The 52,798-nt window shown below is 41.2% G+C and overlaps 1 protein-coding gene across 2 annotated transcripts; it reads right to left on the bottom strand.

The window, feature by feature from the left end:
- Positions 1-34,062: 34,062 nt before the first annotated feature.
- ATP1B4 (ATPase Na+/K+ transporting family member beta 4) lies at positions 34,063-50,847 on the bottom strand. Of its 2 annotated transcripts, none has more exons than XM_065900753.1 (8): positions 50,783-50,847; positions 46,621-46,882; positions 42,413-42,541; positions 42,048-42,152; positions 38,793-38,989; positions 37,845-37,901; positions 35,056-35,151; positions 34,063-34,322 (listed from the first exon to the last, which is right to left on the bottom strand). In XM_065900753.1, exons 1-8 carry the CDS (start codon positions 50,843-50,845, stop codon positions 34,161-34,163), a joined length of 1,071 nt encoding a protein of 356 aa, XP_065756825.1. In that variant the 5' UTR covers positions 50,846-50,847; the 3' UTR covers positions 34,063-34,160. The 2 variants fall into 2 exon arrangements, with proteins under 2 accessions (XP_065756825.1, XP_065756826.1); XM_065900754.1 differs by having other exon boundaries at positions 46,633-46,882.
- Positions 50,848-52,798: the final 1,951 nt, after the last annotated feature.

Here is a 52,798-nt window from a genome sequence, read left to right as displayed (position 1 = left end):
GCCCGAGAGCCACAACTACTGAGCCCATGTGCCACAACTACTGAAGCCACGCGCCTACAGCCCATGCTCACAAGAGAAGCCACTGCAATGAGAAGCCTGTGCACCGCAACGAAGAGTAGCCCCCGCTCGCCACAATTAGAGAAAGCCTGCGCGCAGCAACGAAGACCCAATGCAGCCAAAAATAAATAAATAAAATAAATTTATTTTTAAAAAAGGAATGAATTATGAAGTGATTGGATAAGCCTCACAGAATCCAACTGAAGGAAGTACATCTGGGACTCAAAGGAGTAGAGTTGAATTATAAAGCTTCAACTGAGAATAAACAGGTGATAACTACCAAGAAAGTTTAGAAAAAAATAAATGAGTGATAACTTGTACTGCATTTATTAAGATGTGCTATAAATCTAGGATCAAATGTTAGATGGATATAATAATAGACCAACAATTTAATGGACAACACACACACACACACACACTGTGTATGTATTTGGTATTTGATAAAGATGTTCTTTATCTCCGTAGCCCCCGCTCGCCACAACTAGAGAAAGCCCACGTGCAGCAATGAAGACCCAATGCAGCCAGAAAGAAAGAAAGAATGAATGAATGAATCATGATTTGGCTTAGTCTAAAGTGGTGGTAGTGGACATGGACACAGGGAGATAGATTGAGAATACATTTTGAAAGTAAAATTGACAGGTATTATAGATTGTTTGGATGGGGTTTGTAAAGATTGAGAGAAAGAAAGGAGACAAGGATAACCCCTAGTTTTTAGGCCTGAGCAATTGGGCAGATGGTGGTATCATTTCTGAGACAAAGAAGACTGGGGGAAGAAAGGAAAAGCAAGAGTACTGTTTCAGAGATGTGGTTTGTGATATCTTTTAGTGACCAGAGTAGAGATACCAAGCAGGCCTTCTGGGATATACAGGTCTGGAGCACAAGGGAGAAATTGATGGTGTTTAACAACCATGGACTTGAATGAGATCCCCTAGGGGGAGGGGAGAGTAGAAAACAGAGGACTGAGTCTCAGTGCACTCTAATTGATAGACACATAGTTATAGTATAGTCAGTTATTAAAAGCACAAAAATGATTCTGTGCTAATACCTATTTAACCTTTAAAACCAGATAATTATGATGCATGCCATTTCAGCCATAGAAAAATATGAAAAGCTTCCCAGATCATTTTGTATAGCCTCTATAATATCCAATGAGAAAGAATGCTATTGACCCGTCTCATTTATAAATATAGCTGCAAAGAGATTGTACCAACATTTATATGTTACTTTTGGTTAATATGTGAGAGCAATTCCTTGTTGTGAGATTCTTGTATTACATATGAAGGAGTATAATAACTCTTTTTTTAAAATTAATTAATTAATTTATTTTTGGCTGTGTTGGTTGGGTCTTTCTTGCTGCGTGCAGGCTTTCTTTACTTGCAGCGAGCAGGGGCTACTCTTCGTTGTGGTGCACGGGCTTCTCATTGTGGTGGCTTCTCTTGTTGCGGAGCATGGGCTCTAGGTGTGCGGGCTTCAGTAGTTGTGGCTCTCGGGCCCTAGAGTGCAGGCTCAGTAGTTGTGGTGCACGGGCTTAGTTGCTCCACAGCATGTGGGATCTTCCTGGACCAGGGCTCGAACCCGTGTCCCCTTCATTGGCAGGCGGATTCTTAACCACTGCGCCACCAGGGAAGTTCTATAATAACTCTTAAAGGTATAAAGTTAAAGATGCATATTGTAAGTTAAAGAGGTATATTCCACACCATAAAAAAGATGGACAGCTCCCCAGTTCATTTTGTGAAGCTGATAAATTTAATAGCCAATCAGAAAAATAGTGTACTAATTAATATTGCATAAATACACTGATCCATCTGCAAAAATCCAACATAAAATATCTGAAAAGGGACAGTATCACCATTCATATGACAGATGTTGCTGTTAATAACAGCACATCCTACTTTCTTCCTTGCTAACAGAAACTCTACATTGCTTAGTCAGTGGTATGTGAAGCCCTGGGCAGAGTCTCATGATTGGTTTAGGGGTAGGCATGTAACCCTGTGCTGGTCAGTGAGATGTATCATGAAATTTGCTGGGGATTTCAGGGAAAGATTTTCCTTTGTGATTAGAGAGAGGACCAGTGAAGTGAAAACATTTCACCACAAGCCTTCATCCTTGGGATGCCCGTATAAGGATGTATTGTTTAGAGTTGCAGCAGTTACCTTGAGACCATGAATGACAGACATATGTTGTGACCATCATGTAGGGTGAACCAAATTTGGTTCAGTTGTCAAGACTGATGACATCACATACGCAGTAAGAGGGTATGGAAATTTTTATTACTTATATAAGGGAGTTTTCTGAGGAGAACAGCCAGGCCTCCCAAGTTGGTCCAAAAATGGCTTGAGAGAGCAAGGAAAGGAGACTGGCTGGGGGATTTTAACTGTAGTTAGGGCTGGGGCTGGGGTGACAGTTCCAGTGTGTGGGTGGGGGCTTGTGGCTTGGAACTCTTGCCAGCACCGAAGGAGGAAGCACTGAGGCTTTCTTACTAGCTTTCCCAGATGAGGGACACAAGGTGAGAGTGAGGGTTGAGGCCTAAGGGCTGTCAGCAGCAGTCGAACATCAAAAAGTGGAGTCAGACTCTTCATGATAATTCACCCCTGATGTTTGAGTGATGACAAAAGTGTACCATGCTTCATTTAAGTGAATTTGAGCTTGTTTAAATAAGCGATTATGGCACTCTGAAGCCTGAAGCCTGTAGCCTGTAAGGAAGGTGAAAGTTCCATTGAATGTCTTGTTCAAGGGCCCTGTATTGTGTATTCTGAGAAGTGAAATGAGCATCTTAGTTGCTGTCAGTAATGCCTGGATTCCAAAGGGGAAAAAGAGTGTCTTGGTAAGGTCTTCTATTGTGGTTTCAGTATATGTACAAGAATGTGTGACCTTGATTTATATTTAGGGTATCTATTAGGCAAGAATTCTTTACCCTAAAAGGGGAAACCTTGGACAAGAAATTATTGTTGCTGCCATAGGCTGGATCAGAGAGCCAGACCATTGGCAGCAGTCTTAAGAGTCTGTAAAATGGTGCAGATAGGGCTGATTTTTAGCCAGGGAAAACAGTGCCTAGATACATGCCTGAAGTTTGGCCAGTTGTGTTGACCCCTGGGTCTTATCCTTTATCAGGGGTGTCCTGGTTAAGGGATAAAAAGCAGTAGCTCTCCAGTGAACTTCAGTTACATGTGGTGGTGGCAACAGCATGTGAAAAGTGTACAAGCTCCCACTGCTGTTTACTCAGTTGATTCCAGGGGCTCCCCAGGTAGCTAAGGGGTCTAGTAGAGGGGTTGCCTCCTCCAGTGCCATGACATCTGGTAAGGAAATGAGGACAGGGCAGCCAGTCCTCCTGCAGATGAGATATGGAAGAGGGCCTCAGTCTGGTTCTGTCCTGCAGCAAAGGAGGCCTTGGTGGCCTTGGAAATCTTGTTGGTGCTGTTCCCATGACCCAATGCATAGTGGGAAGCTGGGTATGGAGGGTCATGGGCTCAGGGCCTGTGGGACCTCTGTTTCCAGGAAAGCCCAGGATGTAGTCAGCAATTGCAGCTCTAACAGCACAGGGCTGAGGAGGGCAGTTTTTGCATCAGAAAGCCATAAGTGACTTGTGGCCAGTATGGGTGGTCCGGAGACTCCAGGAGGCATGAAAGAAGGTTGCTAAAGCTTCAATTGTGCAAGGAGTCTAGCTGAGGGGCACTAATGAGACTGGCTGTTGTATTGCAATTTTGACAGAATCTAGAGCCTTTGTTGGAAGGGGCTCCATTCAAGGTGGGCTGATTTGCAAATAATTACGTTAATGGGCTAAAGTAAAATTTGTAAATGAGGAATATATAACCTCCAGAACCCAAAAGGCCTAAAAGGTATTGGGCTTGTTTTAACATTGTGGAAGTTGAGAGGGTTAATAACTGTTTCTTGACAGTGTTAGGTACAGAGGGGCCCTCTGTTTACCAAATAATTTTCAGGAATTTACAGAGGTGGTGGGGTCTTGTACTATGTGTGAGGCAATGGCCCATCCCCTTTTCTGAGCTCCCTTGTGAATATTTGTATTGTCCTGAATAAATGTGCCTGGTGAATATCCTCAGAGGAGGATGTCGTGAATATAAAGCCATACCTGTGCCCCTGGAGAAAGCTGGATGCAGTTAAGATCATGTTTGCAAAGATTGTGTGTGATGGCAAGACTGTTGAGGTGCTCCATAGATAGCCAGGTAAAGGTGTTATGTACCTTAGGAAGTGAAGGCAAACTGTGGGTGAGAGGCTTTTGAAATAGGGACTGAACCGAACGTATTAGTCAAATCTATTACAGAAAAATATTTACCATTTGCTAATTGGATGGAGTCAGTAATTTCAATAATTTTGAATATGGACCCCTTAATGAATGGGACCACAGCATTGAGGTTGCTACAATCTACTGTGAGGCACCATTAATTCTTTCCAACTTTAAGAACAGGCCACATTTCATTTAAAGAAAGATGAAATCTTGCCATTTGCAACAAGGATGGACCTTGAGGGTACTATGCTGAGTGAAATAAGTCAGAAGGAGAAAGACAAATTCCATATGATTTCACTCATATGTACAATATAATAAGCAAACTAAATGAACAATCCAAAGAAAAACAAACTTGTAGATACAGAGAACAGAGTAGTGGTTACTGGAGGGGAAGGGGCGAAGGTAGAGTGGGGAGGGCGAAATGGGTAAAGGGGATCAACTGTGTGGTAATAGATGGAAACTAAATTTTTGATGGTAAGCACACTGTAGGGTATATAGAAGTAGAAATATAATGTTGTACACATGAACCTTATACAATGTTATAAACAAATGTTACCTCAATTTAAAAAATTCAGGCCAAATTGGATTTTTAAAGGGAGGAGCAGTGGTAACAATCACTCCTTCTTTAAATAGGTCCTGTATAATGGGTTTCAATTCTTGAAGCCCCTATTTAAATTTACATTGGACCTTATTAGCTGTTTTAACAGGGATGGGGAGGGGAGAAGGTCCATGTTGTCCCATTTTTAAAAGCCAATTTGTAAGTGCCACAGATTTAGGGTTTTTTTACTTGAAGGATAGTTGATTTACACTGCTGCGTTAATTTCTGCTGTACAGCAAAGTGATTCAGTTATACATATACATATATTATTTTTTATATTCTCTTCCATTACGGTTTATCACAGGATACTGAATATAGTTTCCTGAGCTATGTAGTAGGACCTTGTTGTTTATCCATTCTATATATGCCAGTTTGCATCCACTAATCCTAAACTCCCAATCCTTCCCTCCCCCCTTCCTTGGCAACCACAAGTATGTTCTCAATGTCTGCCACAGATTTAGTTTTAACTTATTACCCATTGGGTCAGTGCATCCATGCCCCCACTATGGGATATTTTAGGGCAATGGGTGCTACCATCATGGAGAATTTAGGAAAGGCTATTTTTCTGACAGTTAAGGTGAGGCATAACTGTCTTCTACTTTATATTACAGTAATTCCCCTAAGATTAGTGGGGTTGTGTTGTTCAAATTTAGAAGGATCCTCAGGTATTACTGTAATTTGAGCCCAACTCTTTTTTTTTAAACTTCTTTATTGGGGTATAATTGCTTTACAAGGGTGTGTTAGTTTCTGCTTTATAACAAAGTGAATCAGTTATACATATACATATGTTCCCATATCTCTTCCCTCTTGTGTCTCCCTCCCTCCCACCCTGAGCCCAACTCTTTTTTTTTTTTTTTGCGGTACGCGGGACTCTCACTGTTGTGGCCTCTCCTGTTGCGGAGCACAGGCTCCGGACACGCAGGCCCAGCGGCCATGGCTCACGGGCCCAGCCGCTCCGCGGCATGTGGGATCCTCCCGGACCGGGGTACGAACCCGTGTCGCCTGCATCGGCAGGCAGACTCTCAACCAGTGCGCCACCAGGGAAGCCCCTGAGCCCAACTCTTGATTAAGGCCATCAAGTTTTGCCAATTTGTGCATTTCAGCAGATGTTAAAATTAATTCAGAAACTATGTTGTAGAGGTGCAAAAGCGAATCAGCACACTTTTGTAAAAATTTTTATTTATTTATTTATTTTTGACTGCGTTGGGTCTTCATTGCTGCACACGGGCTTCTCTAGTTGCCTTGAGCGGGGCTACTCTTACTCGCGGTGCGCAGGCTTCTCATTGCGATGGCTTCTCTTGTTGCAGAGCACAGGCTCTAGGCGCGCAGGCTTCAGTAGTTGTGGCACGCGGGCTCAGTAGTTGTGGCTCATGGGCTCTAGAGCGCAGGCTCAGTAGCTGTGGCACATGGGCTTAGTTGCTCCATGGCATGTGGGATCTTCCCAGACCAGGGCTCGAACCTGTGTCCCCTGCCTTGGCAGGCAGATTCTTAACCATTGTGCCACCAGGGAAGTCCCAATCTTTTTGTTTTATAAATACTTTTAGTAAATTTTGGATTTCCAGTTGGCTCAAATTGTGGACCTCTGTTTCATTATTTTATTTCCTCCCCTGTATCCAGATTCCTCCCTCCCTTCCTTCTTTCCTTCCTTGCTTGCTTTCTGTCTTTCCTTTTTTCATGATTACTGGATATACTTTGGCGAAGTTCTCTCTACCCTGCTTGTATTTATACATTTCTTCCCCCAGAGAGCCTCAGACAAGCATCATCAGTGTTAGGGTCTCTCCCATAGCAAGGGTTACTTTATACAGCTTAAAGACCTCAGGCTTAAGTTGAGCTTTTTTTCTTTTCAAACTGATGAGGATGATTATATTTTTTTTGGCCTGAAACATTACTGATTCTTTAAAATAATTTTTATTGAAGTATAATTGACTTACAATATTTGTTAGTTTCAGGTATACAACATAGTGATTTGATATTTTTATACATTACAAAATGATCACCATGGTAAGTCTAGTTAACATCTGTCACCATACAAAGTTATTACAATATTATTGACTATATTCCCTATGTTGTACATTACATCCCCAAAGTTGACTTTGAATTTACCCCTTTGTCGTGCCATGAGGGTACAATGGGTGATTTTCCCTATAACCCTGTGGATCAGGATCTTTGTTGTGGCATAAGCAGCAGCAGCAGGAGCAACAGCAACAGCAAAAAAAGCATCTTGCAGGGTCCTAGTGAGCCCTCTGCCTTTAGGTATCTGGATTCAATAATTAAAATATTCAAGTGGGACTTCCCTGGTGGTGCAGTGGTTAAGAATCCACCTGCCAATGCAGGGGACACGGGTTCAAGCCCTGGCCCGTGAGGATCCCACATGCCGCGGAGCAACTAAGCCCGTGCGCCACAACTACTGAGCCTGTGCTCTAGAGCCCGCAAGCCACAACTACTGAAGCCTGCGTGCCTAGAGCCCATGCTCTGCAACAAGACAAGCCACCGCGATGAGAAGCCTGCACGCTGCAACGAAGAGTAGCCCCCCCTAGCCGCAACTAGAGAAAGCCCGCGTGCAGCAACGAAGACCCAACGCAGCCAAATATAAATAGATAAATAAATAAATAAAATCTTAAAAAAAAATTCAGGTAGTAACTCCTTTTCAAATAGTGAATGATCTTCCTTCACATGAGCAACCACCCAATGGGCCTGTATATTGCACAGGGTGTAGTCTTTCCCATGACTGCTCTATAGATCAGTAGGTACTGCTGTTGAGACACACAACCAAATGATCTCTTTCCCCTGAGCCTAGCATTAGTCAAAGCTTGTGCTAGAATCAAGACAGATGATTCATTCTAAGACGCACAGATAGGTCTGAGCCAAGACACAACCCAGGGTCACTTTAAGGAGGGCCCTGATCCTATACTTCTATCCCTAAATGCCAATTAATTACTGAAACTTCTGACGTAAGCCAGTTAAATCAGTAACAGAGGCTCAGTAGGACTCAGCAAATGCAGCACAAAGCAGCACAGCTCAAAGGGCAAGCTAGCCAGCAGGCATCAGAGTCAGTTAGCAAGTCAAAGCAAGAGAAGACAGACCCCTGGTGGTGGTGGTCACTGTCTCAGCATTCTGCTCACAGTACCAGTTGTGGACGCCCTACAGAAACAGAATGGACCCCCACCCCAAATATGGTTTTGATGTCAAGACTGACACATATCTAGAGGATATGAAAGGTTTATTGCTTACATAATGAGGCTTTCTGGGGCAACCAGGGCAGGCATCCCAAACTGATCTGAAATGACTTGAGAGAGCAAGGAAAGAAGACTGGCTTGGGGTTTTTATGGTGGTCAGGGGGTGGGCTGGAGTGAAGGTTCCTGTGCATGGGATGGGGCCTGGGGGGTTGAATCTATGGCTGGTGCCAAAGGAAGGAGAACCCAGGCTTTCTTATCAGCTTGCCAAGATGTGAGGCACAAAGGGAAGAGGGAGGGTGAAGCTTAAAAGCTGTCAGCGGTCAAACATTGTAAAAGGGATTCGACTCTATTAGAGCATACTTCTGATGGCAGTATGGAAAAGTGAGATAGCTGGGTCCTTGATGAGTTTATTCAGCCTCTCAAAAGACCTTGTAACCACCTGCTCCAGACTTCTAGTGTTGCTGAATAATTCAATGTCTTTATGGTTGAGGCTATTTTAAATTAAGCTTTCTGTTACTTGCAGTCAAAATAATTCTGAACTGAAGATATAATCCATTATTATCATTTTGGATATATAAAGGGAATACAAAGGTGGTTCAATATAAATAAATCTATACTTGTAATTCATAACAAAATGAATTAAAGAAGAACATCATAGGACATATTAATAATATACTTTAAATGCTTTTATAAAATCCAGTAACTGTCTCTAATAAAAATGCAAGGTAAAAGAGGAATAGAAAGCACCTACCTAAAGGCTCCTTACTAAAAACTAACAACAAATATCATTCTAAAGAATGAAACACTAAAAGCATTTCCCAGATAACCAAGCATTACACAGGAATGCTATTATAATTATTATTCCACATATTCTTAGATATTCTAATAAATGCAATAAAGGAATAAAATGATTTAACACAATAAATATTGAAAAAAGAACCGTAACTTTTTCTGGTGTGAGTATATACCCAGAAAATCCAAGAGACACTAATAAATACTAATACAATTAATAGCATCATTAAGGTTGTTGGATACAAAGTAAATATTTAAAAGTTAAATTTTCTTTATAGTAGGAATAAATGGGTATAAATAGAAATGGAGGAAGTACTTCATTCACCAAAATGACTTAGATTATAAAATACTTCATGGTAGGTTTATAATGCATTAATTTCTTTAGGTTCAGCTACATTTCCCAGAATTCCTTTCCCTTTAAGTTTCCAGCTAGGGTGGGACACAAGAGAGATTATTGTGGGAGACTCAGAGGACAGAAGTGAAGCAGTAGCCATTTTGTAGCTTGATCACGTTGCTGTTTTTCTGCTGACTCACCTCATTGGCACAAGGCAGCAACTGGGTTTGGAACTGCCCCCACCTTCCCCTGGATTCTCCTTTAACTCCTCTGACTCTTGGGTCTGGTGTGTAAGTTTAGTTTTGAGACGGTGTCTTGGCCTCTACTGGATGCCCATTCTATCAGGGTCGGCGTAAACAAGAAACTGACGCAGGTTTCAGTTCGTCCTTGGGAGCGCTAGCTCATGCTTGTGGGTTCCAGTTTGTTTTTGTTCTCTCCCACTTTACATCTATGTCCATCTTGCCTTCCTGACTATCTGCACTGTGGACTTCAAGTTCCAGCATCAGATGTGAAGAAAACAGCCTTACAGAGATTTCTTAACTAGTTCCCACAATTCTGTAAGGTAAAATCTCTGTAACAAATCCCTTAAAAATTACACACATACACTCACATGCACACTCACATGTGTGCACGTGTGCGCACGTACACACACACACACACACACACACATACACAGTGTAGTCCTGCTACTTTGATTGAAGCCTGATTGGCATACTTTGAAATAAAATTTAACAGAAGAGGAGGTAGATTTCCGCTACTGGCCAAGGTGGTAATAGCAGGGACTGGATTTACTCTTACCAGAAAAAGAAAACTACACTTTTACAAATGGACAACAGATATGAAATAATAGTTTTCAAATCACTGGACATCCAGAAATGAAGGACAGTGATCCCTAAGAAATGGGAAACAAATGAGGTGAGCCCCATGTTTGCTCAGCATGCTGTCTGGAGTTTCCAGGACATAGCATAAGGAGAGGGAACCAGGTGGAACCTGAAAAACTCTATGAGTTGAGGAGATGGAGTGAAGAATCTGTGGAGACTAAGGCAGCTATGATTTGGAAGACAGAGTAAGATCTATATCTATATATAGATATAGATACCTATCAATATATATACATATATACATATATATAACTCCAGAGACCTGCAGAGGGTTTCCTCAGGTACTGATGTGCTCACACATGTGAAGAAACTACCCAAAGCTAAGGAATTAATCACACAAAAGGATTGGAACACAAATAGACGTGGAAATAGTGCCTGTTCCCTTTAGCTAGACTGGTAAAACATGGAACATTGGATAGAATACTAAGATTCTTGCCTAGGTAGTGGAGGATATTTAGACTCAGACTGAACACTGCTCTCAATCCACCTAAAATATCATAAAAGCAAGATCCTAAAGGATTCAACTGTTTCCGTGTAACTTAAGTGTTTCTGAGGAAAAAAGTTCAATAATATTTGTAGGATTACAGAAACAACTAGCACTCAACAAGTTAAAATTCTCAGTGTTGTGTATCCAATCAAAAATTTCTAGGCATGCAAAGAAGCAGGAAAACATAACTCATAATGAGATGAAAAAAATCAACCAATCAAAAGCATCCCCCAAATAACACAGATGTTGGAATTAGCAGACAAAGGCATTAAAACAGTTATTATAACTATTAAAACAGTTATAACTCCATATCTTCAAAAGTTAAGACATGTATAATATAAAAAGACAGAAATCAAATATCTGGAGTTGAGAAATATGCAATTTGAAATAAAAATATACTGGATGGGACTAACAGTAAATTAGACATTGTACAAGAAAAAAATTAGTAAACTTGAAACTATAGCAATGGAAACTATCCAAAATGACACACTCAGAAGGGAAAACATCCAAAGAAATGAACCAAGCATCACTGAGCTGTGAGAAAACTGTATTTGTGTAATTGGAGTTCCCAAATGAAGGGAGTACAGAAAATAGTTGAAAATTTCCCCAAATTTCATGAAAACTATAAACCCACAGATCTAAGAAGCTCAAAGAACCTCAAGCACACACAAAAAATTGAAGAACACTACACCAAGGCATGTATGATTTTTTGTTTTGTTTTTATTTTAATTAATTAATTAATTAATTTTGGCTGCGCTGGGTCTTAGTTGCGGTACACAGGATCTTTGTTGTGGCATGTTTTCTTAGTTGTAGCATGCGTGTGGGATCTAGTTCCCCGACCAGGGATCGAACCAGGCCCCCTGCATTGGGAGCACAGAGTCTTACCCACTGGACCACCAAGAAAGTCCCTGTTTTGTTTTTAGTTCTTTAACATTTTATTGGACAAATATTGTGACTCTTTTGAAATGTATGTTATCAACACGTCCTTCCAAATAAAATGTTTAGATTTTGCTAACTAGAGACTCCAAGGTCTACCCTCCCTTCCTCTGCTGAGCATCATGAGGTCTCTCCCTACCTGAATGTCACAAGACTTCCACCTGCTCTACCTCACATATATGATTAAAGGTATATATGATTAAGTTGCTCACAATGAGGAGAAAAAAATATATGTATATTTTTGGCTGCGCTGCGTGGCTTGTGGGAAGTGAGATCTTAGTTCCCCAACCAGGGTTTGAACCCGGGCCATGGCAATGAAAGCGCCAAGTCCTAACCACTGGACCACCAGGGAGTTCCCCAAGAAAATCTTAAAAGCAACCAGAACAAGACATAGGTTACATAAAAGGATGATAGTAGATCTCATATCAGAAATAATGTAAGATGACAGAGGAGCAAAACCTTTAAAGTCTTGAAATTAAAAAATGATTATCAACCTAGAATTTTTTTTTTTAAAGAAGATGTTGGGGGTAGGAGTTTATTAATTAATTTATTTTTGCTGTGTTGGGTCTTCGTTTCTGTGTGAGGGCTTTCTCTAGTTGTGGCAAGCGGGGGCCACTGTTCATCACAGTGTGCGGGTCTCTCACTATTGTGGCCTCTGTTGTTGCAGAGCACAGGCTCCAGACGCGCAGGCTCAGTAGTTGTGGCTCACGGGCCTAGTTGCTCCGTGGCATATGGGATCCTTCCAGACCAGGGCTCGAACCCGTGTCCCCTGCATTAGCAGGCAGATTCTCAAACACTGTGCCACCAGGGAAGCCCCAACCTAGAATTTTATACCAAGTGAAAATATTGTTAAAAAACAAAATTCAACTGAGTAAAATTTAAAGGTCTTATTGGCTTTATTCAATGATTCATGAATTGGGCAGCATCCCATCTAGTAGATAGAAAGGAGATCTGAGGAGCTGTACAAAATGAAAGACTTTTATAGGCAGAAGGGAGCAGGAACAAGGAAATTGGTTGTGGCAAGGTCACTTTCCTTTAGGGGAAGGCAGGGTCTATCAGGAAGATGACCTCACTAGTGCTGATCAGGTAATTCCTGACTGACTGGTTTAAGATTCCATTTCTGGGAAAGCTGAAGCTAATTAAGTCTCGGTTTGGTGACATGGGGCTTAGCATAAGTGACTCCATTTGTGAACTGTTGTCTTGTTTTTAACAATATCAAGAAAGAAGGTGAAATACTTATTCAGCTATACAAAAGCTGAAATAATGCATCATTAGCTGACACATACTATAAGAAGTGTTAAAGGAATTTCTTCAGGCAGAAAGAAAATGATAGATGGAAATGTAGATTTATACAAAGGAATAAAGAACACCTGAAATGGTTACAACAAGGAGATATACATATATATGATTTTTTCTTGTTATTTAAATATCTAAAATTTAATTGACTGTTAAAATAATATTAACAATCTAGTGTAGGGTTTATAATATATGTAAAATAAAATGCATAACAAAAATAACATAAAGGCTAGGAGAGAGGAAATGGAAATGTACTATTGTAAGGTTCTCATATAATATGTGAAATGGTATAATATCACATTAAGGTAGACTGTGATAACTTAAAAATGTATACTGTAAACTCTAAAGCAACCTTAAAATAACAAAAGAAAGCTAATGCTAATAAAAGCAACAAAAGTAAAAAAGTGAAATCATAAACAACATGGAATTAATAAAAAATAAGGCAAAAAAGGAGAAAAAAATAAATGGGGCAAATACACCATTGAGGTTGCACTCCAATTAACTCAGAGATTCTCAGAGAGTAGATTTAAAACCAAGGCCCAGCTTTAAGTTTCCTACAAGAAACACACTTTAAATATAAAAACACAAATAGTTTAAAAGTAAAAGAATGGATTTAGCAATGATTTCTAGGATCTGACACCAAAAATGAAGGCAACAAAATTTTTAAAAAGTATAAATTGCACTATATCAAAATTAAAACTTCTGTGCATGAAAGGACACAAAACAGATTGAAAAGGAATCCCCATGGAAAGGGAGAAATATTTGTAAATCATGTATCTGATAAGGGGTTAATATGTAGAGGATATAATGAACTCCTACAACTGAATGATTAAAAAAACCTGACTAAAAAATGGGCAAAAGGAGGGAGCTTCAAGATGGTGGAAGAGTAAGACGTGGAAATCAACTTCCTTCCCACAAATACATCAGAAATACATCTACATGTGGAAAAACTCCTACAGAACACCTACTGAACACTGGCAGAAGACATCAGACCTCCCAAAAGGCAAGAAACTCCCCACGTACCTGGGTAGGGCAAAAGAAAAAAGAAAACACAGAGACAAAAGAATAGGGACAGGACCTGCACTTCTGGGAGGGAGGTGTGAAGGAGGAAAAGTTTCCACACACTAGGAAGCCCCTTTGCGGGTGGAGACTGTGGGTGGCGGAGGGGGGAAGCTTCGGGGCTGCGGAGGAGAGCACAGCCACAGGGGTGCGGACACTCCAAAACACACACCACCAGAGGTAGTCCTGCCCACCAGAAAGACAAGATCCAGTCTCACCCACCAGAACACAAGCACCAGTCCCCTCCACCACGAAGCCTACACAACCCACTGAACCAACCTTAGCCACTGGGGACAGACACCAAAAACAAGGGGAACTAAGAACCTGCAGCCTGCGAAAAGGAGACCCCAAACACAGTAAGTTAAGCAAAATGAGAAGATAGAGAAAAACACAGCAGATGAAGGAGCAAGATAAAATCCCACCAGACCTAACAAATGAAGAGGAAATAGGCAGTCTACCTGAAAAATAATTCAGAATAATGATAGTAAAGGTGATCCAAAATCTTGGAAATAGAATGGAGAAAATACAAGAAATGTTTAACAAGGACCTAGAAGACCTAAAGAGCAAACAAACAGTGATGAACAACACAATAAATGAAATTTAAAATTCTCTAAAAGGGATCAATAGCAGAATAACTGAGGCTGAAGAATGGATAAGTGACCTGGAAGATAAAAGAGTGGAAATAACTACTGCAGAGCAGAATAAAGAAAAAAAGAATGAAAAGAATTGAGGACAGTCTCAGAGACTTCTGGGACAACATTAAATGCACCAACATTCGAATTATAGGGGTCCCAGAAAAAGAAGGGAAAAAGAAAGGGACTGAGAAAATATTTGAAGAGATTATAGTTGAAAACTTCCCTAATATGGGAAAGGAAATAGTTAATCAAGTCCAGGAAGCACAGAGAGTCCCATACAGGATAAATGCAAGGAGAAACATGCCAAGACACATATTAATCAAACTATCAAAAATTAAATCCAAAGAAAACATATTAAAAGCAGCAAGGGAAAAACAACAAATAACACACAAGGGAATCCCCATAAGGTTAACAGCTGATCTTTCAGCAGAAACTCTGCAAGCCAGAAGAGAGTGGCAGGACATATTTAAAGTGATGAAGGAGAAAAACCTACAACCAAGATTACCCAGCAAGGATCTCATTCAGATTTGACAGAGATATTAAAACCTTTACAGACAAGCAAAAGCTAAGAGAATTCAGCACCACCAGACCAGCTTTACAGCAAATTCTAAAGGAACTTCTCTAGGCAAGAAACACAAGAGAATGAAAAGACCTACAAGAACAAACCCAAAATAATTAAGAAAATGGTAATAGGAAAATACATGTTGATAATTACCTTAAATGTAAATGGATTAAATGCTCAAACCAAAAGACATAGACTGGCTGAATGGATACAAAAACAAGACCCTGTATATATGCTGTCTACAAGAGACCCACCTCAGACCTAGGGACACATACAGACTGAAAGTGAGGGGACAGAAAAAGATATTCCATGCAAATGGAAATCAAAAGAAAGCTGGAGTAGCAATTCTCATATCAGACAAAATAGACTTTAAAACAAAGACTATTACAAGAGACAAAGAAGGACACTACATAATGATCAAGGGATCAATCCAAGAAGAAGATATAACAATTGTAAATATTTATGCACCCAACATAGGAGCACCTCAATACATAAGGCAAATACTAACAGCCATAAAAGGAGAAATTGACGGTAACACAATCATAGTAGGGGACTTTAACACCCCACTTCCACCAATGGACAGATCATCCAAAATGAAAATAAATAAGGAAACACAAGCTTTAAATGATACATTAAACAAGAGGGACTTAATTGATATTTATAAGACATTCCATCCCAAAACAACAGAATACACATTCTTCTCAAGTGCTCTTGGAACATTCTTCAGGATAGATCATATCTTGGGTCACAAATCAAGCCTTGGTAAATTTAAGAAAATTGAAATCGTATCAAGTATCTTTTCCGACCACAACACTATGAAACTAGATATCAATTACAGGAAAAAAATCTGTAAAAAATACAAACACATGGAGGCTAAACAACACACTACTTAATAACCAAGAGATCACTGAAGAAATCAAAGAGGAAAGCAAAAAATACCTAGAAACAAAAGACAATGAAAACACAACGACCCAAAACCTATGGGATGCAGGAAAAGCAGTTCTAAGAGGGAAGTTTATAGCAATAGAATCCTACATCAAGAAACAAGAAACATCTCAAATAAACAACCTAACCTTACACCTAAAGCAATTAGAGAAAGAAGAACCAAAAACCCCAAAGTTAGCAGAAGGAAAGAAATCATAAAGATCAGATCAGAAATAAATGAAAAATAAATGAAGGAAATGATAGCAAAGATCAATAAAACTAAAAGCTGGTTCTTTGAGAAGATAAAATTGATAAACCATTAGCCAGACTCATCAAGAAAAAACGGGAGAAGACTCAAATCAATAGAATTAGAAATGAAAAAGGAGAAATAACAACTGACACTGCAGAAATACAAAGGATCATGAGAGAGTACTACAAGCAACTCTATGCCAATAAAATGGACAACCTGGAAGAAATGGACAAATTTTTAGAAAAGCACAACCTTCTGAGACTGAACCAGGAATAACTAGAAAATATGAACAGACCAATCACAAGCACTGAAATTGAAACTGTGATTAAAAATCTTCCAACAAACAAAAGCCCAGGACCAGATGGCTTCACAGGCGGATTCTATCAAACATTTAGAGAACAGCTAACGCCTATCCTTCTCAAACTCTTCCAAAATATAACAGAGGGAGGAACATTCCCAAACTCATTCTACGAGGCCACCATCACCCTGATACCAAAACAAGACAAAGATGTCACAAAGAACGAAAACTACAGGCCAATATCACTGATGAACATAGATGCAAAAATCCTCAACAAAATACTAGCAAACAGAATCCAACAGCACATTAAAAGGATCATGCACCATGATCAAGTGGGATTAATCCCAGGGATGCAAGGATTCTTCAACATACGCAAATCTGTCAATGTGATACACCATATTAACAAATTGAAGGAGAAAAACCATATGATCATCTCAATAGATGCAGAGAAAGCTTTTGACAAAATTGAATACCCATTTATGATAAAAACCCTGCAGAAAGTAGGCATAGAGGGAACTTTCCTCAACATAATAAAGGCCATATACGACAAACCCACAGCCAACATCGTCCCCAATGGTGAAAAACTGAAACCATTTCCAGTAAGTCAGGAACAAGACAAGGTTGCCCACTCTCACCACTATTATTCAACATAGTTTTGGAAGTTTTAGCCACAGCAATCAGAAGAAAAAGAAATAAAAGGAATCCAAATTGGAAAACAAGAAGTAAAGCTGTCACTGTTTGCAGATGACATGATACTATACACAGAGAATCCTAAAAATGCTACCAGAAAACTACTAGAGCTAATTGATGAATTTGGTAAAGTAGCAGGATACAAAATTAATGCACAGAAATCTCTTGCATGCCTATACACTAATGATGAAAAATCTGAAAGTGAAATTAAGAAAACACTCCCAATTACCACTGCAACAAAAAGAAAAAAATATCTAGGAATAAATCTTCCTAAGGAGACAAAAGACCTGTATGCAGAAAATTATAAGACACTGATGAAAGAAATTAAAGATGATACAAATAGATGGAGAGATATACCATGTTCTTGGATTGGAAGAATCAACATTGTGAAAATGACTCTACTACCCAAAGCAATCTACAGATTCAATGCAATCCCTATCAAACTACCACTGGCATTTTTCACAGAGCTAGAACAAAAAATTTCACAATTTGTATGGAAACCCAAAAGACCCCGAGTAGCCAAAGCAATCTTGAAAAAGAAAAACGGAGCTGGAGGAGTCAGGCTCCCTGACGTCAGACTATACTACAAAGCTACAGTAATCAAGACAGTATGGTACTGGCACAAAAACAGAAATATAGATCAATGGAACAGGATAGAAAGACCAGAGATAAACCCATGCACATATAGTCACCTTATCTTTGACAAAGGAGGCAAGAATATACAGTGGAGAAAAGACAGCATCTTCAATAAGTGGTGCTGGGAAAACTGGACAGCTACATGTAAAAGAATAAAATGAGAACACTCCCTAACACCATACACAAAAATAAACTCAAAATGGATTAAAGACCTAAATGTAAGGCCAGACACTATCAAACTCTTAGAGGAAAACATAGGAGGAACAGTCTATGACATAAATCACAGCAAGATCCTTTTTGACCCACCTCCTAGAGAAATGGAAATAAAAACGAAAATAAACAAATGGGACCTAATGAAACTTAAAAGGTTTTGCACAGCAAAGGAAACCAGAAACAAGATGAGAAGACAACCCTCAGAATGGGAGAAAATATTTGCAAATGAAGCGACTGACAAAGGATTAATCTCCAAAATTTACAAGCAGCTCATGCAGCTCAATATCAAAAAACAAACAAACAACCGAATCCAAAAATGGGCAGAAGACCTAAATAGACATTTCTCCAAAGAAGATATACAGATTGCCAACAAACACATGAAAGAATGCTCAACATCATTAATCATTAGAGAAACACAAGTCAAAAGTACAATGAGATATCATCTCACACCAGTCAGAATGGCCATCATCAAAAAATCTACAAACATTAATTGCTGGAGAGGCTGTGGGGAAAAGGGAACCCTCTTGCACTGTTGGTGGGAATGTAAATTGATACAGCCACTATGGAGAACAGTATAGAGATTCCTTAAAAAACTAAAAATAGAACTACCATACAACCCAGCAATCCCACTACTGGGCATATACCCTGAGAAAACCATAATTCAAAAAGAGTAAAGTACCACAATATTCATTGCAGCTCTATTTACAATAGCCCGGACATGGAAGTGACCTAAGTGTCCATCAACAGATGAATGGATAAAGAAGATGTGGCACATATATACAATGGAATATTACTCAGCCATAAAAAGAAATGAAATTGAGTTATTTGTAGTGAGGTGGATGGACCTAGAGTTTGTCATACAGAGTGAAGTAAGTCAGAAAGAGAAAAACAAATACCATATGCTAACACATATATATGGAATCTAACAAAAAAATGGTCATGAAGAACCTAGGGGCAAGACAGGAATAAAGATGCATACCTGCTAGAGAATGGACTTGAGAATACGGGGAGTGGGAAGGGTAAGCTGGGACAAAGTGAGAGAGTGGCAGGCCCATATATACACTACCAAACATAAAATAGATAGCTACTGGGAAGCAGCCACATAGCACAGGGAGATCAGATTGGTGCTTTTTTTTTTTTTTTTTTCCTTACGCGGGCCTCTCACTGTTGTGGCCTCTCCTGTTGCAGAGCACAGGCTCCAGACGCGCAGGCTCAACGGCCATGGCTCACGGGCCCAGCCGCTCCGTGGCATGTGGGATCTTCCCGGACCAGGGCATGAATCCATGTCCCCTGTATCGGCAGGCGGACTCTCAACCACTGCGCCACCAGGGAAGCCCAGATCGGTGCTTTTTGACCACCTAGAGGGGTGGGATACGGAGGGTGGGAGGGAGGGAAATGCAAGAGGGAAGAGATTTGGGGACATATGTATATGTATAACCGATTCACTTTGTTATACAGCAGAAACTAACATACCATTGTAAAGCAATTATACTCCAATAAAGATGTTTTTTTTTTTTTTTTTTAAAAAAAGGGCAAAGGGAACAAGAGGACTTCCCTGGTGTTCCAGTGGCTAAGACTCCACACTCCCAGTGCAGGGGACCCAGGTTTGATCCCTGGTCAGGGAACTAGTTCCCACATGCTGCAACTAAGAGTTCGCATGCCACAACTAAAGATCCCACATGCCACAACTAATGATCCTATGTGCTGCAACTAAGACCCGGTGCAGCCAAATAAATAAATATTAAAAAAAAACTACCACAGTGATTGTCTCTGCAAAGGGGAACTGAAGGTCTGAGGCAGAAGGGGGACTCACACTTAAAAAAAAATTGGCAAAGGGTACAGGATGGTGGACTAGGAAGCTACAGGCCCTCCTTTCCCCACAGAGACACTGCGTTAACAATAACACACAGACCAGAATACCTCTGTGAGAACTCTAGATACCAGTTGAGAAGCTACAGCAACTAGGCCCTTATAAAAACAAGAGGGATTCCAGTGAAAGGGTAGGAAAATTTGTGGCATTTTTGTTTACTCATTCATGTCACTCTCCCTGTTCTGCATAGTACAGAGTAACCAGGAGGAAACCCTCCATACTGGAGCTCCTCCCTCCAGAAAGAATAAAAATGGACCATATGTCCAACATTCTGACTTGTCTGGGACTGCCAGAGGGACTAGTTTCTCTCTTGCCTGACTCAGAACACTGATGGGACCAGCACCAGAGTTTGGAAGCTTCTGAGAATAGAGAACAGCATATTAGGGCTGTAGTTCTGCAGGTAGACACGGGGGGGAGCAAGAGATCAGAAAAGGTTTGAGAGGTCCTAGAACCTCCTGCAGGGATGCTTGGTGAAGGTCTTCCCTTGCAAGAAGCTAGCACTTAAAGATAGGGAGAAGTGGTTGTTTTTCAAATGCCCAAAGCCCAGCAAAACATTACAAGGTATACAGAGAAACAGGGAAACATGGCCCAATCAAAGAAACAAAATAAAACTCTAGACATCAACCCTAATGAAGCACAGATCTATGAGCTTCCTCACACTCATTGGTATGGCTACTATCACAAAACAGAAAATAACAAGTGATGACAAGGATGTGGAGAAATTGGAACCCTTGTGCACTGTTGGTGGGATTGCAAAATGGTGCAACTGCTATGGAAAGCAATATGGAGGTTCCTTAAAAAATTAAAAATAGAAGTACTATATTATCCAACAATCTCACTTCTGGGTATGTACCCTGAAAAATTGAAAGCAGGGTCTCAAAAAGATATTTGTTCATCCATGTTCATAGCAGCATTATTCATAATGGCCAAAAGGTGGAAATAACCCAAATGTTCATCAACATATGAATGGGTAAACAAAACATGGAATATACATACAATGGAATATTATTCAGCCTTAAAAAGGAAGGAAATTCTGTCACATGCTACAACGCGGATGAACCTTGAGGGCATTATGCTAAGTGAAATAAGCCAGCCACATGAAGACAAATACTGTATGATTTCACTTATATGAGATATCTAAGTTCATAGAAACAGAAAGTAGAATGGTTGTTACCAGAGGCTGGGGGAAATGGGAAAAGAAGCGTTGTTGTTTCATGGGCACAAAGTTTCAGATTTGTAAGATGAAAAAGTTTTGGATATCTGTTTCACAAGAATGTGAATTTACTGAACAGTACTGAACTATACACTTAAAAATGGTTAAGATGGTAAATTTTATGTTGTGTGTATTTTTTTGCCACAGCAAAAAAATAAGAAATAATCAGAAGTGTGCAAAGAGATTTCAGCACACGAATGTTCATTGCTATATAATTTTTAATATCAAGGAAAAAACAGGTAACAACCTTAATGCACAATTTGGAATTGATTAAATAAATTTTGATGCATCCATACTCTGGATAGTACATAATACTATTTAGCTATTAAAAGTCATGTTAAGAACAGAAAAATGATAAAGGTTAAAGCAAACATAATAACAATGAAGTGTGGTGTTTATAACATACATAGAAGAAAAATGTATGATAACACAAAGATGAAATGGAAGTTAATTGTTGTAAAGTTCCTATACGATACATGAAGTGGTGTAATATGACTTGAAGGTAGACAGTGATAAGTTAAAGATATCTACTATGAAACCCTAAAGCAATGTCTAAAAAAACACACAAGAAATAAATGAAGCAATATAGCTATAAGTCAATAAAGTAGAATCATTTAAAAAACTCAGTTAATTCCAATAGAAGACAGAAAAATAGAAAGGGGGAACAATGAACAGATGGGACCAACAGAAAACAAATAGCAAGATGGTAGATTTAAATACAACCAAATCAATAATCACATTGTATATAAATGGCCTAAACAACTCAATTAAATGGTAGAGATTGTCAGGATGAAAAATATGAAAGACCCAACTATGTGTGGTCTACAATAAAGCCCCTGAAATATAAAGACACAAATAAGCTAAAGTATAAGAATAGGAAACAATTACACCATGCTAACACTAATCAAATAAAGCTGAAATGGCTGCATTAATTTCAAGCAGAGTAGATAGCAGAGTAAAGAATATTACCAGGGAAAAACAAAGTCATTTCATAATGATAAAGGGATCAATTCATCAAAAAGACATAACAATCCTCTCTACACCTGAAACTAACACGATATTATAAAGCAATTACACTTCAATAAAAAATAAAGTAAAATAAAAGGAAAAAAAAAGCATAGCATTCCTAGATCTTTATGTAACTAATATCAGAGGTTCAAAATACATGAAGCAAAAACTTAGAACTGAAAGGAAAAATAGACAAATCCAAACAAATTATTGTCAGAGATTTCAACACCACTCTCATAATAACTGAACAATTATTAAATCAATAAACATATAGATGTGAAAAATATGATTAATCAATTTGACTTAATTGATATTCATAGAACTCTACACCCACAAACATCTGAATACATATTTCAAGTGATCATTTGCCAAGATAGACAATATTCTGAGTTATAAAACAAGTCTTAATATATTTTAAATTATTTATTTATTTATTTGCAGGTTTTTTTGGTCAGGTATATTTAATTGAAATTAATTTATTCAACACTTTTATTAATACCTATAATGCAAATTATTTAAATAATATAAAGTATGTTGTCTCACCACAATGGAATTAAATTAGAAATCACAGTAAGATATCTTGAAATCCCCAAGTATCTGGAAACTAAATAGTACACTTCTAAATAATTCATTAGTCAAGGAAGATATCAAAAGGGAAATTAGAAAGTGTTTTGAAGGGAATGAAAATAAAAGCACAATATATTAGAATTTTTGAGGTGTGGCTAAAGCATAACTTACTTAGAGGGAAATGTAAACATGACATGTTTAAGTCTAAACATCCTTGGACGTTCATAGAACTAAGCACTTACACGAGAAAATAATAAAGTTCCCAATTCAGTGATCTAAGCTTCCACTTTAAGAAACCAAAAACATAAGAGCAAATTAAACCCAAAATAATAAGAAAAAAACCCCAATACAAATCAGAACAGAAATCAATGAAGTAGAAAACAGTAAAACAATAGAAGAAAATCAATGAAATTAAAAGCTGGTATTTAAGGAAATCAATGAAACTGATAAACCTCCAGCAAGATTCTAGGGGAAAAAAGCAATAAGACACAAGTTACTAATATCAGGAATGAGAGAAAAGGCATCACTATGGATTCATGCAGACATTAAAAGGATTATAAAGAAATATTATGAACATAATATTGAACATAAAAAGAGAGACATGGAAGATATAAAAAGAACCCAAATCAGACTTGTAGAAATGAAAACTACAATATCTGAGATGAAATAAGCACTGTATTAGCTTAACTATAGGTTACCAGTTGTAAAGGAAAATATTAGTGAAGATATGAAAATAGAAAATATTCAAAATTAATCATGGATAGAAAAAGACTGAGAAAAAGATCAGGGTATCAGTGAGTTGTGGGAAATTATTTTCAGTCCATCTTTTTAAAAATAAATTTATTTATTTTATTTATTTTTGGCTGCCTTGGGTCTTTGTTGCTGCACGAGGGCTTGCTCTAGTTGCAGCAAGTGGGAGCTGCTTTTCGTTTCGGTGAGCATGCTTCTCACTGCGTTGGCTTCTCTTGTTGCGGAGCACAGGCTCTAGGTGCGTGGGCTTCAGTAGTTATGGCACGCGGGCTCAGTAGTTGTGGCTCGTGAGCTCTAGAATGCAGACTCAGTAGTTGTGGTTCGTGGGCTTAGTTGCTCCGTGGCATGTGGGATCTTCCTGGACCAGGGATCGAACCCGTGTCCCCTGCATTGACAGGTGGATTCTTAACCACTGCGCTGAGTTGTGGGAAAATTTTAAGTGACCCAATATATATATGTATTTGGAGTCCCTGAAGGAGAGGATGGGGTGGGAGTGGTAGCTGAAAAAATATTTGAAGGAATAATGGCTGAGTTACTTCAAAATTTAATGAAAACTATAAGCTTATAGATCCAAGAAGATCAATGAACTCCCAGCACAAGGAACATGGAAACTATGCCAGGCACATAATATCAAGTTGCTTAAGAATAGTGATACAGAGAAAATCTCACAAACAGCAGGAGAAAAAATATGTTATGTACAAAGGTTGACATCAGATTTCTTGAAGAAACAAGCCAGGGACTTCCCTGGTGGTGCAGTGGTTAAGAATCCACCTGCCAATGCAGGGGATACGAGTTCGAGCCCTGGTCCGGGAAGATCCCACATGCCATGGAGAAACTAAACCCATGCACCGTAACTATTGAGCCTGTGCTCTAGAGCCCACAAGCCACTACTGAGCCCACGTGCCACAACTACTGAAGCCCTTGCTGAAGCCCGTGCTCCTAGAGCCTGTGCTCCACAAGAGAAGCCACTGCAATGAGAAGCCCGCGCACTGCAACGAAGAGCAGCTCCCACTCGCTGCAACTAGAGAAAGCCTGCATGCAGCAATGAAGACCCAACGCAGCCAAAAATAAATAAATAAATTTATAAAAGAAACAAGCCAGAAGACTGTGAAGCAACATCTTTAAAGTGAAAGCGAGCACTCTTAATCAAGAATTCTATATTCATCAAAATATTTTTCAAAAACAAAGGCAAAAATAAAGACTTTCGGGCATACAAAAGCTGAAACAAACCATCACGAGCAGTTCTGCACTATAAAACACATTAAAGAACATCCTTCAAGCAGCATGAAAATGGAAATCTGGATCTACTCAAAGGAAGAAAGAGAATTGGAAATGGTAACTACATAATTAAATATTAAGAATTTTTCTTATTATTTAAATCTTTAAAAATAGTTTACTGTTTAAATAAAAATAATAACAATGTGTTGTGGGGCTTATGATATATGAATAAGTAAAATGTATGATAACAATAGCAGAAAGGACCACAGGGGAGAAATGGAAGTATACTACGGTAAGGTTCACATACAATATGTGAAGTAGTATAATATAACTTGAAGGTGGATTGTGATGTTAAAGATATATACCCTAAACCAGTGGTTCTCAATCAGGGGTGATTTTGACCCCCGGAAGACATTTAGGAATGTCTGGAGACATTTTTCGTTTCCAAAAGTGAAGGGGATACTACTGATATCTATTAGATAGAGGCCAGGGATGCTGCCAAACATTCCAAAATGCACAGGACAGTCCCCAAAACAAAGAATTACCTGGCCCAAAAAGTTAACAATGCTGAGATTAAGAAAACCTGGTATAAACTCTAAAGCAACCATTGAAATATAACCTTTCTTGCAGAAATTGACAGGCAGATCAAAAAATTTATATGGAAATTAAAGGGATGCAGGAAAGCCAAAAACTATCTTTAAAAAGAAAAAAAAATCTTTAAAAAGAAGAACAAAGTTGGAAGACTTACACTTCCTGAGTTCACAACTTGCTACAAAGCTATAGTAATTAAGAGTGTGGTAACTCAAAATGGTCATAGATCTAAATGTAAAAGCTAGAGCTATAAAACGCTTAGAAAATATAGGAGTAAATTTTCATGACCTTCAGTTAGGAAAGAGTTTCTTAGATATGACACCAAAAACACAGGCAACAAAAGAAAAAAATAGATAAATTGGACTTTATCAAAATTTAAAACTTTTGTACTTCGAAGGATTCCATCAAGAAATTGAAAAGACAGCCCATAAAATGGGAGAAAAATTTTGCAAATCTTATATTTGATAAAGGTCTAGTATCCAGAATATATAAATAACTTTAACAAATCAAGAGTAAAAAGACAACCAAACTAAAAACAAGCACAGGATCTAAATAGACATCTCTCCAAAGAAAATATACAAATGGCCAATGAGCACAAGAAAAAAAAAATACTCTACGTCATTAGTCATCAGGGAAATGCAAATCAAAACCACAATGAGATGCCACTGCACTCCTAGTGGGATGGCTCTAATAAAAAAAAATAGTAAAAGTGTTGCCAAGGGTGTAAAGAAATTGGAACCCTCATACATTGCTGGTGGGACTGTAAAATGGTGCAGCTGCTTTGGAAAACAGTCTGGCAGTTCCTCAGAGTTAAACATGAAATTACCATATGACCCAGAAATTTCTCTTCCTCTCTCTATATATAGATGGATAGATGGACAGATAGATAGATAGATATTCTCATCCCCATTAACAGTCACTCTCCATTCCCCCTCCTTCCAGCCCCTGGCAACCACGGATCTATTTTATGTCTTTACGGATTTGCCTGTTCTGGACATGTCATACAAATGGAATCATACATGTGGCCTTTTGTGTTTGGCTCCTTTCACTTAACATAATGTTTTGAGATTCATCCATGCTGTAGCATTCATCCGTATTTCATTCCTTTTATGACTGAATAATATTCCATTGTATGGATATGTCACACTTTGTTTATCCATTCATCAGTTGGTGGACATTTGGGTTCTTCCCATTTTTTGGTTATTATGAATAATGCTGCTATGAACATTTGTGTACATGTTTTTGAGTGGACATATGTTTTTAATTATCTCTCATGTATATTTAGGAGTGGAATTGCTGGGTCATTTGGTAAACTCTATGTTTGACCTTTTGAAGAATTGCCAAACTGCTTTTCCAAAGTGGCTTCACCATTTTATGGTCTCTCCAACAGTGTATGAAGGTTCTAACTTCTCCATATCCTCAACACTTCTTACTGTTTTTTAAAGAAAAATTATTTTAACCATTGTAGTGGATGTGAAATGGTATCTCATAGTGGTTTTGATTTGCATTTCCCTAATGACTAATGATACTTAACATCTTTTCATATGCTTATTAGCCATTTGTATATCTCCTTTGGAGAAATATCTATTTAGATTCTTTGCACATTTTAAATTGGGTTGTCTTTTTACTGTTGCGTTGTAAGAGTTTTTTATATATTCTGGATACTAGTCCCTTATCACAGCGGTCCCCAACCTTTTTGGCACCAGGGGCTGGTTTTTTGGAAGACAGTTTTTCCACGGACCAGGGGCGGAAGGGGGGGGATCGTTCAGGTAGTAATGCAAGCGATGGGGAGCAGCAGATGAAGCTTTGCTCGCTCGCCCACTGCTCACCTCCTGCTGTACAGCCCAGTTCCTAACAGGCCAAGGACTGGTACCAGTCCACAGCCTGGAGGTTGTGGACCCCTACCTTAACAGATATATAATTTACAAAGATTTTCTTCTATTCTGTGGGTTGTATTTTCACTTTCTTGATAGTGTCCTTTGAAGCACGAAAGTTTTTAATTTTGATGAAGTCAAATTTATCTATTTTTCTTTTGTCACTTGTGCTTTTGGCATTATATTTAAGAAACCATTGTTTAATCCAAGGTCACAAAGATTTAAGTCTAGGTTTTCTTCTAAGAGTTTTATAGTTTTAGCTCTTACATTTATATCTTTGATCCATTTAGGGCCAATTTCTGTATATCGTGTGAGGTAAAGATCCAAATTCATTCTTTTGCATGTATATTGTCCCAGCACCATTTGTTGAAGAGACTATTCTTTGACTATTGAATGGATGTAGCACCATTTTGAAAAATCGATTGGCCATAGACGTGTGGGTTTGTTTCTGGACTCTCAGTTCTATTCCAGTGATCTATATGCCTATCCTTATGACAATACCACACTATTTTAATTACTCTAGTTTTGTAGTAAGTTTTGAAATTGGGATGTATGAGTCTTCCAGATTTTTGTTTTTCAAGATTACTTCGTTTTTTCTGGGTTCCTTACATTTCCATATGAATTTTAGGATCACCTTGTTAATTTCTAAAGAAAAAAGGAAGTTGGAGTTTTGAAAAGTTTGTATTGAATATGTAGATCAATTTGGGGTGTATGACCATTTTAGCACTATTAATCTTCTAATCCATGAACACCAGTGTTTTTCCATTTATTTAGTTCTTTAATTTATTTCAACAATATTATGTAGTTTTCAGTGTACAAGTCTTACACTTCTTTTGTTAATCTTTTTCTAAGTATTTTGTTCCTCTTTTATTCTATCGTAAATGGAATTATTTTGTTAATTTCACTTTGAAATTGTTCACTGCTAGTGTAGAGAAAGAACTGATTTTTTATTTTTAAATTTTTAAAAATCTTATTTTTTTTTTTAATAAATTTATTTATTTTTGGCTGCATTGTGTCTTTGTTGCTGTGCACAGGCATTCTCTAGTTGCGGCTAGTGGGGGCTACTCTTTGTTGTGGTGCACGGGCTTCTCATTGCGGTGGCTTGTCTTGTTGCAGAGCATGGGCTCTAGGCACGCGGGCTTCAGTAGTTGTGGCACGAGGGCTCAGTAGTTGTGGCTCACGGGCTCTAAAGTGCAGGCTCAGTAGTTGTGGCACATGGGCTTAGTTGCTCTGCGGCATGTGGGATTTTCCTGGACCAGGGATGGAACCCATGTCCCCTACATTGGCAGGCAGATTCTTAACCACTGCGCCACCAGGGAAGTCCCACAACTGATTTTTTTATACTGATGTTTTATCTTGAGACCTTAGTGAACTTGTTCTTTAGCTGTAATAGTCTTTTTTTTTAAACATCTTTATTGGAGTATACTTGCTTTACAATGTTGTGTTAGTTTCTGCTGTATAACAAAGTGAATCAGCTATATGTATACATGTATCCCCACATCCCCTCCCTCTTGTGTCTTCCTCCCACCCTCCCTATCCCACCCCTCTAGGTGATCACACAGCACTGAGCTGATCTCCCTGTGCAATACAGCTGCTTCCCACTAGCTCTCTGTTTTACATTTGGTAGTGTATATATGTCAGTGCTACTCTCTTACTTTGTCCCAGCTTACCCTTCCCCCTCCCCGTGTCCTCAAGTCCATTCTCTATGTCTGTGTCTTTATTCCTGTGCTGCCCCTCGGTTCGTCAGAACCTTTTTTTTTTTTTTTTAGATTCCATATATATGTGTTAGCATACGGTATTTGTTTTTCTCTTTCTGACTTACTTCACTCTGTATGACAGACTCTAGGTCCATCCACCTCACTACAAATAACTCAATTTCATTTCTTTTTATGGCTGAGTAATATTCCATTGTATATATGTGACACATCTTCTTTATCCATTCATCCGATGATGGACACTTAGGTTGCTTCCATGTCCTGGCTATTGTAAATAGAGCTGCAATGAACATTGTGGTACTTTACTCTTTTTGAATTATGGTTTTCTCAAGGTATATGCCCAGTAGAGGGATTGCTGGGTCGTATGGTAGTTCTATTTTTAGTTTTTTAAGGAATCTCTATACTGTTCTCCATAGTGGCTGTATCAATTTACATTCCCACCAACAGTGCAAGAGGGTTCCCTTTTCCCACACCCTCTCCAGCAATTACTGTTTGTAGATTTTTTGATGATGGCCATTCTGACCAGTGTGAGATGATATTTCATTGTACTTTTGACTTGCATTTCTCTAATGATTAATGATGTTGAGCATTCTTTCTTGTGTTTGTTGGCAATCTGTATATCTTCTTTGGAGAAATGGCTACTTAGGTCTTCTGCCCATTTTTGGATTGGGTTGTTTGTTCTTTTGATATTGAGCTGCATGAGCTGCTTGTAAATTTTGGAGATTAATTCTTTGTCAGTTGCTTCATTTGCAAATATTTTCTCCCATTCTGAGGGTTGTCTTTTGGTCTTCTTTATGGTTTCCTTTGCTGTGCAAAAGCTTTTAAGTTTCATTAGGTCCCATTTGTTTATTTTTGTTTTTATTTCTATTTCTCTAGGAGGTTAGGATTTTCTATATACAAGATGATATCATCAGCCAGAGGATTGGAGAGGAGGGAAAGGATGTGACCCTCCTCCTGCATCTCATTTGTGAACATGTTTGTTCTGATTCAAGTCAGATACTTTTATGATTCAAGTTAACTGTTTTATGAAGGTTATATCATTCTATTCCGGGAAGAAAATGTTTTATGGAAGCCAGACTCTGAATGCAGATTTAAATTTTGGAATTCTCTTTGGTAAAGACAAAGTAGAACAAATCAAGATGGTTTCTTTCTTTCTCTTTCCACCTTCCTTTTCTTCCAAGCAAAAGGTGTTGACAAAATGCCAGAGTAGAGTGAAAGGACTGTTCTTCGGAGATCTTAATGTTAAAAATTTGAAAAGATTTTAGTCTAAAAGTTCAGATACAACCATAAGTAGGTATAGGATTTGACAGGACACTGACAAAATGTAGTGAACATCTATTCTATCTTCCACTTCCCATCCGTACACCCTTCTTTGGTAACAACACTTCAGTTTTCCTCAGGAGGATCACCTCTCCCTGACTTTCATTCCAGGCAGGTTGAGTGGTATTGATATCACCCCAAGATCCAGGGCTGGGCATGTGACTCAAGCCTGGCCAACTAGAGAAGTTTCCCTCTGTGGCCACAGAGGTTGGTTCAGGGATGGACACAGAGTCCAATTCAAGCCAATGAGAGACTCAGAATTTTTATTTGAACTATCAGGGAAGAGAAGCTATCTTTTCAAAGGGGAATTAGCCTTTAAGGATGTCGGCCTGGCAATGCTGGCAGCCATCATGCATATCTTGATTTGTGGAGCCTGAGAATGAAGCCAATGTGATGGAAAGCAGAATAGATAGATGGAGAGAGACTGGTTCCTAATGACATCTTAGAGTTGCTGGACTTTTCAGTTATGTGATTCAGTAAATTCCTTTTAGATAGTTCCAGCACTGTATCAGGCTCTGAGGAGTCTGTCCTCAGAATCTCAAAATCTTGGTGGCTGTGCTAGGTATTTCGTTTGCCCCTCCAAATGCACTTTCTACCCTTTTCCACCCTGCTTTCTTCCTTGGGAGGCTGACCTGTATGGACCACATCGGTGGGCTTCCTTGCCCTCTGACTTTTGGTTGATTTTGGACAATGGGAATGAAACAACTTTTAGTTTCATTCTCCTGTGGCCAAATCCCAGGAATTGGGAAAAAAAAAAGTGGGAGGGAGAAGAAGAAAAAAAGTCTTAAACTAATAGGCTGTCAGTTGTCGAGTTTTCCACCCACATGTCTGTCCAGTATTCCTATGGGAAAATCAGTGGCACAGTTTAGAAAGAGGAAATCATACACTCCTTTTTAATTTTAATTTATTGCTGTCAACAACTCCCCAAGACAATATTAATGTCTTCTATATGAAGATTCCCAGCAAACAGATGCCTAAGAAAGGTAACTTCAGGATAATAATTTCAGAGGGATAAGAAGTAAAAAATCCTAAGTCTAGCATGGACAAAATCATGAAGGCATTTGAAAGTAGTATTTCTCATTGACAATCAAGTAAAACCAAGTGCACTGCAACAGATGGTATACAAATCAAATCCTGGTACAGCACAGTTTGGGGGACTATTTAAATTAACCCATTAGAAGTTTATTGAATTGTTAGAATTCAATTTTAGTGAATATATTATAATATCCAGTTCTGTATAATAAAGCTATTTTTAAATGTCCCAGCTGACATCCCCAACTGCCGTAGTACTATTCATTACTGCTTTGAAACTGTGGACACGATGGATTCCACTGAATGAGAAATACTGTATGACAAAAGATTCATAATTCCTTGTCTGTCTAATAGTCAACGTATTTAACAGGATAATGTATTATGTATAATATATAGCACCAGTTGAATTCCTGTGAAATGTTAACTATTCTAACTCAAATTTGACATATGTTTTAAAATGTTTGGGATATCATTCATTGATTTTTAAAAAGATGGTACTTCCTGGTAAGCAGCAGCTCAGAGTAGAAAGAGCACTGGACCTGGAGTCAGATGCAACGCAGGTTGTTTTCACTAAACGCTCTAATATCATTTCCAGATCTAATGTTCTATTACCTTTTACTACTAAATCTCGAGAGTTTGGTTATTTGAGGTAATTTTTAGGTGGCTTTAAAGTTGTTATCTTCAAGTTTGTTTCTTTTTAAAGGTTAGCTTTGAAAATGGAATTTGGTAAGGAAAGGCGTTGGGAGGAGACAGTTTCATTATTTTTTGTATTTTCCACAAATCTGCTGTCGCATGTCTTTTAATCACTTGTTAATAGCAGGCAACCCCCCTTTACTCTGTCACTAAAAGTTGGAAAGGTGTCTGGGAAGGAGAGTCCAACGAGCAGCAGCAGTCCTTTCTGCCATAAGCCAAGAGAGAAGCACTACCCGAGAGACTAGATTGCTGTGGTGTCTTTACATAAGTGGCTCAAATTCCCATGATTAAATAGCTTAGACTTTATTAAGAGAGTTCACTTCAGCGAATGCTGCTTTTGTTCTCAGATTTCCTTCTTCCCAACCCCACTTATATTTACATCTCCACATCAATGTCTGACCAATAGAAATCAAAAGCCTAAAATGTCCAGAAGTGATCTCAACATCGTCCTCTCCAATCCTGCTTCACTCGTGTATTTCCAGTCTTAACAATATCACTATCCCACTGGGTGTAGCCAAGCTCAAAACCTTGGCGTCATTCTTGACTCCTTCTTCTCCCTCGTTGCCCATTCCCCAGTCTTGCCCTTCTCCAATCCACCCTTCACACTGTGGCTGCCAAAGTGCTCTTTCTAAAAAGTAAATATGATCACAGAGCTTCCCTGCATAAAATGCTTTCATGACTCCTTTTCACCTACTCGATAAAACTCAAAGTCTTCTTTCAGTACCTGTATACATTTCTAGCCCAATCCACTGCCGCTCCCTGCCATTGCTCTGAGCCCTTTACACTCCAGCTACATGAACTGCTCAGTTACCCAAACACACCATGGTCTTTCGTGATTGTGACTTTGCATGTGAAATTTCCTCTGCTACTTTCTCAGCTTACTTTTCTTCATGTTCCCATAGCATTTCCACATACTAGTATTATAACTCTTGTCACGCTATATTGTAGTTACTTCTTTACTTGTTTTTCTTCACTACCATACTGTCAGTTCCCTGTTTTGGGAGAAGGTAAACATTGTAGAGGAGATTCAGACTCTGGATACTTCTAGGTGGCATTTAACCCTGCTTTGGACCCTGAGACACTATGCTCTTCTCTGATGCTTTCTTTTTCTCCTTGTCCCAGCCCTCCCCCTGGTGGAGGTGTTAAGGAACAGTGGAATGGTCACATGGCCAAAGGTAAGACAAAGCAGCCTGGCTGATCCACAACCTGGATAAACATCTGCCTCTTATCATTTTTTAAGCAACTGCAAAGCTGGCTAATGGGCCTTGAGTTTAGGGTGGCCTGGCAGGAGCTTTCTGTCTTACCACGTATCAGTTGGGAGACCCTGATTTCAATCCCCAGCGCTGTAACGAGGTGTGGGCGGGGACAGTCAACATACCTATCCCTGATGGTCTCAAAGAACATCACACTACTGTCAAACAAAGAGCTCAAGAATTAGTTGGTGGAGATCTTCCTTGTTTTCTTCCTGTGTCTGAAGCTGAGACAAACCTTTCTGCAGGAACATTTGCCTTTGGATTACACCATAAAGCAAGGAATCTAATACCAGTCACGTCCACATGGTAGGTGTTCTCCCCAGTTGCAGTGGGCCTCACCTCCCAAAAAAAGTTATAGGGAAGGTCTATCCCAGGACAATATCCAGTTATCACTGACTTCTGTCCCAGTTTTAGATAACCTAGTCTGTGAATCAGTATTTAGTTGCCCATGTGAGGCAGCCAGTTTCACAAGCACCCCTGGATGTAGAGTTCCCTAGGTATGGTGGCCCTAGGTGTATTCTGGATTGGTCTGGTTGGTGATTCTCAGGGAAGGACCTTGCCAGGCAGGTTAACAAAAATGGTTAGTTATCAGCCTGGTTGGGAGGAATCTTACCTCTAAAAACAACAAATTTTTAGAAAACATGATGAATTTATAATCATTACGGAAATCCTCCTTCATGGCTATTGTGAATTTTATCAGATACTATGTTACACTACAATGAGACTTCTAGCAGCAAGAATGGGTTTTAGTTTTAAGTGGGAGAAAAGGAAATTAATATAAGCTATTTGTCATCAGGAGAGACTACCTTTAAAAATCAAATAGCTCCCACAATGCCATTTCGAACATATGCCAAAGGCAAGGAAAGATGATCTGCTGTCTCAGGTGTCCACTTGGCTGTGTCCCAATTGAAGAAAAAGAATTCAGGTGCTACCAGGGTAACATGAAATAAAACAGAAACAGAACTGGTGGGAGTGGCCCCCTGAAGTTCTTAGGTTTCTATGTTCAGAGTAAAGATTACCCTACCCACAAAACGATCATTGATGACATCATTTATGATGCCTTTGCCCTTCAGTTGGCACTGCACAGGCACCGCTTGGTTCTTCACTACATCTGTAAAGTGCATTGCCACCAGCGGGGAGGTGTAGTTAACCTGTAGGTGGAAGAACAATGAACTCTAAGTGTGAGGAGGGGAGGGTATGTAGGGGAGGGCAATAGGATGGAAGTGATCAGATAATCAGTGCAGGAGGATGGAACAACCTCCACAAAAGGAACTGAGTAAATCCCATGATGCCAAGTCACAAATGGTTAAATCAACTGACATGCTCTCTCTGCCCTGGGACAGTGGAGAAATGACATATTTCTCTCATAAGTCAGTGTCAGTTGTCTGATTGTCCTCTGGGGAAAACCAATTCTAGCTCAGCGTGATATGATTTTCTAGATATCAGACCATGAATCAAACCAGAACTAGTATTTATCAAGTCTCCGTGCTGGAGATGAAGTTTTCACTGCCCCAAGGCTCTAAGTGGGAGAAACAGGAAAGTGATTATTTGGGCATAATTTAGTGCAATGGCAAGTGATTTGTCTGCTCCTGGCTCTGCCACTAATTAGCTATGTGACCTTGGGCAAGTCACTTCCTCTCTCTGAACCCTAATCTCTCCATCTGTAAACTGAAGGAGTTAGGCCAGACCGTGTCTGAGATTCCTCCAGATTTGGAAAGGAGTGGTTGGGATAGGAATTGGTAGAGGGAACTCCTAGTCTGGGCCAGCAGCTATTCACCCCTTTGCTACGACCTGCTGCTCCCTAATTCTCATAGATCCCAGCCAGCCCTTCCTTTGTCTCTGAGCCCTTTCTGACAGCAAAGACTGAAGGGAATACAGACTTACGTGAGTCAGTTTGCCATAGTAAGGGTAGTAACGGAGGTCAAAAGAAGCCGACTCTGGGTAGTAATTGATGGATCGGATGTCGTTTTCATCACCTCTCTGTAAGTAAAAGCAAGTACATATCAGGTGCTGGGTCATTCAGTGAGTTGGAGCCTGAGCTAAAGGGGCTTGTGTCCCAGGTGAAATCACTGTGTGACCCACAACTGTCTCAGGAAGACCACGAAAGCAGAATGGGGCATAGCTCAGCCCAGACTTATCCCCAGAGGAGTGTTTCCAGGGAGAGACTGTGCTTTGGCTTTTCAGTGCAAAGAACACTGAATAGAAGGCCCAGACCACAGAGGCTGAAGGTTCTCAGTATGGCTCTATGCTGGCTCCTAGGGGACCCAGGCAGAAGGGCTCCAAAGGGCTTGCAGTACCCAGTGTTGCTCTGGCAAGAGGGCCTACCATGCCAGCACCTCTCCAAAGAATCACACTGGTCCTGGTACCCAGTCTTGGACTTTGGAGCTGAGGCAGGTGTAAGTTGGAACATGCCTAGTAAATCCCACTCCACAACAACGTGCACATGGTGTGCTCATTTCTGGTTGAAGTCAGACCCAGTGCACAGGGACCTGATGCATAGGGACACAGCCTGTAGTTGGCTCACCTAAATGCACGTCTCTGACCACATTCTCTGAGGTGCTTAATTACAGGAGGTGGGGTCAGGAGGATAAGCAAGGGGGGAAATGATTAAATAAACAAGTCTACCCTCATCATATCATGTCAGGTAGGGGACTGCCCATTCTGCCTATGCGTTAGGCTTGCCCTAAATAGCAGAGGTCTAGAGGTTACTAGGGGGCAAATAGTGCATCACTACTAGCAAATCACTCACTCGGGTCATGTGATTACTTCTATCGATATAGTATAATGGCTCTTAGTATAAACCGAGCTCTCCTTAATTTATTCTAATAATTACCTCATCATGCTTGATTTCCACAAGTGGGTGTGGATTTGACCAGTGTTGATTATTATACAATGTATAATGACTCAGTGTTTCTTTTTTTTTTTTTTAAAGGACAGTTCTCAGCAAGGTTCCCCGTAAGCTGAAAAATGAATGGCTTCCACTAGGGAACTATAAGCAGGACTCAATCCAATTAATATGCTGGTTTAAGACTGAGTTCATCTTTATGGTTTATTTATATATTCTTGTAAAAAGTAATGAAATTCATTTTTTTGTGAATGGTGTGTGGAATCAGTTCCACCAGTTTGCAGTCACACCTCACGTGTGTATGTTTATACATGCTCACATATATGTGACCAGAATGAATGTCCTTCCTACCTTGTTCACCTAGCAAGCACTGCCTGACCTTTCAAAGCTCAACTTCAGTGTCACCACCTCTCATGTGGAACTAACCTTTCCCTCTTTAATGTCCTGACTGCACCTTTTTTTTTTTTTTTTTGCGGTACGCGAGCCTCTCACTGCTGTGGCCTTTCCCGTTGCGGAGCACAGACTCCGGACACGCAGGCTCAGCGGCCATGGCTCACAGGCCCAGCTGCTCCGCAGCATGTGGGATCCTCCCGGACCAGGGCACAAACCCGTGTCCCCTGCATCGGCAGGCGGACTCTCAACCACTGCGCCACCAGGGAAGCCCCACACTGCACCTTTCATAGCACCTGTATTACTTGATGGCCCTGATTTCAGAGATGGAATCATATTTATCTTGGCACCCCCAACACCTAGCAAAGTACCTGGTACTTAATAAGTGATCCATAAATTCTTGCTGAATGTGAACTATTGACTGAATAAATGCTGCCTTTTGCTGCTTTCTGATCTGCCACGATCAAGACTGGAGTTTTGAGCAGCATTTCTGGTACTGAGAATGGGGTTACCCGGCTTCACACATTTGCAAGACAACCGTCCAGGACTGGGGGTGTAGTAGGTGTTACCAAACAGGAGGGAGCTACTGCCAACTTTAAGAAGCAAACCCCAGCAAACCCAAGATCTTTGTAGGCTTTTTCCTACAAAGGAGCTAATTGGCACAGATGAGATAGAAGTTAATGGTCCCTTGAAGGACAGTTAATTAGCATATTAATGGAGTTCTGTTTATACTTCCCTTGTAGTCATTTGTTATTGCAACACCCAGTGCCACTGGTCATTGCTGCAAAAAGTGAAATCAGTTTTATTTATTTATTTATTTTTGTATTGCTATATATGTTATATTGTAAAATATGTCAAAGAGTATGGAGGCTACACACACACACACACACACACACACACACACACACACACACGATTTAAAGAAGAAGAAGAAAATTGACCCCTGAAGACCTCCACCCAAGTTAAGAAACAGATCAGAGCCTGTCTTTCCACAAACACTACCTCACTTTTGTGATATCATTCCCTTGCTTTTCTTTTGTGAAATCAGTTTTAAAAGCAGGGACTAATGACTCTAATGAAAGCTGCTTGTTTAGTTCAAAGAAACAAGTAATTAGAGCAAAAGTGTAAACAGAATTTCCGTTAATGACTTGGCACATTGTTGTTTCCTGCTGTGGCTCTTAGCTGAGGTTCAGTCTTTGGCTTTCACAGGTATAAATCAGCACACACACACACAAACACTACACACACGAATACACATGAATGGAATGCTTTCTGGAAACAGGGAGGCCTGAAGGTATAAATGGAGGTGTAGTTATGAAAAGATTAAACCTTTCCCTAACCCTTAGGCAACCATCCACGGTAAAGCCCTTGGAAGGGATGACCCACCCTTTTGCATGAAACAGACGTGCTAACAGTACTTACTCAAAAGGCACTTTACCTGAACTTTGCAGGAAACCTTCACAGGGTCTCCAGGCTCAGGACGAAAGCCAACAATCTAGCAAAAGAAAACCAGCGTTTTTTTAAAAAACAAAAACCAAAACAGATTGACAGTAAAAATATGGCTTTTCTAAATCCCCCTTGAGTTGTCCTTTCTTTAGGCATAAACATGATCTATTTTGCCCTCTCGGAAATGTTACAGAAAGCAGAAAATGCAAAGTATCTTCTGAGCTGCTCAGCTCAGCTTACTTCTTATTTTATTTGTGCCTGATATTCATACAATGGTAACTGCAGCAGGATTACCCTGAAAATGCAAAGAATGTACTGGGTCAAGAGGAGTGTGCCTGGTAAGGCTCTGCCGCACCTGAGGCATGGCAGGAGAGAAGGAAAATGCATTTCTTGTGATATAGGAATTGTCCCAGGCTTCCCTGGTGGCGCAGTGGTTGAGAGTCCGCCTGCCGGTGCAGGGGACACGGGTTTGTGCCCCAGTCCAGGAAGATCCCACATGCCGCGGAGCGGCTGGGCCCGTGAGCCATGGCCGCTGAGCCTGCGCGTCCGGAGCCTGTGCTCCGCAATGGGAGAGGCCACAACAGTGAGAGGCCCGCGTACCGCAAAAAAAAAATTTTTTTAAATAATAAAATAAATAAATAAGAATTGTCCCCCATGCCACCCCCATGTCAGTCCCCTGTTCCAAACAGCTCAAGATCTCATTCCTGACAGAGCATCAAAGGTTTAGGGGTGCTGGAGAAGAATCAAAATAGAAAGTGTTCAGGGAGAAAAGGAATTATTGCTTGGTAGGTTTGTCTGGTTGTTTGTATTAGTGATGCTCTTGGTAAAAATGGCCAAACTTACAGTGTATGAAGACAGAGCCCAAGAGAAATGTAGCAGCCAGAGCCTTCCTACCCAACTCATCCACTTATCATAGACAGAGTGACAAGGGCCAATATACCCGGTTCATCTTTAGAAGGATGCAGGGCTGTCCAGTAGAGTAGCCAAAAGTAGGGTCCTCCAGGCCAGAGCAGTTCTTCAGGAAGGAGCGCTTAAATTGGCAGGCCTTCTTGTCCTCATCCTCATCACCATCTTGGATGAAGTATTGGCCCGGGGGGCAATCTACGTTCATTTCCTCTTGAAGACTGTCGTTATAACCTAAAGTGTGGGCGGCAAAGGGTCATGTTAGATAGGTACTACAGAGGAAGGCCATGTTTTCAGTAGTTCTCTTCCCTAGTTTCCTTTCTCCAGGAACTTGCTTGTGCTCCTCTGAAAGCCCACTCAGTTTGTCCTAGGGCCTGTGATGTGGCATCAGGTGCCCAAGGCCCTTCATCAGCAACATACCTCCAAGAAGCCTTCTGGGCTGGTCCCCTCAGCCCACTTTGATTGCTTGTCCCCTTGCTTTTCATTCCCTTGAACTTCTTCGATATCTGTCTCTGGATTGTATGTTTATCGCTTTATAACTTTTCTCTATTTTTCATTATTTCTTTTCTGATATGGTAGATTGTAAACTTGGAGGGCTGCCTTTCCTACTTCTGGGAGAGGAATAGGCAAAATAGTAGATGGATTTTGGAAGAAGGATTGAATCATATCGAGGCATGGCATATATAAGGAGGCAAAGCCCCTGGGTTAAATATCTTTAAGTTCAGCCTAGGGAAACATCTCTCTTTGAGGTCAATGAGAGGCACCCGATGCAAGACAGTGAAGAGTGTGTGTTGTGGGACGGGAGGAAGGGGGAGGACAAAGAGGAGGAGATAAACCAGCTCCTCATTCTTTACAGAGGGAAGTTAGCACTGCAAAATAGAAGCTTAGGTTGAAAGACAGAAAACAATGACAACCATAGGGTCTCCACTGAGAGGGTGAGGGGGTGAGATCTTGTCTACTGAGACCTGAGGCACTCAGAGTTAGTGTCCCTTTACACTGGATGGAATTTAACATGTGCCCAAGGAACATATATCAGGGAGAGAGCTGAAAAGGGCTATCTGTGAGCTGACTCTTTGGGCTACTAGATGCCAGAGAACTGGGCTTTAGAAATTACTGCATTATTTCCAGTTTGGTTCTAAATGATGGAATCCAGTTAGTCCTGTTAGATCCAGCCCCCATGCATTCATGTTCCAAGTAGCTCAGTTTTTTAGAGGAGATTGTGCACCTACAATCCACCAGCGTTGAAACTCCAAACGTAACTGGGAATTTTAAATCTATTCTAATTATGGCTAAGCCTTTATTTGTCCTTTGACAAAGCTACATTCAATTCAAGGTTTTGTTTTAATCTCTCTCTCTCTCTCTCTCTTTTTAGAGTAAACTATGTTCAAATAACAACTTTCTAAATAGAAGCTCTAATCATGTGCTCCTTGTTTCTCTTGAGGTAGTTCCATTAAAAATACTGTGACATGGACGTGACCCTTATTGCAAAATCCCTGTCCTCATGGGAATGAAATTGATACTCTGGGATGTCTATTTCAGAGATGTGTTCCTTTTTAACAGGGCATATTATCTACACTTAGGTAGTAAAAAACCCAATGCTTTTCCTAATGTTCCCCACCTGTGTCATCAGGTCAGAATTGATATTTCTGAATCTACTACCTTCTCAGAGGAATTTCCTCAGCAGAGATTCTGGCAGTACATTTGCAATAGCTCACAAACATTTTGAAAGAAAAGAAGATATTGTGCTGCCTATGATGCCCAAAACATTTTGGGGAGCCAAAAGTGGAACTACGTGGATTCAAAAAGAACCCAGCCCCTCTAATTTTACAGGTGAGGAATCTGAAGCTCAGACTTAAGCAAGATGACACTGAGCATTACCAATACAAAGCTGAGTTTCTAACTCCTGGTCATATGGCAGCAACAAAGAATTATGAAAAGCAGAACTTCTCGAGCTTTAATGGACATACAGATCACCTGCGGATCCCCATTCAGCAGGTCTCTGGAGCCTGAGATTCTGCCTTTCCAACAAACTCCCAAGTGATGCTGATGCTGCTGGTACCTGGGTCACATTTTGAGTAGCAAGGGTGTCGAGAACAGAAACAAGGGTTTAAATTTAAACACTACTGCTACTGGGAGACTTTGATCACATTTCTCCTCCTTTCTGAGCCTTAGTTCCCCCAATGGGGATGATAGACTCTGCTATGCAGGGTTAAAGTTCAGTGACAACATTTACACATTTAAATAACATTTCCTATCACATAAGAGAATCCTCTTAATTCAGTGCACATTCTGTTGGCCACCCCCATCACCCCACTTCAGCCAGGCCAGGGAAACCAAACCTGGCTTTTTTTCCACAAATAATAGGTGCAGTAAACCCATGGGGCCTCCTCTTTGACAGCTGAATAAATACAGAGACTGTGTGCTCTGTGTTTAACCTTAACCAAGCTGCTACCTCAGTTTTCACCCTGTGTAAGGGCTTCTCAGAAAGCCATTCGTTCACCCCTGAAAATGTATCTGATGACGCTATAGAAAACACTTGCTATCAAAATGTTGGAGTGAGTGCCACCCAGAGATTCTTCCTCTAACTCCCTTTTGGACTGCTATTTAAATGAAGACACTTTTTCTCCTCCTTTAAGATGGATCATCTCCAAGAAATGAATTCTCTTACCTTGAGAAAACATAGGAGGCAAGAATCTTCCTGTTCTGGAGAACACTCTTCTTTTCTCACCACTACCTCCCCCAGAATTATCTTTTTTTTTTTTTTTTTTTTTGCGGTATGCGGGCCTCTCACTGCTGTGGCCTCTCCCACCGTGGAGCACAGGCTCCGGACGCGCAGGCCAGTGGCCATGGCCCATGGGCCCAGCAGCTCCACAGCATGTGGGATCCTCCCGGACCGGGGCACGAACCCCCGTCCCCTGCATCGGCAGGTGGACTCCCAACCACTGTGCCACCAGGGAAGCCCCCGAATTATCTTTTATAATTGATCATTATTGAGCCATCTGGATGTGCCCAGGACATAACTAGGTGCTATAGGGTGTTCAGGAAGAGAAAACAAGTTCTCTGCCCCAATGAACTTATCATCTTACTGGCTTATATGCTTTCAAGGCAACATACAATCACAAACCACAGCAGTTTTGATTGTATCTGCAGGTGCTGAGGGGGATGCATGGTAAGGAAAAACCAGAATGGGCAGTGCTAGTAAGACTGGGATTTCTGAGCCAAGTGAATTTTGAATTTTGAGTTCCCACCCATCACCTTTCCAAAGAGATTCTCACCATTCAGAGGAACTTACCCTGGAGAAAGCCATTTAGACTAATCACATAATGCTGCCAAGTGTCAGGTTCAGAAACGTTGAAGTTGAAGTTAAGGCTATGGGCGAAGGGTCTGATCATAACTCCTGGCAATGAAAACAGGTCTTGGATATATTAACCCATTCTTGGGATACTTTTTTTGTATCGATTCCCATGAAACCATTTCCCCCCAGGCAATCAAAATGAAAAGGACCATAATTTGCTAAGTACCATTTTACTTTTACTCTTAATAATTGAATCCCTAAGTCATTACCGGGAAGAGCCAAAGTTAATTGGAGCTGAACATGCTGTGCAAGCAGATTTCTGTCCAGCAAATTCTGAGAGCACAGGGTATTTGGGCACTCACCAGGAGGCTTCACCCTCTCAGTGAAGGTCGGCATGTAAGGACTGATGGTCAGAAATAGCGTGTACATGCAGAGGGTGATCACAGCGGCCAGGGAAGCATAGAAGAAGAAGTAAATGACTAAGATCAGGCCTGCAGAACAATCACAGATGAGGGTGGTCAGTGCTGGCCAACAAGCCCTGCCTCTGCATTTGAACTCATGAACCAGAACCAACCCAAACACGTGACATGGCTTTTTGTTTAATTCCCCAGATTCAGTATGTCCTTGCTTATTCAGGTTTCACCAATTTGAAATTGGTGAGAATTGCGTCAGAGGTCTGATTGCAGTTTACCTTTACAGCATCTCCGATGGAAGGGCTTGCTGAGCAAATGATGACCGTGAACGAGATTACAGGGGCGTGGAGTTTAAAGTACTGCAGAGGGCAAATTGCTTGGGAGTCCTCTGGGCAATGGTTGATGTCCTAAGTACAAATCATTCTTCGCTATTCATTAAAGTAGGTGCCCTAAAGAGTCCTAGCAGCTTGGTTCCAGTGATTATATGTATTTGCAAGTGATGAAAACAGCATTTCTTTTCACATAGCCTATAATTCAAACCTTTGATTCGTTTCCACTGGGTGTGCCTCTAATGAAGGCAAAGTGAGGTTTCACTTTACGTATTTCAAATCTTCTTTATCTTTGGCAAAACTCTAAGTGACTCTGCTTTTCAAAAAGAACACTAACGCAGGATGGGGAAGGGAAGAGGGGCAAACTGTACTTAATTACTGACACCTGCTACCTGTGAGCTCAGCCTGTGAGCTATAAGTTATAGAACCTCCTGGCACCCCCGACTTCTCACAGGTAAAATGGGGATAAGTTCAGCACTTACCTCATATTCTGATCAATATCCCTAACACTATTTGAAATTCAGCCTTTCCTTACATCCTGTGCTGACTCTACCACTTCCTAACTGTTTAATCTTAGACATGGTATTTACCTCTCTGGGCCTCAATTTCCTCATCTGTAAGATGAGGATAATAATAGTACTTACTTCTTAACATTGAATAATGCATATAAATAGCACAGCACAGAGCCTGGCATATACTAAGTGCTCTGTAAGTGGCAGTCTTCATCATTGTTATTATTAATATTATTATTGCCATAGGACCAGAAGCACAGTTGTGTGAATTCTTCCTCTGTGGGCTGGATTAGCACTAGGTTTGCCCCAGGATTAGGCAGCACAGAATGAGTGAATGAGCATGAGATTGCTGCTGAGAAGCTCTTTCAAGTCCTCCTTGGGGCTCTCTCAGAAAATAATATCTAGCTCCACTCACAGCAGTGACATGATGTCGGAGCTACAGATTTGAACTGAATCATGAACCAGAAACTGGAACAAACCACATAACTTTGCTGTACCCCAAACCAAATCCAAATATTAATTTTTTATAAGTAGATATTCATTTTAATTATTAATTAAATATTAAATTTTAAGTTGAACCATGAACCAAATAAAATGAACCAAAAAAAAATAGAAAAAAAGGAGTAGGGAAAAGGAGAAAAAAATTCTTACTAATCTAACTAGAAGTGAACCTTTATGTTTTATAAGATGAACTAAAGCAGAACTGGAATATGAACACATTGATTCAGTTGGAGTCCCCGGAGAAGAAACAGCAGCACCTCGTGTGCTTGTGATACTTGGCTGCTGCCCGCCTGCTGTCCTGATGGGATGTGCCTTGTGACTCCTCCTCCAACCCTCTACCCCCATCCCCATCCTGGGAACCGATCAACAGCTGGAGCCATCCTGGGGGACCAGAAGGCTCAGTTTCATGGATGAGAGGAAAGCAATAGAATACGGGTACATTCCCCTGGAGATATCTTCCTTCTTGCCCAGGATGTGTGGCCAGGAAGCTGTAGATGGGAGAAGGGCACTAGCAAGGAGTCCCCTCAGCTTTGCCCAGGAGTCTGTGCCCTGGAGTCTGTGATAGGCTAACTGTCTCAGCTACACCACCCCTTGCCCCCGGCAAAACCAAGCACTGTACCCACCTGAACCCATTGATCCCTCCAAACCCTTTCTGTTCCAAATGTCCAAGTTTTACTTGGGCTGCTCCTCTAGGTAATCCAGGGTTTTCTCCTGAATGTCCCACCCAAGCTTGGATAGACCATTATATCTTGAATAGACTAGGTACCCACGATCCCAACTCTTCAGTCCTTCCACTAAAACACCCCATCAGGTCCTAAGGCCCTGTCCATCAGGGCCTTGCTCATTGCTAGAGTTCATGAAGACAGCATGATGTTCTGGCAAGAGAATGAACTCCAGTGTTCATCCAAGCTGGGTTTGAATCCCAGTACTGCCACTTTATTAACTGTGTGACTTTAGATAAGTTACTTACCCTCTCTAAGCCTCAGTTTCTGCATCTGTAAAATGGGGATAATAATATTACTACCTCATACAGTTCTTGTCAGTACCCAATAAAATAACATAAAGCTCCTAAGAATAGAAGTTGCCCAGCTATCAGAGGAAAAGCCCACAATATAATAATAGGCTGGGTGAATATGTTGGTCATTTTGATGTCCAGGCTGGGACAGTGTTAGTAAGTGCTTAAGTGGCACCTAGTTCTCAAGCAGGAGGGCAGCAAGGCATGTGGCGGCCTAGGCATTAGCATCGCTATTTGCCCTTTGCCCAGGGGTAGCCCGGGCTCTCCTTAGACCCGCTACCCCGAGGCCTGGATACGGCCTACCGTGCAGTGTCCCCACTGCCATGTCTTCCCTGGGCACTTGAACCTTCCTCCCTCATCCCCACTTGTTGGCCTATGGATTGTTCTCCGCAGGCGCAGTTGGGATCAGCTCATCTGGTTAAGTTCCAATGGCTGGCTGTTTAAGGGTTAATGTAGGGCTCCCTCTCCCAGAATCACACTTGCATCTCACAAGGCCTGTTTTTCCAGTCCTCTTTAGGCAAGGGAGAAACAGCTGTGCCCCCTTTTGGAGCCCCAGTGAGTGTCCAGCATTTGTCTGCAGCTTCCAGAACGTCGGAATGTTCCTTGAATGGTACATTTGTTCCAGTTGAGAGTTCGAGGGATGGGCAGGGGTGGGGCTGGGAACTGAAGAGGGGTGAAGGGAGGTGGGTGTTGTTCAGAGCCCCACACCTGCTATTGCTAATTCCAGGCAGCAGGGCTGGCTGTTTCACCCTGACTGAGCTGAATTAGAAACATAAACTACAAAGGAGGGAATTCTCAGCCAAAGGGGCCTTTAGAAGGCATGACCATCGACTTTAGCAACCTAGACCCTTGGCACTGAGGGACTCTTATTTTATCCATAGAGTTATCTATTGTTTTCTTCTGTGGGTTAACTGAATTCAAACCAGCGGCTGCTCTTTTCCTGGGATGTTCAGAGACTATGGCGAGTGTGAATTTTACCACAAGCTAAATCTCCTGATAAGGATCAGCATTAATAGTTCAAGAGGTGAGTAGGACCCTGGGAGAGGCGTGCTGGGGAAGCTGTGAAGTAAAGGTGGTGGCAGCATGTGGTACAAAGAGGAAATGCTGGGGACCGCGATTCTGCCATTGATCAAGCAATATGGGGACTCAGCCGTAAATTGCTAGAAATGATCCCTTTAACCCATTTCTCTCTATACACCATGGGATCGATTGCAAAGCACATGCAAGCTGGGGCCAGGGGCAGCCGTGGCTCTCCTTCACTGATATTACGAGGTGAAATGATGAGGCTGTACAAACCCTTGGTCAGGTTAGCAGGGTCTTGGGTCTCGTATCTTAGGAATAGTCTTCTGCATAGTACTTTGTACTTTACAATTTTAACATCTTATTGGAGCCTCAGGCTGATCCTGTGAGAGAGGTAAGGCAGATACTGTTTCCTTCATTAAGCAGGTGAGGAAACTGAGGCTCAGAGAAAATAAACGATGAGCCCAAAGTTACAGATAGAAAGTGACAGGGCTGGGGCTTCAAAGAAATCTGCACTTTTTCAACTCATTCTTACTGTCTCTCTGCACTGCAAATGCTATTGAGCCCAGTGTATTTCAGCTATACAATCAAGTTTGTTCACCCACTTGGGAGTTTGTTCTGATGAGATCTGCCCATTAATTTCCCTAGGCAGTGATCCTGTTACATGAAGTGCTAGAGAACTTTGCAGACAAGCCCATCCAACGTATGGTAAAGGAGTCCTGGACACCAAGCCAAAAGCAAAGGACACCCGACTGGGGCATTGGGACAACTGGGACTTACTCCAACTCTGACCTGTTCGGGCCAGAGACATCCTTTTCTCCGGATCCCACAGGTATTCGTTCACGATCTGCCATTTCCGCCACCAGGCACTGCCTGTTTCCTGAGCCTGACTCTCTTCCTCTTCCTTTTCCTCTTCTTCTTTCCCCTCCTCTTCTTCCTCCTCCTCCTCCTCCAAATCAGGTACCACCATCACCCGAGCCTCTTCTTCTGCTTCTTCCTCTTCATCTGCTAAGTAGTTCTGATTCACTTCATCCTGATCATCCTGAAACAGTGACAAAACACAATCCCCTTTTTGGAGAAGAAGATTTCCAATGGCACATCCCACCAGCCAAAATAAATGGAAAACGACTCAATATTTGGAGATGCTTCAGATGTCCACTTACCCATAAACATACCTGTTGTTACAAGAGGCAGATTTCTTTCTCTCTGTTCTTTTGCAGGAAATATCCTTTCTATGACCCATTTTGACCCAATATTCTTTCCATAGAGGTGCAAGTCTTATTATCGGCTTCAGGCATTTGGACTGTTTCCCTAGGACTGCTCATGTCATTACTCTGTCCTGGGGCCTTGGCTTCCCGCTTAGCTTTGTCTGGCCTGTCAGGGCAGAGCTGAGCTCAACACTGGAGGATGGAGTAGTTTTAGACACTCGTGTCCGTGATGGCAAATTCTCAGTCCAAGCCAGCTTTGTCCTAACACCCTGTACACTTTCAGCTGCTCAACCTCACCATCCTAACTTGTGGCTAAAAATAGCCTGGGACAGACATCAGGAGGAGAGGCCAGCTGCTGTACCCCTCCTCAAAACTTAGACTGCCTTCCCAACAGAAAACAAGAGATGGGGGCGTTACTTGCTGCTTCTCTGACTGTTGCCCACACTGGAACCTCCTCCTGCCTTAAGCAGGTTGGACAGACCACCTGAGGGCTGGCACGGCAACTGATACGTCATCTTCCCCCCACCAACCCCATACCCTAGTCAGAAGTCTGGGCACGCAGTAAATGCTCAGCACATATTTGTTGATTGACTGATTGCAGCCATTACTTGAGATCTGAAACTGTAATCTTCTCCGAGTGGTTCTAAGAAACTTAAACAAACAAACAAAAAAACAACAACAAAAAAGAAAAACCCAGACTTCACCAAATGGTATTTCCAATGCCTCCCAGCCACGGGCTGGAGGGTTGGATCTTTGCTCTTTGTGGGTCTGAGGCCACCGTCCCTTCTCTCTGCTGTCCAAATCTGAAGAGTGGCGGGGCCTGTGCACCTGTTGCGGTTGGATGTGTCAAACGATAGAGGCCGGGGGCTGTGTGCTGCACCCTCCCTGCCTGATTCCTCAAAGGCCATTTAGAGGACACTCAGCTAAAAGGGCTGCCATGGCCGGGGGGGAGGGTCAGAAAACTGGATTGTTCAGAATCGGTAAAAGTGATACAGCGTGACAAGGCTGTACTCTCAGCATTCAGTCTGCCCGGCGCTATCTAGCCCTTGATTATGAGCACTCTTGAATCGCTCTCTAGTTTGTTCAAATGTACAGCTTTATGTCATGCGCCATATCAGCACTGACAGGGACCTTGAAGATTCACTTCTCCATGTGAGGCCCAGAGAGGGGACAGGATCTAGCCAAAATCACTCAGCAAGGTCATGATAGAGCTGACAGTCTCAGAACCATGCTTCCTGATACCCTGGACAATGTGATGCTTCTCACACTGAGCACAAGTGCCTAGAGGCGGTTTAGCAGAGGTGGTTTATGGAGCACGGCGATGTGTTAGATTCTGTGTTCCCAAGAGACTGGAGGTGCTTATAGTCAAAGATTTCTAACTCTGACAAGGACTCACAGAGTAAGGCTTAGGAAAATAAACCTCATCACTCAATGTTGAATGGATTAATAAATGTTCTTAAATCTCTTTCCCTTGTGTTTGAACATATGTACCCATTTGACCTCCAGAATGACATTCTGAGCACCCGGGGGCAGGGTCCATATTTTCTAACTCCTTGATGGCTCTCCACAGTGTGGAGCCCACAGCTAGGTAACCAGCAGGTACTGAACAAACGTCAGTGATAACTGCCTGACTGAAAACTCCTGAACCAGAGCTCTGGGGGAATGCTCTCACAGAGCTTGCTGCTCTGGCCTCAGCACTCATTTGGACTGTAGTGGGTAGTCATCACGGCCCCCAGAGAATCTAATGCAACTGAGAATCTCAGAGAATTTGAAGTATAACATTTCAACGTGGAGACATTTATATTCCCTTTATATTTTCTGGAAAACTTCCTTTTCTCTCCTTGTTGCCTGTTTGCCTGCCGTCCACCAAGGAGGCAGCTGGCTTTGGCCTCAGCCTGATCTTATTTGTAGATATGAGCTCTCACGATAATCCCATTAAAGATGGCTTGTCATTAAAGCTTTACCCTCCCGGGAAGAATTAACCTTCTCAGAGCTAATTTCCCCACGGCTCTCACACTGCCTGAGCTTCAGGAACCGCAAATATCTTTTCCCCTCTCCCCTGCTTCCAGGTATAGGAGAACCTCACATTGTACAAGAGAGGCACTTTTGTGCAACTAACTATTTAACGGAATCCAGTAGGGAATCCTTTGGTAATGAGAGGGTCTGTTTTTGTCAGTTTCCTAAAGTGGCACTGCCCTCATGTGATAGTGTATGTGAGTGTGCTGGGGCCATCGTGTTGCCCTAAAAGGAAAGAGTCTGAAGGGCAGAAGGTGGCTCCATTTTGAGCACTCTAAATATATAAACATATAAACAAATATATAAACAAACAGTATGACCCGAAAGGTAAATTTGTGCCCTGCATTGAGTAACACCCTGTAGACATTCAAACAGTTGGTTAATTGTCGAAGAGACATTAGCACCCGATTATTCACTGCATCAAATAATTTCTTTTTAAATTTGATCAAGTAGCCCCTATAAAGAGCAAGATCCCCTGATGCATTTAAAATCCAAACCAGTTGACAAATAATTGAAATTATACACAACGCTTTAGCAGCATTATAGAGAAAAGATGCGAAGTAAGGAATAGTTATGTATGCCCTACAGACTGTGACTGCTCTGAGACCTGGTAGGGACTTTGGGGATGTCAAAAGAGAGATTCTACAAACTGTGGCTGGAAAGTTACGAGAAGCCCTCCACAGGTTGATACGGGGTTGGAGGAATTCGTGTCTGCCTCTGCTGTCTGTTGACAGTCTCCACTTAGCTCCCTGGTTATATAAGTGGACATTCCCCCCCAAAAATGGATTAAGCTTTGTTTCTTCCTGGGGCCCAGATCACAACCCTCTCTGGGGGAGATTTCAGAATATACCTCCCCACAAAGAAAACTACTGCAGGCGGCATATATTCATGATTTCTAGCAAAGTAAACGCAAAGAAACTTTGGGTTCAAAAAAATTTCTAATGCACCCTGGAGATAAATGGTGACATTGAAGTTGGGGTGCGTGAGTGTTGGGCAGGGCAGGGTGGCAGGCAGGGAGGCAATGGGTGGTGGAGAATCAGAGGGCTAGGGAGTGGCATGCTGCAAATATGATGGAAAGAGCACAGGATCAGAAGTCAGGAAACTTACATTCTCACTTTGGCTCTTCCAGTAACTTGCAAGTCACTCCTGTGCTCTGAGCCCCAGCAGCCTCCTTTACATAATGAGGGGTTCTGGAGAGATGATGTATAGGACTGCTCCCAACTTCTATCTAGGATTCCATGCTTTTAGCCATCGTTTGGAATTTCTGCTTTAGAAAAGAGCAGCTGGGTTCCTAAGAAGCTACCACCCAAAGCGACTGAGACAGCTGGGTAGGCAGCGCCTTTCATTTCCTCTTCCCCTTCCCTTCTCTCTTGGCTAAATTTCTTGCTCTCGGAATGAAACCTCTATTCCCAGACTCCAAAAGGTCTGTTCAAATTCTAGACTCCCACGAAAAACTTTTAGAAGTCCCCCTTATTCTCTGGCATCTTCCCCTTCCCTTATGTTTGTTGCACAGGAAGAGGGGCTTCCTCTTTCAATCCAGCAATTTAGGGTGCAGTGGGGTACTGGGAGTCACTGCTCGAGCTTGAAACAATGGACTTCCTTAAACTTCACTGTTCCTGCCCATCTTAAGGAGAAGCAGCCCTAAGCCACCACCTACACATCCCCCAACCCACCCCACTAAAAAGGGACAGCAAAATATTCTGCTCCCTGGGACTCACAAGTCTGTAGCGATAACCGTATGGAAAGGCCGGAGCCCTTCTGGACCGGAGCTGCCTTCTCATGGCTGTTCAGTGGGCAGAGACGCGGCAGAGGCAGGCAAGTGGCTGAGAGCTCTGGAGCTTCTGCTGGTACAGGAGACACTGGTTGCTGGGGATACTTGGCGCCTAGTAAAAGTGAACCCTCCTGGCATGAGCCCTTCCCCAAAATAATCTAACATGCCCCTCTCTCATTGGTTGGCCCCTTCCCTGAATCAAAGGAAAGCCCTTATGGAAAAGCAAGCTCATCATTACAGGGAGGGGGAGATATTCTGGGTCACGAGGATGAGCGACTCACCCCCCCGCCCCGAACTTCATGTCTCTTCTCACTCCCTGCTCTTCTCTAGCGCCTGAGCTACTATGGGCCCAATGGAAATCTTAAGTTGTGTTCTTCTCAACTGAGAGTTGGATATCAGTGTGTGCAGGGGGTGGGGCGTGGGTGGGAGTTGGGGGTGAGGGGAGTTGGCCAAGAATAACTTTCTTTTTTCATAAGGCTGATCTCATGCAAAAGGATCTAGGGTGTCAGGAAAGATTCCCTTTGCTCTCCCCACCTCCCCCCACACACACACCAAGCCACCTACGATATTCCTTATTTGTGTCAATCCACCAGCCCCTTAAAGGTGGATTATGCGTTCTGATTTTAGAGGCCAGGCTCCTGCTTTGCCCCTCCCTGCCCAAAGAGGATCTTGGACATAAGAAGCCTTTTTCTAGCCTACATGTCAGAATGACCCCATCAGCACTACCCCTCACACACACACCCCTTGGAATCCTGGCCAAATTTCTGTAGTGGTTGAGCTCTATATTTATCCCTTAGCATCAGGGCAGGGAACAAGCCAGAACTTTGCAGTGTCAGTTTCCCAGACATATATAACTCCTGAAGCCAATGTGGGATCCAACAAGAGAAAAATTAGTAAAAACAGCCAAGAACATTGTATAGCATTTTTGGTTTGTTTGGTTCGCCCCACTGGAGCCTGGGTGGCCAAAAGGCCTAGGAGGAATGTGAGATCCTTCACAAATCCCCTCCCCCCCATTACACCCAGGTGACTGAGAATGTTGCAGGTACTGAGATTCTGGGCACATTCATAACCAAGAAAGCCAACCCAACCTCTTAGATAGATTTATTCATAATGCCAAGCCTAGACTATTCTGATGAAGACAGCTTCAATAGTGGTTAATTTTAAATATAGACTCCGTTTATTAGAACGTTATTACTCAGGATTCTTTCTTACGGAGTCTCCCCCGATACCCTCATTTGAAGAGAAAGAGAACACTGACAAAGAAAAGAGAAACTCATTCCTCTTTTTGGATTTTAATAAAAGCAAAATGTATTCCAGGGGATAACCTGGTCTCAGTAGACATTGAGCTTTATCTTTACACTTTCTCCACTTGAGATTTTTGTGTGATTCCTGATGTTAAGTATATGAGAAACCTGAAGCCCTTGGGAGCCTCAAAAACCAAACAGAGGATAGGTAAATTGGTCTTGTCTTACTAAGGCAGAAAAGACAGTACAGTCATGTTAGCAAGATCTAAAAAACTAGGAGTAGGGGGTAACATTATTCACAATAGCCAAGATACGGATACGTGTCCTGTCAACAGATGAATGGACGAGGAAGGTGTGGTATATATGCATACAATGGAATATTATTCAGCCACGAGAAAGAAGGAAATCCTGCCATTAATGACAACATAGATGGACCCTGAGGGCATTGTGCTAAGTGAAATAAGTCAGACGGAGAAAGACAAATACTGTATGATCTCATTTATATGTGGAATCTAAAAAAGCCAAATTCATAGAAATAGAGAGTAGAATGGCGGTTACCAGAGGCTGGGGGGTGGTGGGGGAATTGGGGAGATGTTGGTCAAAGAGTACAAACTTCTAGTTATGAAATGAATAAGCTCTAGGGAACTAATGTATGGCATGGTAATTGTGGTTAATAATACTGTACTACATACTTGAAAGTTGCTAAGAGAGTAGATCTT

This window comes from Phocoena phocoena, chromosome X (assembly GCF_963924675.1).
Source record: "Phocoena phocoena chromosome X, mPhoPho1.1, whole genome shotgun sequence".
Classification (NCBI taxonomy): Eukaryota; Metazoa; Chordata; class Mammalia; order Artiodactyla; family Phocoenidae; genus Phocoena; species Phocoena phocoena.
This window is presented reverse-complemented; position numbering and strand designations above follow the sequence as displayed.

Coding starts and splice junctions, on each gene's coding strand:
- ATP1B4 (XM_065900753.1), bottom strand. CDS start 50,845: ATGAGAAGGCAGCTCCGGTCCAGAAGGGCTCCGGCCTTTCCATACGGT. Junction 42,542..46,620: donor CCGAACAGGTCAGAGTTGGA/GTAAGTCCCAGT, acceptor ATTGTTCTGCAG/GCCTGATCTTAGTCATTTAC. Junction 34,323..35,055: donor ACTATGGCAAACTGACTCAC/GTAAGTCTGTAT, acceptor TTCCACCTACAG/GTTAACTACACCTCCCCGCT.